At 46.0% G+C, this 72,089-nt stretch overlaps 2 protein-coding genes across 4 annotated transcripts; both read right to left on the reverse strand.

Moving 5' to 3' along the window:
• Nucleotides 1-23,350: 23,350 nt before the first annotated feature.
• On the reverse strand, nucleotides 23,351-26,928 carry LOC120976389 (uncharacterized). The gene is made up of 2 exons (XM_040403308.3): nucleotides 25,411-26,928; nucleotides 23,351-23,965 (listed from the first exon to the last, which is right to left on the reverse strand). The coding sequence occupies exons 1-2, from the start codon at nucleotides 26,822-26,824 to the stop codon at nucleotides 23,592-23,594; spliced, it is 1,788 nt and encodes a 595-aa protein (XP_040259242.1). The 5' UTR covers nucleotides 26,825-26,928; the 3' UTR covers nucleotides 23,351-23,591.
• A 6,897-nt stretch (nucleotides 26,929-33,825) lies between these two features.
• LOC120976390 (uncharacterized) lies at nucleotides 33,826-40,263 on the reverse strand. 3 transcript variants are annotated; one of them, XM_040403311.3, is made up of 5 exons: nucleotides 39,940-40,263; nucleotides 37,980-38,293; nucleotides 36,212-36,958; nucleotides 35,084-35,205; nucleotides 33,826-34,358 (listed from the first exon to the last, which is right to left on the reverse strand). In XM_040403311.3, the coding sequence occupies exons 2-5, from the start codon at nucleotides 38,289-38,291 to the stop codon at nucleotides 34,331-34,333; spliced, it is 1,209 nt and encodes a 402-aa protein (XP_040259245.1). In that variant the 5' UTR covers nucleotides 38,292-38,293; nucleotides 39,940-40,263; the 3' UTR covers nucleotides 33,826-34,330. The 3 variants fall into 3 exon arrangements, with proteins under 3 accessions (XP_040259245.1, XP_040259243.1, XP_040259244.1); XM_040403309.3 differs by having other exon boundaries at nucleotides 37,980-38,296; XM_040403310.3 differs by having other exon boundaries at nucleotides 37,980-38,296; nucleotides 39,931-40,263.
• Nucleotides 40,264-72,089: the final 31,826 nt, after the last annotated feature.

The following is a 72,089-nucleotide window of genomic DNA, read 5'->3' on the forward strand; positions in this document are numbered from 1 at the left end:
GGAACAGTCGGAAGTGAGGCTCGGACACCGGGCAGGGCTTCAGGCTCTTGTCGAGGAGGGTGAGCCCGTGTTCGGCATGAGCCGGGTGCCCATCCCGGCCTCCTTGTCCTCCGCAGCCCATGGTCACCCGGTGTCGGACACGACGACGTCGACAGCTCCATCACCGAGTGCACGGCGTTGAACTGCGCGTTGGTGTACCACAGCCCAGTGTCAGAGTGCGCGGCGTCGAGCTGTGCGTTCAGCGCGTTGGTGTACCGCAGCTCAGTGCGAGAGTCCATGACACCTTCGGCTCTCACCCGCAACAGCGCGAAGTTGAGTTCGGTGTCACTGGTGAGGGCGTGAGGCCATTGAAAGGGTACGCGCTCGCCATGAACGGCGCGCCCGTAGCGCGCAGGAAGCCGGCGAGCGGCATGATGACGGCGGCGTGGGCACGTCCGAGACGCCCAGGGAGTGCGCGGTGGAGAGTCGAGACCATGATCGGGCGGGGCAGCGACGTGTGCAGTTTCTGCATGGCTGGCACGATGCAGAGCAGCAGCATCCGGTTGGCCTGCGAGATCTGCACGCGAGGATCCGCGTAGCCCGCCGCCGCCGCGTAGGGCGCGACGCTACCGCGCACCCAATGCCGCGCCCGCGCTTTGGTGACGCTGTCCCCGACACGGTAACGGTCAAGCCAGAGTAGGCGGTGACGACGAGCTCGCGCTCGCTGCCGCGACGGCCTCGCGCACGCGTCGGCGATCGCCGGTTCTGCACGGAGCACCCGTCCGACGGCGGCGAGTACGACGCTGTTGGTGATCTCCGTGTCTACCTCGCCGCCGCTGATGTCTCGGCGCAGGCATGGCCATTGCTTCCCGAGGAAGTGGATGCCGCGGAGGAAGCCAGACGCAAGACTGCGCCGACGCAGAGCACGTCAGCGTGCTCTGGTACGCCACAGAGTAGCTGCACGAAGATGCTCTGGTACGCGTCGACGCACAGGATGGCCTCGTCGGGCCTGGTGGTGCACACGGTGTCCTGCGCGTGGGCGTGGTGCTCCTATCACGTTTTCTATGAACCGGAGGAGATGCCGGCGATGGCATCCACGCTGGGGCGGCTGTGGTGGGACGAGACGATGGGGTTGGCCGGCTGGGCGACGAGCGAGCTGCGGTGCGGCGTGCAGGACTGCGTCGACGCGCTGCACATTCCATCAGACACAACGCGTGCATTGTACAAAAGAGGGTTGTGAGAGAAAAAGACAAGGGTCCTTTTGGATTATTTTTTTAAAATAAAACTTCAATTTTAATAATTAGAAATAATTGTTACATCACGTGCGGCTGTGGTGGGACGACCCGGTGGGGGTGGACTACGAGCGAGCTGCGGTGCGGCATGCATGACTGCGTCGACGCGCTGCACATTCCATCGGACACATCGCGTGCATTTCTTTTAGACGGAACGACCACTAGCTCATTCCATTAACAACCTGCCCAGCATTATCACTGGTGACAAGTTCAGATACAAAGTCTGGGACTTCAGAGAACCATTGCATTGATTCTCCATCACCCATACAAGCACCATGAGATGCTAATACATGAGCCACCTTGTTACATGTCCTTGGACACCACACAATGTTCCATGAGCTAAAATTTAACCTGAGCATCTGCTTAACTTCTTGAAATAAAACCCCATGACTCGCTAGATCATAAGCATTGCTCATTATAGCCTGTTTTAGGACCAAACAATCTGTTTCAATGATAATGTGCCCCATGCCAAGCTCGATGGCTCTGCAGATTGCCTTCATTAGTGCCCAAGTTTCAGATTGAAGTGTATCTGTGACCATGTTCAGATTGCCAGCTCCAGCCGCTTCTACTCCTCCATCCTCATTTCTTATTATGAAGCCCCACCCTCCTTTTGAGGTGCCTTCTTTGAAGGCACCATCAATATTAATTTTGAGGGTCGACGGTTGAGGTGGGCACCATTTCAAAGGTTTAGCTTGCATTGAGTATTGAGCTTTCTCCTTTTTATAAATTTTGGAATTCCTGACTTTGCACTTCCACTGAATGTGCTACTACTGTAATATTTCTTCTTTGATCTCCAGCATTTGCTTTGTTCCTTTCATGCCACCATAGCCGTAATAAGGTGCAGACTTTTATGCAGTTTTCATTCCCCATTCGTAATAAGGCAGACACAATTTCCATAGGGTCTACACATTTCATCAGATCAAGCCTGACCTCTTCCAACATTGTCATCCTCCATAATTGTTTGACTTGCTTGCACTTGAAGAAGCAATGGCCTCCATCTTCTTCTGTTTTTAAGCAAACAGGGCACATAGTACTGATATCAAATCCTCTTCTTGCCAGTTTTGATCTAAAAGGCAAACTATGATGAGCGAGACGCCATAGAAAATGTTGCATCTTCCCTGGCACTGGGATTCTCCAGATTAACTCCCACTTTAACTGGTCATTAATATGCTCTGTGACCGACGAAGAGCCAAAGACCCTTGTAGATGTCTTTTTTGTTCCCTCCACTGCCACTCTATAAGCAGATTTCACTGGAAATTGTCCCGTCTTATCAAAGTGCCATGCAACCTGATCCTCCACATCCTCTGATAAATTAGTTTTTAAAATATTGGATGCGTCTTCTCTACAAAAGCTTTGATTTATCAGCGCTGTATCCCAATCTGCTGTGCAAGGATCAATGAGTTCTGACACTTTACATAGCAGATTTCCCCCTCTTGGCGTGATTGGTTTTCTGGATATATTTGATGGAATCCAGGGATCCTCCCATATATTAATCTTTTCACCATTTCCTACACGCCAAATCATTCCAGCCTTTAGTAATTTGACTCCTTTCAGCACACTCCTCCATGTATATGATATCCCCGGTTTCTGTTTTGCTTTGAAGATGTTGCCATCCGGGAAGTATTTTGCAGCTAGGATCTGTGCACACAAAGAGTTGGGATTTTGAACTAGTCTCCATGCTTGTCTTGCTAGCATTGCTTTGTTGAAAGCATACATGTCACGGAAGCCGAGCCCACCATACCTTTTTGAAAGTGACAATATGTCCCAGTTTAACCAATGTATCTTATTCCTTATCCGCCTGACTCCACCAATATCTGTTAATAATAGCGCTTATCTGGTCGCATATTGCCTTTGTCAGATCAAAGCATGCCATCGTGTAGACCGGGATCGATTGGGCCACATCTTTTATGAGAATTTCTTTACCTTTCATTGATAATAATTTCTCCTTCCAGCCTTGCACCTTTTTCCATACTCTTTCCTTCACAAATCCGAACGCTTTTGATTTTGACTTGCCAATGTAAACTGGAAGGCCCAAATATCTTTCATTCCAGGCTTCATTTGACAAATGTAATGTCTCCATGACTTCTCTTCGCTGACTTGTTTTGGTGTTTTTACTAAACATCACTGTTGATTTATCCCTATTGATTATTTGCCCAGATCCTCTTGCGTATCTTTGGAGGATTGAATCTAGTTCTCTGGCATTTGAGGCATCAGCTTTAACTAGCAATAGAGAATCATCTGCAAACAATAAGTGGCTCATACTTGGACCCCTTACTGAGATTTTAATGCCCTGAATCTTCCCTTGCTCTTCCGCCTTCTTCAACATGGTCGAGAAGCCTTCCACACACAAAAGGAAAAGATATGGGGATAGAGGGTCCCCCTGTCTGAGCCCCCTTTCAGGTAGAAGCATTGATGTCATCTCATTGTTTACCTTGATCTGATATCTTACAGAGGAAACACATTTCATAACAAGGTTCACCCACCCTCTGCTGAATCCATCTTTATCATCAAGTTCTTCAAGAAGCCCCATTCAACCCTGTCATAAGCTTTGCTCATGTCTAGCTTAAGGGCTGCATAACTTTGGCCACCTCTTCTTTTGTGCTGCAAGAAATGTGTTAATCCATATGCTAGTAAAATATTATCTGAAATGATTCTACCAGGCACAAAGGCACTTTGGTTAGAAGAAATAATATCAGGTAGAATCACCTTGAGTCGGTTGGCCATGATTTTAGAAATGATTTTATATACCACATTGCAAAGACTAATAGGTCTCATATCCTTGATCCTCTCCGGATTTTTTACTTTCGAGATTAGCACGATAGTAGTGTCATTCCAGCCCACTGGCATTTCACCGCCTTTTAGGACTTTGAGGACCTCTTGGGTCACTTTCTCCCCAACAATGTGCATGCATTGATTCCACGAAAGAGGGTTGTGAGAGAAAAAAGACAAGGGTCCTTTGTTAAAACACAGTGCCACGTGTGGGCTTCGGCATTATGGAACTGGCCTAGGGGTCCTCAGCCTAACCCACCTGGTCGGGAACCGACATGATGAGAGACCCCTGGGCCGAGACATTATTAGTAGCCCCAGAACGGTTTTCCAATACTGGGCACACCTCAGCATCTCCTAGCTGAAAATCATCTTCAGTCACCGAGGTTGAAACTGGTTCTTCAGAGATTCCTTGACTAGCCGGACTACTGTCGAGGTGATGCAATCCATCTCGATCTCGAGTTGTCCATGGAGATGGCCGACCTATCCCCGAGAAATGTTTCCCGCGTAGTTAGTTCTCACGGGCCAAATACCTTGCAATGTCTTCAAAGTTTAACTTGTCCGATCCTGACAAACAAGGCCGGTCTTATCCACCGGTCCCAGAGGACCAAGTGTCATCCTTGAACTGATGGTCAACATGACATGCGGGAGTGGGCATACGGCCCACCAATGCCACGTCCAATCACTAAGGGACACACGCGTCGATCACCGCTCGCCCTTTAACAGGCCCCTCAAATCCCGCGTGCATTTAACGCCTTCATGGGGATACGAGGGGATAAATTGTCGCGTGGCTAATTTCATGCTGCCGTTGCGACTCTCCATCTCATATAAAAGGGCTTGGACAGAGCCAAAGGAGGCTCACCTCTCTCTCTCTCTCTCTCTCTCTCTCTCTCTCTCTCTCCTTCTTCCTCCTTGTGCCCAGAGTTCATCGCCCAAAGTCTTAGCTCTTCAACCACTACATTTTCACCGCGTGTCACCGCCGCAACGCTTTTCCACCGCACCTCCGTGTTGCCATGGATCATTCCTTCAGCCACCACTTGATGAAGGACATCTAGACCATGAATGTCGGCAAGGGCACCGCGGCGGCGCCGGTCAAAAGTATGAATAATATAATTAGACAACTTTGAAGAATGAGGCAGCTGAGATAATTTATTTTTCTCATCACAACTCCTAAAAATATTAACCCGCTCCCCCCTACAATAAAAGGATGCACAAGACTAGAACACAAACAACCAACTCAGTAAGAAAATAATCAGCCTTATATTCCTCATGAGCAAGACCATACACCACCACAACACGAAGGGCACAATTGTTGTTTATATGTTCCACACCTACTTGAATAAGTTTTTTCCCCAACTTAACATACTTAACTATCAGGGTATCAAGTCTAGACCCACACAAGATACTTCTAGACTTTCTCACTGAAGGAATCCAGTCCCACCTAAATAACTTCCCATGATCCAACTTTCTGGGGAAAAAAACTCGATAATACTTCTTTATCACGATCTCTTGGATACCCACAAAATCCCAATCATATTTCCGAATAAGAGCAGACAAACCGGAGGTCATACCATTTTCCCCGCCCCTACAACTCCCAATAAAGGCTTTCATTTACATTTACTAGGAATTTTCCTTAACTTGCCAGTTCTACGAGGGGGAAAAGCATATGATGATGATGTCATATATTGGGGGTGGCTCACCATCGAGGAGCCCAGCAGCAGGCCTGCCGGTAGCGCCAAGAGGCCCACCACTTATCCAACAACAAGGGGGAGCTCGGAGAAAGGGGGCGGCACCCACCTAGATCACATCTCCACTTGTAAAACGCCGCCAGCAAAACTAGCAGTCATGAGGAATTAAATGTGGCCTAAAAAACAATGAGGGACCAAATTTATATTGTGTGTTAACTTGAGAGACAAAAATGTTTATTTTATATTATTTATGTGGTATGACCATCAATATACTACTATGCTATCCAATGGACACTTGGTTTCATGTTTTTGTTGGAACATAACTCTTGGTTTCATGTTTTTTGTGTGAAAAGCATCATATCTATTATAAAAAATCACCGGAAGTACAAAGCATCTTAAACACAATAAAAAATTAAAATTAAGATATCAAGACCACCGAATGACCACTACTGCCACAAGAACGAGCTGTCGATGAGTCGCTGTCTCCGCTCCCTTAAGGGTGCCGGCTTGACCTTCTCGATGATAGCCGGGAAGTCTTTATGCACGTGCCCCCAAGGACCAACGCTTTGGAGCTGCAGTCGTTGCCATTGAACCTTTGCATCGATCTGAAGTGCCTGACATCAAATCTCGCCACATTACGAGAAATCCTAACCTCACCACCCCAAGGAGATGGTTTCGTGTTGGTTACGAATGCAGTTTCACTATTAACGCTGTTTTCTTTTGATCATTGACACTACTGGTTTGTTGCCATCGGAATTCTTAGCTTTTCGTGATCTCCATACGTGTAGCAACTGGCACGGAGAAAATAATGTGCTGCCACTCTGGTAAGATGTACTTTTCTCTGTAACGATCTCAGCCAGAGACACGGGTAGCTAGACATACTGGACGCTCATCATCCGGTTCATGTTAGTGTTACGGTAAAAGAGTGCAAGCTGACTGCTCTCGTTAACAACGCTAATAACTATGTTAACTGAGGCAATAATTAACCGAATATAATTCCATTCCACTAATTGCACAGAAAGGAATTGTTGATGCTAACTCAAATAGATTCCTGGAATCAAATAACTTCAAAAAAGAAAAGATTCCTGGAATCAAATAACTTCAAAAAGGAAAAGATTCCTGGAATCTAATCAAAGTATCAAATAAGAAATGAGTTTATCCTCAAGCGGCGTTTGCGCCGCAAAATACCGAAACACCGCACAAGTAGCTCTTGTGTCAAACTAAACAATGCCTCATCTATCATGAAAATGCCACTATGTTGACAGCATCCGATGCATGCCTCGGTGGTTCTTGAAACACATACACCATTTTACCACCCGGAGATGGCCTCGACTGTTGTGCTGCGCCGCTCACTGGCCTGGTACCATTGGGTTAGATCCTCTGCAGTACTGTACGGTGCTGTACATGTCATCCACACTACAACACCATATGGTACTGTAGAGGATCTCAACCCGGCACCATTGCGTCGCTCTCTGTTGCAACTGTTTTTGTAGCCCCAAGGCTCTATCTCTGAAAAAAGTAGCCCCAAGGCTCTATCTCTGAAAAAAGAAAAACATGTTCATGATATGCTCGATCTCGACTTAAATTACGATCCTATGGTTGTGGGGGCACGCAATGCAAGTTGTGGCCTTGTTCCACAGAAAATGCCCCCCTTGAGAAGTTGATTGCGTTTCTCCCTAGTCTTGTCCATGTAACCATTTCATTGTCCGGTTTTTGTCGGGGCAGAAATAGCTGACCCCGTTCCCGTGGACAAGCACTTTGACCGCTAATTAATGGATTGCTATGCTGCACGACATCTTGCTGAACGTTGTTGTTGCCTGCTGCTGCATGCCTCCTGCTAGGATGAGCGTGGGCGCAGTTTGTGCCGGATGCCTCGTGGCCATGCATCAGTGGTCAGAGCACGCCGCCTGCGACCCAGAGTACGCAAGAGGAAGGGCATGCTACGCCCATGTCGCGGGCATGCAGACGTAGACATTCCGTTTCCATGTTTCCTTCTGTCGCCCAACCTGCCGCTCTCTGCCGCCGTGGGTGGCCACTAGCCAGCCCGTCGGTGAAGCACCCGTGAACTCTGTCTGTCGAAAAAAAAAACCCGCGAACTCTCTGGCTTTGACCGAGGGTGTCGGTCACGGCACAGATTTTTTTTTGAGGGCACCGTGGCACTTTTTTTTTTTGAGAATTGGGCACCACGGCACAATGATGCACACGTGAACTTCTCTGGCTCATTTAGCCCATGGGCTGGACTCGGGGCCCAATGAACCGCAAACAGGACGCCCAACTGGCTGCGAACAGGCCGCCGTTTTTGGCCCGTACATGCTCTGCCACCCAGGCCAGCCATCGTCCCGAGACCAGCCGCCGCGTCAACCCCCGTCATTATAGCCAATCTTCCCTCTCGTTAGGGTTTCCTTCTCCCGGTGGCGATCTCACGCCGCCGTCGAGCGTTCTCCTTCCCTCCTCCGATCCTTCGGCGGATCCGGGCCGACAACGGGGTGATCCCAGCATCACCTCCCGACCTGGTTATCACCTCCCTGCAAGGAACAGAGAGCTAGGGTTAGTTTCAAGGCCCGATCGGTTTTCTCTCTCGGGCTAGGGTTCAAGTGTTCTGCAGTGATGGGATCAAGGACCAACGAGGCGTCGGGTTCCAGCTCCGCATCAGACGTGGAGAAGATGATGGCTGAGTTGGGGCTTCGCGAGGAAGACCTTGATGATGTCGTTTTTGACGAGGAAGCTGCACCACCGGAGGTAGCAAGGTGGATGGCGGTGGCTAGAGTTCACATAGACAAGCAGTACAGTCAATATTGGTTCTTCAAAAACACGCGGGCTGCATGGGATCTAGCTCGCGATGTCAAGTTCCATCCGCTTGAGGATAATCTCTATACTCTGCAGTTCTTTTGTTTGGGTGACTGGGAACGAGTGATGCAAGAAGGACCATGGAATTTCAGGGGGAACGCCGTCATCATCACACCTTATGACGGCATCACCAAGCCAACTGAGGTGAAGCTAGACACTCTTGACATATGGATACAGATCCATGATGTACCTGATTTATATGCGCATCTGGTTGGGCCATTAGCTGCAAAAGTCGGGGAAGTTTTGTTCACCGAGACAATGACTCAAGACTTTGCTGGAAACTTCTATCGTGTATGGGTCAAGATCAACGTCAATAAGCCTCTGAAGAATGCGGTCTCTATGATTCGTGATGGCAAGCGTCAGATATACCGTGTGAGATACGAACGCCTGCCGGATTGGTGCGCTGTGTGTGGCCATCTTGGGCATGTCTACAAGGAGCACGACAATGGTATTCACCCCCCATCGGCGCTGTACTATAAAATCTCAGAGCTGATTGGAATATGCGTGTTGGAGCAGGCCCGGGGGCGGGTCGAGGAAGAGGACGCCGCGGCGGCCACCGTGGTGGACGAGCTGGGGGTGGAAGAGCGGAATATGGTAAACCCAACGATGCAGATTCTAAGCTGCAGCTAGATGTCGATGAGGATGCAATCATGAAGGAAGTGGAGGAGAGCAGGAAACGTACTTCTGATCCTTTAGGAGAGCCTGTTATAACTAGCTCTTCGGCCTCCCTTCCAAATCTTGTTTCTCTAGAAAATATGGTGAACCCGTTGGCGATTGTTCCGACGGGAGCTGCGATGGTGAGTCCTCCACCAAAGAGAGATCCAAAGAGGACCAGGATGGAAGATGATGGCACGAATGGACAGAGTTTAGCAGTAAAGACTTTGGCGAGCTCCTTCGAGGAGCGCCGCCGGGCCCAATGAATGCTTGCTGGAACTGTCGCGGTCTGGGCAAAGCTGCGACGGTTCGAGAAATTCACGAATTCGCGAATAAGTTTGCCCCTACCCTAATGTGTATTGTAGAAACTCAGCTTGATGGAACTAGGGTAGAAGCTTTAGCTGGCTCGTTTGGTTATGATAATGGATATGCAATTGATAGTCAAGGTAGAAGTGGTGGCATTGGTGTTTTTTGGAACAATGAAATAAAACTTGAGATTTTAGGTTACTCAGAGTATCATATTGATTGCTCCGTGACAGAATCAGGCATGGATCCGTGGAGATTAACTGTAGTGTACGGAGAAGCTCGAACACACCTCAGATCACAAACATGGGACACTCTCAAGAATCTGAGCATGCTCAATAATCTCCCTTGGATTTGTCTAGGAGATTTCAATGAGGTTTTGCGGCCCGATGAGCACGTCGGGATTGGACAGAGAAGCAACGCACAAATTCAAGCTTTTCGAGATGCGGTGGACGTGTGCAGTTTAATGGACATTGGCTTCTCTGGACGGCCGTGGACTTTCGAGAAGAAAGTGAGGGGAGGGACGTACACCCGCGTACGCCTGGATCGGGCCTTGGCCACGACAGAGTGCGCACTCTGTTTTCTATGGCTGATCTTGCACACTTAACAGCAGCCACCTCTGACCATTGCCCAATTTTACTGGATTTAAATAGAGAGGAGAGGGTGGCCCGGCCACCTCGAACTTTCCGTTATGAGGTTATGTGGGAGGGCCACTCGGACTGGGGAGAAACGATCAACAAAGCATGGTCAGAAAAGGGTTTGTGCACAACGGTGGAACAACTCAAGGAAAAGCTGCATGCGATATCGAGCGACTTAGGGCGCTGGGATAGAAACACCTTTGGTTGTGTTCGTAAGGAGATCAAGGATTTGAAGAAGGAACTTGAGAAACTTCAGTCAGACCCCAATCGCACGGCTCCAACCCATATTGAGCTTAAGATAAATGAGAAACTGGTGGAACTCGACCACCGTGAGGAATTGATGTGGAGGCAAAGGTCCAGAATTCAGTGGCTAACGTCTGGCGACAAGAACACAAACATTTTTCATTAAAGAGCAAGTATAAGGAGGAAGAAGAACATGATAAAAGCTTTGCAGAATTCTCTTGGGGTAATATCTGTTGATCCCCACGAGCTGAAGGCCATGGTACAAGATTTTTATACATCTTTGTACACATCTGAAGGTACACACAATATGGATGTGGTCCTAGACACAGTGTCGGTCAAGGTGTCAAGGGAGATGAATGAGCTCCTGTGCGCCCCCTACACCAAGGATGATGTAAAATCAGCCTTATTCCAAATTTTCCCGACAAAAGCCCCCGGTCCAGACGGATTTCCGGCACATTTTTATCAGCATCATTGGGATCTTTGTGGTGATGAGGTTACAGAGGCGATGTTGAAAATTGTTAGGAGAGAGGAAAGCCCGGAATGCATCAACGACACAATCCTAGTGTTAATTCCAAAGGTATCCAACCCGTCCCTACTATCACAGTTCAGACCCATAAGCTTATGTAATGTTTTGTATAAGATTGCTTCCAAGGTCATTGCCAACAGGCTCAAGCAAGTCTTACCGGATATTATCTCTGAAGAGCAGTCGGCCTTTGTACCGGGGAGACTCATTACAGACAACATAATTAGTGCATATGAATGCCTTCACTTTATGAGAAGGAGCAGATCCAAGGTAAATAGCTACTGTGCTTTGAAGCTTGATATGATGAAGGCCTATGACAGATTGGAGTGGGACTACCTGCAAGCAATGATGCTGAAACTAGGATTTGCATCAACTTGGGTAAATATTGTGATGAGCATGGTACGCATTGTCTCTTTCTCAGTGCTTTTCAATGGCGAGAGACTTGATCAGTTTAGCCCGGGAAGGGGCATTCGACAGGGAGATCCGATCTCCGCATACATTTTCTTAATTGCAGCAGAGGGCCTCACGTGCCTCCTCAAATCTAGTTCTTCGTCATCCCAGCTTGAGGGGATCAAGGTGGCTCCAACGGCCCCCGCCGTCAACCACCTCCTTTTTGCCGATGACAGCCTGTTGCTTTTTAAGTCAAGCACTAATGGGGCTGATTTGGTGTCAAACCTACTGAATCACTAACAGCCTGTTGCAAAGTCTTCTCAAGGGGGACCATGTCCGTGGACTAACAAATGTTAGTTTTGCCAAAGATCGTGCTTGCAGTGCTTGTATCGAAGGAAAGCTTCATGAGAAGGCTCACCCTCCCACGACTACCATAAGCTTCATGAGAAGGCTCACCCTCCCACGACTACCATCTACTCTCCTTCACATGGATCTCTTTGGGCCTCCATCCTTTGATAGTCTTGGAGGTAGAAAGTATTGCTTGGTGATTGTGGATGACTATTCAAGATACACTTGGGTATATTTCTTCAAGAGGAAGAGCGAGACCCAACAAACCGTCATCGACTTTGCAAATGAAGCTCAACGTCAACACAATGCAAAGATCTTGACAATAAGGAGTGACAACGGCACCGAGTTCAAGAACTACACCTTGGATGAGTTTCTTAGTGATGAGGGGATCAAGCATCAATATTTCGCACCATACACCCCTCAACAAAATGGTGTTGCGGAGAGGAAGAATCGGACGTTGATGGATGCGGTAAGGACCATGATGATGGAGTTCAAGTCTCCATACAACTTTTGGGCCGAAGCCATCAACACCGCGTGTCATGCATCAAATCAGCTCTATCTCCGCAAGGGCTTAAACAAGACTCCATATGAGATACTCACCGGTAACAAGCCCAACCTCAAGTACTTTCGGGTGTTTGGGTGTAAGTGTTTCATTCTCAAGAAAGGTGTTCGTTTGTCTAAATTTGAGGCTAGAGCTCATGAGGGCATATTTGTTGGTTATGCTACAAACTCCCATGCTTACCGTGTTCTCAATAAGTCCACGGGACTTATTGAGGAGACGTGTAACGTGGAGTTTGATGAGAATAACGGCTCCCAAGTGGAGCAAAGTGGTATTTGTGATGTAGGTGATGAAATTCCTCCCCAAGCCATAAGAAGAATGGGTGTTGGTCATATCCTACCCATTGAGGAACCCCTTGTGGCCGAAGGAGAAGGACAATGCTCCACTCAAGTGGAGCCATCACCAACCCAAGACCCACACGCTTCCGAAGAACATAGTGAAGGCCCTCAACCTCATGAACAAGATCAAGGGCAAGATCTACATCAAGATGGTGGTGAACCACCAAATGATGCCCAAGGTCAAGTTCTCACCTTCGAGCAAGTTCAAGATCATGAGCAAGCTCATGATCAAGAACAAGCTCATGACGGCGCTCAAGATGATCAAGTTACCCCTCCTCTTTTCACATCCGAGGAGGAATTAGAGCGTCGTGCCGCGAAGATCGCTTCCAAGCTCACCACCAAAGGTCATCTCATGGAGAATGTGGTTGGAAGCCTAAGAAAGGGGGTAAGCACTCATAGACAATTAGCAAACTATTGTGAACATCATGCATTTGTTTCTTGTGTCGAACCCCAAAAGGTGTATGAGGCGCTCGAGGACCCGGATTGGCTCAATGCCATGCATGAAGAACTCAACAACTTCGAGCACAACCAAGTATGGAAATTAGTGCCAAGGCCAACCGGGAATCATAATGTCATTGGAACCAAGTGGATATTCAAGAACAAGCAAGATGCTCATGGGATCATTGTTCGCAACAAGGCTCGTTTGGTGGCACAAGGCTACTCCCAAGTCGAGGGTATCGACTACGGTGAAACCTTTGCTCCCGTTGCTCGCCTTGAATCTATTCGTTTGTTGATTGCTTATGCTTCTCATCATAATTTCACTTTGCAACAAATGGATGTGAAGAGTGCTTTTCTTAATGGTCCCATAAATGAGTTGGTGTATGTCAAACAACCCCCCGGTTTCGAAGATCCCTATTTTCCCGATCATGTGTACCAACTCCACAAGGCGCTCTATGGCCTTAAATAAGCCCCACGTGCGTGGTATGAGCATCTTACAGAGTTGTTACAAGATCGTGGGTTCGAAATCGGGAAAATCGACCCCACTCTTTTTACTAAGAAGGTCAAAGGGGAGTTGTTTGTGTGCCAACTATATGTTGATGATATTATTTTTGGTTCCCCTAACAAAGCTTTCAATGAAGAATTTGCCGCTCTCATGACCTCAAAGTTCAAGATGTCTATGATGGGAGATTTAAAGTTCTTTCTCGGGTTCGAAATCAAGCAAAGAAGAGAAGGAACCTTCATCAACCAAGCCAAATACACTCAAGACATGCTCAAGAGGTTCAAGTTAAGTGATGTCAAGCCGACCTCCACCCCAATGCCCGTCAAATGCCAACTTGACATTGATCCCAATGGTAAAGCGGTGGATCAAAAGGTATATCGCTCCATGATTGGATCCTTGCTTTACCTTTGTGCATCTAGACCGGATATCATGTTGAGTGTGGGAATTTGTGCACGGTTTCAAGCTGCACCTAAGGAAAGCCACTTTGTGGCGGTCAAGCGAATCTTTCGATATTTGGCGCATACCCCAAACTTTGGCTTATGGTACCCAAGAGGAGCCAACTTGGATCTTTTGGGTTATACAGATTCAGATTGGGTGGGAGACAAAGTGGATAGGAAGTCCACCTCCGGAGGGTGCCAATTACTTGGTTGCTCTTTAATGAGTTGGTCTTCTAAGAAGCAAAGTTGTGTGTCTCTCTCGTCCACCGAAGCAGAGTATGTGGCTGCCGGTAGTTGTTATGCTCAACTTCTATGGATGAGGCAAACTTTAAAGGATTACGGTGTCACTTGTGACGAAGTGCCTCTTTGGTGTGACAATGAAAGTGCCATCAAGATCTCTCTCAACCCGGTGCAACACTTCAAGACGAAGCATATTGGGATTCGGTATCACTTCATCCGGGATCACATTAGGCGAAAGGAGATCAAGCTCAAGTATGTCAACACACATGATAATCTCGCAGATATTTTCATGAAGCCCTTGGATGAAGCAAGATTTCGCGAGTTAAGGCATGAGCTAAATATCATTGATTCGAGCAATGTGGTTTGAACCTGTGCACACCCCACCATACTCATCATGCTTTCTTGTCTAGGTGTAGGCATGGACATAGGGAGAGTGTTGTTCTCTCAATGAACTCTCCCTCCCCCCATTATGCATAAATTGATCATACTCTTCCACATTTGCCATTTTTGTTGGCACTTGTGCGTTAAAGACGAGTCTCGATCATGGGCCCAAGGATAATTCTTCGCGGTGCCATACCAAGTGACTCACACATAGGTGGCCTCGGCCACCGCCCTCTTCTCCTGAGAGTCGAGGTTAGTGTTGGTCTTCGGTGTCTTGTGATTTCTCTGCGCCGTGTTTGTGTCGTCTTTTGTGGTTGCTTCTTAGTTGTTCGGTGTTTCCGAAGGTTGTAGTGCAAATGCTCTCTTTCTCATGGGTAATACTTGCACTTTCTTGGGTTACGGTACTACCGTGGCAAGCCACGGTACTACCGCAAGAGTTGGTGGCCCTGCGCTTGCACAGTTGCCTCCCAGGGGCACGGTACTACCGCTACCATCGCGGCAGTAATTTTTTACTTCCGCGGGACGAGCGGTACTACCTCCCAGCGGGCGGTACTTCCGCCCGGGTGGTACTACCGCAATGACCCGCGGTACTTCCGCACCCACGCGAGCGGGTGGGGGTTAAGAGCGGGACAGGGGGAGTTCTAACTCCCCATGCCCATTCATCTCTTTCCCCACCCCGTCTCTCTCTCTCCTGCCCAAGAACGGCGCCGGAGGCCTTTGGCGGATCTCCGTCTCCGGCCGCTCTCCTCGGATTCCGACCGGTGGGATCGTTCCCCACCTCGCCCTCTTGCCATGGACCCAGGTTTTCCCCAAGTTCCTCTCCTTTTTGTCCTTCCTTGTGCTTTTAGGTCTTGGGGAGATGCATGTGGTGTTCTTGAGATTTTTGGCTAAATCTGTGCAAGTGGGATTCGTAGGAGCGTGGTAGTGTAGTAAGCATGCATTTTGGATAGTCAAAATAGTTCCGGTTGATCAACGGTAGTACCGATGTAGTCGTGCGGAGGTTCAAGATCCAGATCCGCAGCTCTAGTCCCGGTTTTCGATCCGTGCGGTACTACCGCTCCTCCTGGAGTGGTACTACCGCAGCCTCGCATGTAACTGGCGCCATGCGGTACTTCCGCACCTCGGTGCGGTACTACCTCTTGGTGCCCGGAAGTAAAAAATTACTTCCGCCCCAGGCGCGGTACTACCGTGCCACCCCGGCACGGTACTACCGCGGCTGGTGCGGATGTAATTTTTTACATCCGTACAACGGCCCGGTACTACCGTAGATTCATCTGGAGCTCTTTTTCTGTCCAGATCTTGTGCTTATCTGTTTCTTTCGGCTTTGGCCTTGACATTTGCATTGATCCTTCTTGTTTCCCTTGCGTGTTCTTGTGTTTTGTGTCTAGGTGGTGGCTCCGGTTCTCCTGCTCGTCGCTCGAATCCCAGCCGTGACACAGGGTCAAAGCGGCTGCGCAACCCAGAAGAAGCTCCAGAAGGGTCATCTGCTTCCCAACGCAGGACCAAGTACACTGCCAACAAGCAGAAGGAGCCCGTCATGGGCATGGATGAGATGCCCCAGGCCGAGTTTGTCATTCGAAGGAAGATCAATCCATATGTGAATCCCCGAGCTAACTTGCGAGGCAATGATCTCTTCTGGACCAAGCAGCAGAATCTGATCTATCTGGATGTGATCAAGGCCAAGCAGAACATCTACGTGGAAGTTCACTGGATTGACATGCATCACATGAGGCAGGACAAGCACCGTGGCTACTTTGGAGAGGCCTTGGATCTAGTGGAGCAGTTCGGCATTGAGCACATGCTCACCTTTCACAAGGATTTTGATCCAGAGATCATAGCACAGTTCTTTGCTTCGGTCTACTTCGGCATCGATGAAGCAAGGACCATGACTTGGATGACCAATGGTCGACGGATGTCTGCTACATGGAAGGAGTTCATGGAGTTGCTTCATGTTCCAGATGAGGGGCTTGACACGCCATTTGGAGTTCGCCCTCATGCCAACTCTGAGTCTGCCAACAAGAACAAGCTCATGCCATTCCTTGTTCAGAAGACACTTCCCAGCAAGAAGAAGGTGTGGGTGCTTAACCCGTTTCTTGACATCATGCATCGACTCTTCTGGAACACCCTTTTCCCGCGCATTGGTGACATGGGCCAGGTGCATGCTTACCTCGTTGACATGATGCTCCTTTGTGAGGAGGCCCGTCAGGCTCAGACTCAGCCACTCGATGTCTCACATATCATGTGGTGTGAGCTTCAGTTTGCCGTGTTCAACCGTAAGGTCCCCATCTATGGGCCTTAACTGTTTCACCTGATCTCCAAGACTTGGGAGAAGCTCTTTCCCAATGATGAGTTTGAAGCTCCAGGTTGGATTCGTCATGAGCCCATCAGGCTCCGCATCAAGAGCCAATGGGCTAACACCACCACTTTTGCTGAGGCTGCCAGGATGGCTGTGGATGAGGAGGAGATTGAGGAGGAAGAAGCTGCTGAGGACCGTTCTGCATACACTACTCCCTCTGCTGAGCCCTCTTGGGCGAAGAAGCTGAAGATCAAGATGAAGAGGCTATTCTGCATGCAGGTCCAGGGTCAGTACAAGGCTCATGTTGCTCAGAAGGAGGGTCGCCGTCGCGACAACAGGATCTTGAGGGCGTGCGGCGAGGACGTGTCGAGCGGCTATGAGAAGCACATCACCCCCGAGGCTGCCTGGATGGCTAAGCAGGGCTACAAGTGGACTGATTCTGAGGAGGAGTACATCCCTGCTGCGGAGTCTGGCGACGAGGAGTCGTTTTCCGCCTGAGCTACCACCTTTGTTGTAGGTGCCCTCTCTGCCTTTTTGGTGTCTCGATGCCAAAGGGGGAGAGAGTGTAGGATTTGCGTGTCGTGTGTTTCGCCGTTCGCTTTGCTTTCCGTCTGTTGAACTTGCTTGCTTTGGTTTGGTTGTGCTCGTGAGACTAAGTTTTATCATATGGTGTAAGACATATGCACTCCTACTTATCTTTATGTATTCGTCACTTAGTCATATCTATCTTCTTGCCTACTTCCTTAATGTTGTTTTTCTTTAGCAAGAGATGCCTTGTCTATAAAATATAGGGGGAGTGTTGATCCTAGTATGTGTGCCGTGCAGTCCAAAGCACATCTATAGAATGCACACATCTAGGGGGAGCCCGTCTACATTTTATAGATGGTGGGTTTGCCGATGTCTCATTCATTATCTCTATGTGCAAATCCCGTATTGTCATCAATCCACCAAAAAGGGGGAGATTGTAAGGGCATACTTGTCCCTTAGTAGTTTTGGTGATTGATGACAATGCTTTTGCGGACTAATCGTGTGTGTTGAGCTTTTTAGATATATCATGTCTAAACACAAGGCAATTTGATGCCCCTCGGAGATTATTGAAGACGGCGTTTCACTACGGTTCTTTTCGGTGGAGTTGAGTCGTAGGAAAGTCGTACTATTAAGAGGGGGTCCGCTTTGGAAAGGTTTGGGTGGAATCTCACGCGCACGTCCCTTTTGCACCGCCTTTCCTTTGGCTCTTTGGAGTTTCCTCCGTCTCACCTTGTCTCTGCGAAATGAAGGACTCCGAGTTGCTCGTCTCAGGCTGGCGGTAGTACTGCTCCTCTGAGCGGTACTACCGTAGGAGCCAGCGGTAGTACCGGACCCCGGCACGGTAGTACCGTGCGCTCCCACGGTAGTACCGCTCCTCCTGAGCGGTAGTGCCGTGCCCTCTGGCCTGGCGCTGCTGCGCAAGCGGTAGTAGGGGTGGATGTAATTTTTTACATCCGCGCCCTACGCGGTAGTACCGTGCTATGATGCGGTAGTACCATGCCGCCTGGCCAGGCACAACAGCAGGAGTGGAGGTAGGGGCGGATGTAATTTTTTTTACATTCGCACCCTTCACGGTAGTACCGCACCCCTGGTTCGCGGTAGTACCGTGTCAGATTTTCGCATCGATAAAATCTCAGCGGAGGTAGTCACGGATGTAATTTTTTATATCTGTGCCTACCGTGCCTGGACTGTGGCTGCCCTGCGGTAGTACCGCATGGGGTCGCGGTAGTACCGCGCCTGTGGTTCTACCGCGCCCTGTCGGTGCTCTTCTGTTCAAGTCCAGGCTCTGTCGCGCCCACGGTAGTACCGCGGTCCGCCGCGGTAGTACCGCAGGCCCGTGCGGTAGTACCGCTCCTGTGGTGCGGTAGTACCGCGGGTCGCTGGCTGAGTGATGGGTAACGGTTGGAATTGTCCCCCCACTATATAAGGGGGTCTTCTTCCTCAAGAAGACTTACCTCTTCCAACCCTAATCTCCATTGTTGCTCCAAGCTCCATTTTTGCCCGATCTCTCTCCCTAGCCAATCAAACTTGTTGATTTGCTCGGGATTGGTTGAGAAGGCCCCGATCTACTCTTCCACCAAGAGAAATTTGATTCCCCCCACTAATCCCTAGCGGATCTTGTTACACTTGGGTGTTTGAGCACCCTAGACGGTTGAGGTCACCGCGAAGCCATAGTCCATTATGGTGAAGCTTCGTGGTGTCGTTGGGAGCCTCCAATTAAGTTGTGGAGATTGCCCCAACCTTGTTTGTAAAGGTTCGGTCGCCGCCTCCAAGGGCACCAATAGTGGAATCACGGCATCTCGCATTGTATGAGGGTGTGAGGAGAATACGGTGGCCCTAGTGGCTTCATGGGGAGCATTGTGCCTCCACACCGCTCCAACGGAGACGTACTTCCCCTCAAAAGGAAGGAACTTCGGTAACACATCCTCGTCTTCACCGGCTCCACTCTTGGTTATCTCGTGCCTTTACTTGTGCAAGCTTAATTGTGTTATATCCCTTACTTGCTTGTGTGCTTGTTGTTGTTGCATTATATAGGTTGCTCACCTAGTTGCATATCTAGACAACCTACTTTGATGCAAAGTTTAATTTGGTAAAAAAAAGTTAAAAATTGTTAGTTGCCTATTCACCCCCCTCTAGTCAACTATATCGATCCTTTCAGGGTGCACGACGTAAGGCGATTCACGAGCAGATATACAAAAGTCCATTCTCAACACACTCTTTTGTGCAGTCATATCTGAGAGAGTTGGAGGCTATAAAACAGCCATCAGTATCAGTTCCAAGGTCGGGTCCACGGCCATCACACTGGTTACTGCCTCTGGCGGGAGCAGTATAAATTAACGTGGACGCCGCAGTTGGGAGAGGAGGGAGATATGGAGCTGTGGGAGCTATATGCAGAGACAACTCGGGTGCTTTCCTGGGAGCTTCGGCAATGGTGTTCATGAGAATCTCAGACCCGGCTACTCTTGAATGCTTGGCAATTAGGGAGTCTCTTTCCCTGGCAGAGGATCTGTATGAACGGAAGATTCAAGTTTCATCAGATTGCAAGGTGGTCGTGGAAGATGTCCGAGAAAGAAACCCGATGTTTATGGAGCACTTATACATGAAATATTAGATCGTACGTCTACTTTTCAGGCTTGTAATATTAGTCATGAATTTAGGAGCTCGAATGTCGAGGCTCACAAACTTGCGAAGCATGCTTTATCGCTTCCGGCTGGCCGATATGTGTGGTTAGGCCAGCCAGATAGACTTACCTTCGTCCGTGTAAACATTGTGACAAGTTAATAAAAGCTTCCGAGTTTGTCTTAAAAAAAAGCCACCGCGTCAACCAGGGCTCCATGCCGCCGCCGCCGCCCAGCGTACAACCCGCGCCGCCGCGGCCGCTCCTAGCCTCCAAGACGGCGCCCATCCTCTTCACCGTCGCCAGGGCGCAGCATCTGATCATGTAGAAGCTCGGGATCGAACTGGCCGGACGCCACCGCCAACCATGAAGCCTCCTTCGACCAGGCCCTATCGGAGCAGCAAATGGCTGCACTGACTGCTCTCGCAGAGGCAAGGGGAGCGGGCAAGAAGAACATCGCTACGCCGGCTCTGTCTGACATGCTACTGCTACCCGTATCGCTCGGTCGCCCATGTTTCCTGATGGATAGCTGTCCTATGATGATTTTCTTTTTTTTTTGATACTATGATGATTTTTATAGCAAATTCGAAAACTATACACCATAATGCAAAAAAATCAAAAGTATCACCCCGTCGGCCTCCTGTTGGCCAAAGAGTCCCTCTTCAGCCAACGGTAGGCCGAAAAGTGGTCTTCGGCCAACACCTGCTCTCCTGTTTTAGAAAATTCATATCAATTAGGATTTTTAGTATTTTATTTTGGTTCCTTTTGCGTTAGATTAGAAATTTTATGAAGTTTCTGTAGATATCAAGTTTGACTAGATTTGAAAGTTTGAATTTGAATTTTCATAAATTTTCTCAAATCACTAGATTGCCTATAATTTAAGCTAGGAGTATTTTTTAGATGATTCTTTTTGCTACTGGTTCTTTGTGACTTTGTTTATCAGTAGTAATTAATTGGCGAATTTTAGGATTATTTAAAATGAGGTTTTTATGAAAACAGTTCTGTTTTAGTCTTTTATAGGTTTGTGCTATTTCTTTTAATTTTAATTGCTTTAAATTGTTTTCTTTAGTTTTTTGACATATTTTTTTAGTTTCTGTTAAGTTATCCGTAGCTATTTTATTTTTAGTATTTTTTTAGTATTTTATTTCTTTTATCCTACTAGAAAACTTGTTTTAAGCTTCATAGGAGTTTATATTTAAAAGTGCCTTATAAGTCCTGTACAACCATTGCCGTTTTATACATGAAGAAAAATATACTTTCCCACAATCTTTTTCCCTTCATTTACTTTGCCGCCATTTTCTCCCCCCATTCTCTCCTGCCATTTTCTTTCCCGCCATTCTCTCCCGCCACACTAAGGAGGCCAGTGTAGTCTCGTCAAGATGTCCGGTTATCCTTTTGATCGGTCAAGAAATAAAATACAAAAAAATACTACAAAAAAATATCTATTGATAACTTAACAGAAACTAAAAGAATATGTCAAAAAAAATAAAGAAAATAATTTAAAGCAATTAAAATTAAAAGAAATAGCACAAAACCTATAAAACACTAAAACATAACTGTTTTCGTAAAAACCTAATTTTGAATAATCCTAAAATTCGCCAATTAATTACTACTGATAAACAAAGTCACAAAGAACCAGTAGCAAAAAGAATCATCTAAAAAAATACTCCTAGCTCAAATTATAGGCAATCTAGTGATTTGAGAAAATTCATGAAAATTCAAATTCAAACTTTCAAATCTAATCAACTTGATATCTACAGAAACTTTATAAAATTTCTAATCTAATGCAAAAAGAATCAAATTAAAATACTAAAAATCCTAATTGATATGAATTTTCTAAAACAGGAGAGCAGGTGTTGGCCGAAGACCACTTTTTGGCCTACTGTTGGCCGAAGAGGGACTTTTTGGCCTACCGTTGGCCGAAGAGGCAGCGACTCCAAAAAGGGAGCTAGTCGGGCTCGGGAGGTGGCGGAGGAAGCGGCGGCGCCAAGCGGAGAGCCATCAAGCAAGAGAAGATGTGACTTGAGTCCTCTACTGTCCCGCATAGGGGGCACAGTCCGTCACCTGGGCCATTCCGCTTGCGAACCTCCACTCCAGAGGGAGTCCGGCCACAGATCTATTGCCACAGGAAGATCCTAATCTTCAATGGAAGTCGAATGGACCACACCTGAGTAAGAGGCGGGACGGCAGGTGAGGGCGCGATGGCCTGGTACAATGACTTGGTGGAGAAGATACCCGAGGGCACAAGGCGCCAGGATATGTGATCGGCCGCAAGATCAACATCAGGCTCATGGAGAGCAATGCAACCGAGGAGCTCGTCCCAAGCAGCAAGATCCGGTGGCCCAAAAGGCCGCCGGAACGCGAGGCGCCCTAAATTAGCGAGGGCGACCTTGACGGAGATCCTAGGTTCTACCGTGATGGAGAACAAGTCGGGGAAGCGGGCTGCAAAGGTAACATCCCCAGCCCATCGGTCAAACCAAAATAATGTGGAGGCTCTGGAACCTACTGAGATGGAGGTCCTAATACGGAGAACCGGGAGCAGCTGAATGACAGACTGCCAAAATTGTGATCCGCCAGACCGCTGACAAAAAGCGAGCGGTTGGCCACGCAAATACTTATTTCGGATGATGCCAAGCCAGAGGCCACCCTCCTCTTGTGCAATGTGCCGAAGCCACCGCGAAAGCAGGGTGATGTTCATACGCTTGGGAGCACATAATCCCTAGTCCGCCTTGGTCACGCGGCTTGCAGATATCGGGCCAGTTGATCATGTGGTACTTCTGCTTATTATTCTCGCCTGCCCAAGAGAATCGAGCCTAGACCTGGGCACAAACAGGTATTCCAACACGTGCAATATGCCCACTCACTTGTATTCGTGGCCTGTTGCAACCTATTTCCATTTTCATTTTTATTGAGTAAGGTTTGCTTGTGAACCTGAATTTGACATGCCCATTTATTCTCTTGCTGTAGAGATAGTAATAAGCACGTCTACAAGCACACTTTACTCAATCTACGCTTTGAAAATTGATGATATGTTCCCGCAAAAAATATACTGTATAAAAATTAAAAATGATGCTATATATATACAACAAAGGAACTTTGTCACTGCATCAGGATTGCTTCACAGTTGCGGCCGGACCGGTTTTTCTTCGATAGTGTCATTTTGGTTCATCTTGGACACCAAACGAAGCGCGTCAGAGCATCACACACTACTCCTTTTCGTAGCCTGGCCTTTTGGGGTGTGTGACGAGCGAGAGTAGTACTTCCTGCTTCTGAAGAACGGAGGGAGTATATACAAAGACAGTGAGTAGGCATGGAAAATTCAGGTTCAAAAAGGAAATCTGACTCGTACGAATGAAATGGAATAACTTAACATGCAACGAGCAAGTGATTGGGCATTGTTGTTCGTGGCATATTGCACGGAAAGCACTACAACAGCATCATGCATGTTCATGCGTTAGCGGTTAGCCACAGCCGGAACCATCATTCAAGATAGGGAAATGGACTGTTTAGGTCACCGGCAAGTTGCCAAAAGAGCAGGAGAAAAACCCTAAGCCAGCATCATCATCACCGCCAGATCTTCCATCTTAAGATCCTTTGTCCGTGTAGTATTTGTAGACCGCATCCACTTTGGTTCCGATGGACCGCAGGATCACGTTGGAGATGGCTGGTTCAGTCCATACTCCAAAGACGATTAGGACCATCCAGCAAAGTGCCAACATGCTGATAGACATCAGCATGCAGCGGTTTGAAGCCACATTCCCCCAAAAGTTACTGGGCTTGAAAATCTTGTGGCGCCTTTTCTTTGCACGGCTTCGTTTCTTTCGGTAGCAAACCTTCTCGGCACCTTGCTCGGCAGTAGAGCCACCCCAATAGCCCGGCTTCTCAGACTCTTCAAATATTCCTACTCCTCCTTGGTCCGGTCCTTGCCGCTGCTTGTGGCGCCTTCTCTGTGAGGTACCTATACCAGAATTTCAACAAAAAATTCAAGGGGGAGAACTTGAAGAACAAGTTGTGGGCTATTGCAAGATCCTACAATAGGCTTGATTGGAGAAAACATATGGATGACATGCAGGTATTGAACCAGGATGCATATAACTATTAGAAGCAATTGAACCTAGCTCATGGTGCAGAGCTTTCTTCACTACATTGCCCAAGTCTGACTTGCTACTGAACAATACATGTGAAGTGTTTAACAAGTAAGCGTTTTCAACACATTTTGTTGCATGATACTCATCTTCCTTTTGATGCTGAACTCTCATGGCCGAAGATATGAACAACTATTGCTCATACTCTATTTACAGAAATCTGGTACAACAAGTGTTGGACATAGGAAGCAACGCACTCAAACTACCGTGCTTGAAACACTCCTTCTTCAAGTATGTTATTCTTTCTTAACATCTCATTTCCCTGAAATGTGTTGCATTGATGCTTGATGCTTCTTTGGTTGTAAGCAGGCTCAAGCATCACATCAATCCCATGTGTCACCAGGCCCTATTCCAGAATCCGCCTTCATTGCTCGCAACAGAGATGCTTTGCAGCCCACTACAACTACCACATCCACTGTTGGCTTAAAGAAGAAGCAAAAGAAGAGGGTTACAAAGGCCAGCATCACTGAATATAAGTGAACATGTTCTCACTTGGACAGAGAGCCTTTTGGATAGACAACAGTTCTATTTTGGGTAGTATTTAGATGATGCCAGCTAGGTGTTGAAGTAAACCTCATGCATGTGTTGCTGTGGGTTTATCTGCACCTTGATATGTGCATTTTGAGGTTCTGATGTAATAGAAACCTAGATCACTAGCTTTTATTTCGAGTGCCATGTAATTCACTCTTAGTTATATGTACCCAATGCACTTCGTATTACTGCTGTTGCTGTGAATGCGGGCAATGCACTCATTTGTGTCAATGTTTCAGATCATGTTGTGTTACAGCTTCCATGTGTGTTGTAATTGAGACATTGTTTCAAGCACAACAATTTATTGCATGGTTGAAGTGAGCTACCAGGGTTGGTCCTCGCCATGGTTGAAGTGAATGAAGTGTGTGAGCTTGCAGCCATGGCAGAGGAGAGAATGAGTTGGAAACAAGAAGTGTGGGAGCTTGCAGCCATGGCAGGGGAGAAAATGAGGAAACAGAAGGGAAGTGAAGAAAGGAGCAGCCTTTCTGTGTTATGTACATGCAGGGGGGTAAATGCAAGCCCACCACCGTTTATGGCAGGAGTTTTGCCGCCAAAACTGAGTCATCCGACATGGCAAAGGTGTCCGACGGCAACAGTGTCGATACTCGGTTCTGAAATGCACATTCATAAGAAACAGAAAACCAAGAGTACGTCCAAGAGACGGCATAGTGCATTCCTGGCTAAACCACATGACAAAGGGCAATAAAAGGCAGAATATATAGTAGACCTGGTGTGATGTCGAAGTAGTACTCGGGAAAGGCGCACGGGCAGTAAGTTGTAATGGAGTAGGATGGTTTGGTGGCGATCGGGACTAGTGCCTTAAGAGCTGCACGCTTCATGTCAACAGTGATGACCCAGGCCGTGTCGTCTTCCTCGTTCACCTTGCACATCATGTATAGGAGATCGTCATCGTTCGTGCTCAAAGTCGGAATGAGGAATATCAGTCTCTTAATTTCCAGCTGTTTGGTGTCTTCATTCAAAAGCTTAGGCAACAATAACGAGTAAGTTGGTTCAACTGAGATTTCAGCAACACCAACTGTGTGGTGCCTGGCCCAATCATTCGAGGAGACCTTCCTGTTCCATGTGGTGGCTCTCCAACCCTGACCATTGGTCCTCCAGGAAGGTTCATCAAATTCTACCTCCACAAACTTGATCAGATCGCCGCAGCAGGTGATATCACGGGAGTACTCCGGGGCGTGGTAAGGATAACCGTCCCTATCAGTGATGCAAGCCATTTCAGAAGGTAACTGTATGTATGTGATGACAGGACGCTGGTCAAACAGGTTGCTCAGAAGAAGAATACCACGCAAGAGATCAACCAAGCCCAGCGAGCTTTCTCCGACGGTGATTTGCTTGGAGCTTGCATGCCTATCAAACAATAACTGATCGGAGTTGGATAAGCGGAGCAAGACCTCGTCGCTTCTCTTCCATGCCTTTGCCTCGGATGAAAAGATGTGAACATAGTAGTGCCAATCCTTATCGCTAGAATCCCACTCGTGGTGGAGGAAGGCCACGGCATAATGCTCGTCACCGCAAGGCAAAAGGCCAAACTGTTGGCTCATGAAGGCTTCGACCCTGGGTTTTGGGTCCGGGAGGGGGTGCAGCGACGGCCTCCCTCCGGGGATCCCACGGGCGGAGTAGACGAAGTGGTGGACGGAGCTCCATTCGGGGACGTTGAGGGTGACGCAGAAGAGCACGAAAGGTCCCTCGGCGCAGAGGAACAAGGGCGGGGTGTCGGAGAAGTCGTCCTCCTCGAGGCCGGGGCAGTGGACGGAGAAGTAGGAGACGTCGGGGGGCTCGACGAGCCAGAAGGACACCGCGACGGACTGGCCCTTCCCCGTGCGGCACTCGGCGGTGGTCGCGTTGCGGCGGTCGGAGATGCGCCCGGTCTGGTTGATTAAGACCAGATCCGGAAGGCGGGAGGTGGATCCGGCGTCGTCCTCGACGGCTTGGGTGATTTCGTTGAAGACCCGCCCGGGACGGCCGGAGCGCGAGTCGGTGGCGGCGGCGGCGGCGGCCTCGTCGTCTGTCGTAACCTCGTGGTCTAGCCTCGCAAAACGGTTGTGGTGGGGTTGGAAGCCTGGCCCTGGCCCTGGCCCTGGCACAAGCTTAACCAGGAAGGAGGGGTCGGGATGCGACATTGTTGCGGGGATTGGGACTCGGCGCACGAGTCAACCTAGCCAGGGCTGGCTGGAAGGGGAATTTCTCCTCTTGCCTCTTGTGCGTGGCGTGTGTGCGTTGGTGGAGTAGTTGGGTGGAGGAGAGGGAGGGCGGTGTCACGGATGCCACCGGGCCCGACCCTTCTACACTAGCTTCGAACGCGTACCATCCACGCTTCATCCTGCCAAAATTCAAACACAGATTCGAATTCGACCGCGGTGTCTTTACGCCGTTCGGAATTATGGGCATTTTTTTCTTTCAAGTAAAAAGGTTTTCCCGTTTCTACTACTACCCCATAAAGAAATATAAGATCGTTAAGGGAAAGGGAAACGCTTACTGTCAACAAAACCTAGGGCTATACTTCTGAAACATACGTGATGTTACAATGGTCTACGACGGGTTATATTTTACAACAAAATCTCTCGCGGAAATATTCTGCAACTAGACCTCAGTTGAATTATTTTGTTTGCAACAAAACATCAGTTGCAAAAATGTTTTTGCAACAAAACAGTTGTTGCAAAAAAAAAGAATCTGCAACAAGACCTGCGTTGCAATGGTGGAGGTGCGCTCGGCCGGTCGATGCGGCAGATCTGGCGGCTCGCGACCCGGCTGATCTTTTAGACGCGTAGCACGCCCCGGAATGGAAAACCCCCTTTACTTGAAAGAAACCATTAGAGATTCTTACAAGCGAGGTAACAAAAAGCACTAGACCCTTAACTAATGCAACATATCACCATAGTGGCCACCAGTAAAAATTTGGGACACATATTGAGTCAGCTGTCAGCAAAATGGATGTCATGTCTTTTATATGTGCCAGGTTGCTAAGGTAGTAAGGCTCGATTGCACCAAAGCAAGTCTGCCTGTACTATTAAGCATTTTTGCCTTGCCACCAGGCACATCTATTTTCAATTTTATTTTCTACTAGCCTCCTGTCTTTGTTTATAATCCTCACCTTGTTAAGGGGGCCCCCAAGATACTTCATGGGTAGATTCCCCCCTTGGCATGTAAATATTCTCCTATATTCCTCTTCTCTATTAACAGCATTCCCAAGAAGAAAAATTTCACTAAAGTCTTGAGTCACCCCTCTCACAACGCCATGTTTTCTTGCAGAATAATCACAAGAGCATCACCAACAAGATCAAATAACCTTAATCCTTTACAAGTTAAAGTCTGGTCCCATGACATCATTAACTTTAATGCCTACATGTCCCCCCTCCTCATGGTTTCTATAATCCAGTCATTCCATTTATTAAGAAGCCCTTTTAAGTAAAAGCATCTTTTGCACAAATGGCCATTTAAAATTTTGAATTCCTTCATTGTGTATTGATCTCTTTTTTTGTGTGGGTACCGTGTAGCGATCTTACATCGTTTTACTCAATACTTGTATCAGTCATTGACTCTTTTTATAATTGATTATACTTGTATCGATCAATAAGATTTTCTTAGGGAAAGATTCCCATGCCACCAATTTTTTAGTCCAATGTGTTGTGACCAATGGAGCCCGTCCCTCACTTCTCCGTGAGAGTCTGATGTTGTTTGTTGCTTGGAAAAATCAAATCATGGAGCAGTACCTAGAGTTCAAGTATGTAGCAGGATATGCAGAATTCTATTAAGTAACTTTACTCACTAGTTATTATCTCATTTTACAAAGAATTGAGGTAATCCGTGATGGCATCTTTGTATTTTATATCCATCACCCCACATGTCCCATTTTAGGAAGAAGAGCATAACGAATCTGAGAACTCTTTAACCAGACTCACAAATGGATGCCTTTGTTCAATTGTTTAGCACGAGCTTCGCTACCAATACATGAATGTTTCTATTTAGGTAATGAAGAAAATGCACAATCTAATTACCACCATAGCAATGAGTGCACCATTATATGCCTAGGTTGAGTTGCCACATTGCCAATGATGTGGTTACCTAGCTAGTTGTCGGCATTACAATTACTATTTGTGTAGGGTTGTAATTACTCAACCACCATAGCACGTCAAACTTGTGTCATGGCATCACTATAGTAACCCAGCTGTGCAGGTAAAAGTTACCATCATATCGTTGGTGAATTACCCATATGTGTAGGTAACAATTGCCACCATATCAGTGGTGTGGACGTGTGGTGACTAACTGTTACCTTAAAAAATTACCACCAAAGCAAGTTATCACTATTGCCTTGGTGTAGTTACTCATACCTCCATAATACATTTTATTAACATTGCGTTGGCGTAATTGTATAGGTTATAGTTACCATCATAGTAATGATATATACTTATTCAGACGTTGAAATAAAAAATCACTACAAAAAAAGACACGTTTGTGATGATACTTGATTTCCATAGTAGGTTCCATTTTCTTTCAGTGATGCACATATGTGACTATTTTATGACATAATCAAGATAATCATACATGTATTGTCATAGATGTATTCCATGACAATACTCACTTCTTCATCATGGAAGTGTGCTCTTCCATGAGAGAAAATGATGCGTCATAACATTATTTTGTCAAGGGTGACCAACATGTGGTAGCCGCCGTTATAGGTTGTCGTTAAGCTAGCGGGTGCGGGTTCCAAATCTGATACCCATCAACGACGTGGCTGACTACTGAGTTGCCATGTGTCGGCTTCCTATTGGCTGAGGGAGCCACGCATTAGCTGTTCGTTGTAACAAGTGACACATGTAAAATGGACTGCATGCGCCTATGAAATAACGACATGTGGCATGACCCAATAGAGGCCCTCTAGTTAAAGAGGTTGGCCTAGTCAAAGGCATATTTAAGGCCCACCATCCATAGTCTAAAACTTAATAGATCTGGCCCATGGAAGGCCCTTAGCGGCGTGCTTGCCGAGCTCATTTAGTACATGGGTCCATATGACCCATTCGGAAACGTGTGAATTTAGTCCACTATCGGCCCTTGGGTCATTCGACATGGTTACAACCCATTGATTCTTCTGGCCCATATGTGGCCCACGGTGTCTTTTTTCCCATATGTGGAATGTGGCGTCCTTCGGCCTATTAAACGTGTGTGGTGCTTCTGGGCTCATTTACAGCCAGTGGTGTCTTTCGACGTAGTAATGGCCCATGGTATCTTTGTGCCATTTTTGGCATGTGATAAAGGCCCTAATTTCTTTGGGCTCATTTATGGCCCATGTTGATTTTGGCCCATTTGTGGCCCATGGTACTTTTGGTCCATCCATGGTCCAAGGTGCTTTCGGCCCGTTTGTGGCACATGGTTCTTTTGACCTGTTGGTGGCCCGTGATGCTCTCAACCCGTTTGTGACCCATCGTTATCTCAACTCATTTGTTGCTCATGGTTATTTCAGCTCGTTAACGACCAAGGTGTGTTCGGTCCATTAGTGGACCGTGGGAAGCAACATATGTAGTGATTAACAATAAAAATGCACTTTACAATTGAAAATTAAATAGAAAACATCTATTGTGTATCAAAGTTCGCCACAATGTAGATTAATACAACAACAAAATAAATCCATAGAATCAAGTCCACGTCAACACAGGTTAAGAAACGTTAACCTTGCCTCAAAGCTATCGTGCAAGTAGATGAGCAAGCCAATGAGACTGACCTTGGTTGACACTTATATCCTCCAGTTCTAACTGGTTAGCGATAATGTGCGCATTTGATTTCTCCGTGATCTTCCTTGAAGATTCGACTTTCAGTTCGAGCATAGTCGAACCATGTATTTTCTCTTGGCGTTGAGGCTGAACAAGTCAAACTGATTCAGGCGGCGATTTCATTAAGCTTGTGTCACTAGTAGTGGTGAGTATCTTCAACACTACATCAAGACGTGACTTTGTGGTTATCTTGCTATCATCAAGATGTTTTGCCTTATTATCTGCAGTAGTTTTAATAAAGATAAACATGGGTTTGTCTCACTATATTCACAAAATTGCCATCATATCTGAGTTAGCATTCTAAAAGATAAACAAACAGACAGATAACATGTTTTGCATCTTTATAAACAACCATGGTTAGTATACTGTCAATCCCATCCCATTTCATATTGAAAAATCAACACATTGTTTAAAATAGGATTAATATAATATAGCATTGTTCATATCATTAGCTAACTCAGTTAAGACAAAGTAGGTAGTGCCACAGTGTATGTGTTGGCAGCTCCACCCTACCACTGGAATACAGATGAATAACACGAGCATAAATGCAGGGGTAAAGAACCAAATGGTGGATAAAGAAGCTCCCTTCTTTCTCCCTTCCCCTTTTCCCTCTCCGGTAGAAGGAAGGAGGGGGGAGAATCCTACTTGGACTAGGAGTCCAAGTAGGACTGCCCCCTTTTGGCACGCACCCTAGGCCGGCCACCTCCTCCTCCCCCCTTTATATACGGAGGCGGGGGGGGGGGGGGGCACCCGAAAGGCACAACAGACAATCTCTTAGCCGTGTGCGGTGCCCCCCTCCACAGTTCAACACCTCGGTCATATCGTCGTAGTGCTTAGGTGAAACCCTACGCCGGTAACTTCATCATCACCGTCGCCACGCCGTCGTGCTGACGAAACTCCCCCTCATCCTCAACTGGATCAAGAGCTCGAGGGACGTCATCGAGTTGAACGTGTGCTGAACTCGGAGGTGTCGTACGTTTGGTACTTGCTCGGTTGGATTGCGAAGACGTTCGACTACATCAACCGCGTTAACATAACGCTTCCGCTTTCGGTCTACGAGGGTACGTGGACACACTCTCCCCTCTCGTTGCTATGAATCTCCTATTTAGATCTTGCGTGATCGTAGGAATTTTTTTGAATTACTACGTTCCCCAACAGGCATATCAACAAACAGCGTGCGGCCATCGGGAAGGTTACCCAAGGGGATGGCCCGTTGGCGCTTCCTTTGCGTCCCGGTGGATTGGCTGGCAACAGGGGTGGCATTGAGATCAAGGGGAGGCACCACCGGGATGATTGGCATGAAGTCACCCATTTTTTGCGAGCCGTCTCGAGGTGATGTGGAGAAGCGAGACGTGATGGGGTCATATCCGGGACAGAGCCCATATGTCGGCAGCGTCGTTGACATGCCCGGCGACTCCGGAAGCTTGGGCGGACGGGCCACCAATGATCCCATGTTAGACACCGCCGGGGCGGCGATGAGAACGGTCGGCTATTGGTACTGTAGAATGAGGAGGGCCTATTGCGCGACCTTGGCAACCAGGGCATCGCTCTCTGTAGCGGTGGTTTGGGCTTGAGTGGCAGCGACTTATTTTTTGGCCTTCTCGTTCCTCCTCCGGCTAGCCCTCTTTGTCATCTCGGACCTAAGCGAACACAAGCGGACCAAATGGATCGATGCGTTGGAGTTGGCCTAATACAGCCTAGGCATTTGGCTTTGTGGGCAGCCAAATGGGTTGCAGGACAAGGGTAGGATGCTGTCGACGGATGAGGCATGTCCGGGCGGATGCAAACCCGACACAAATTTGGATCAAATATGGGTGGAAGCGGACAAAAAACAGACATCTGTCTGTTTGTGTCAGTGAGTTTGGCTGTGTTTTTGTCAGCGCGCATCCAAACAGACATGGACAAACGAAATGTGTCGACTCGTTGGAGTTGCCCTTGCTTCAACAGCTCAACTGAGCCAGTAATGCAAGGGGCCAAAACCCATGTGAGCATCCAAACACACCATGAGGCTTTGTTTGGTTGTCTGGGAAAGAGAAATAAAAAGAGAAGAAAATGGGATGAGCACCAGCAGTCGATCCCTTGATCAACTTATAGCAGACAACGCCGCTAACCACTACGGTAGCTTCCCATTTCGTGATATGGGCGAGACCTTCTTAGACTGAAAAACAATGATTTTTCATTGGTTTTGTCATTCTTTTTTGCATTTTCTTTTTTCTTCTCCATTTTTTGTTAGTTTTCTTTTTTATTCTCCATTTTTTTGGTTTTACTTTTCTTTTCCATTTTTTGTTTGATTTTCTTTTTTTCTCCATTTTTTGTTTTTGTTTTGTTTTTTTCTTATGTTTGTTTTCGTTTTCACTTTACGTTTTCGTATCAACATTTTTTCTACACGTTCAACATTATCCGAACCCTTATTCAACATATTTTCAAATACTTGTTCAACATTTTAATATTTATTCAACATTTTCAAATACTTATTCAACATTTTTCAAATACTCGTTCAACATTTTTTAATACTTATTCAATTATTTTTCAAATACTTGTTCAATATTTTTAATACTTATTCAACATTTTTTAAAATACTCATTCAACATTTTTCAAATTCTTATTCAACATTTTTAATACTTATTCAACATTTTTAAATACTTGTTCGACATTTTTTAAATACTCGTTCAATATTTTTTACACGTATTTAACATTTGTCAAATGTGTTATATATATATAATATTTAAAAGTATAAAGAAAAGTAAAAAATAAAGCGAAAAAACGGAATACTGAAAGAAAAAAAGGAGGTCATGTCCTCCCATGCAGCTGGGCCGGCCCATCTAGGGCTCCCCCGACGCAAGGTTACCCCCTCGTCTCGCGTAACGCGAGGAATAGGGGCGCCATGTTTTTGTCCCGATCAACCCGTAATCCAGGTTTTCTCTCCAACGTCTCTGGACATAGGGAGAATTCTCCGCAGCAGTCGTACGCAATGCAATCTCCTTCACCTCTGTCTCCCTGACGCTGGATGGGGAGCTCCCGTGCGAGCAAACACTGGAGGGGCTTGGGGGTATCTTCCCATGGATTCGAAGTGGCATAGTAAATTCCCTGCAAGGATTTGGTGCCCTGGTTTTAGCTCCCTTTGCTTCCAAATGAGCCCTGCAGGTTGAGATGTGCCATGTGCTGCAGGTTGAGATGTGCCTGCAGACTGAACTAAGGTCAGAGTCAAGGTCGACCGCCGTATTGCTCCTGAGATGAACTCGCTGGCTAGCTGATTCTATGGGGGAAGAGAAGAAGTGCACTGGCTGACGTGGAATCATTTCCAAACATTTCTGTTTTGTTCACGACGGTTGATAATCCCGAAAGCAAACACTGCATTTTCTGGATCAGATTGCATTATCTCACAACTGAGAAATTTCTATGCCCCCGACAATTTCATGTATCGTTGCTCTAAAAATTCTGACATTTGAACCGGTATCTTGCAGGAAATTAGAACAACATACCACATGCCCATACTACACAATACAAACACATGATCAACGGCTACTCTTCTGTTGAAAATGGTATCTAACCAACTACTCCTACACAGCTCCATCAGGTATTGCCATAGAGTTGACCATAATATCAAAATTGGAGTGATAGCGACAAAGATATCCTTCACTTATCTAACCATGTCACTACAGACTACATCAAGCAACCTACTCACAACTAAGGGATCCGAGCACATGGGGCTACATGACAGGATTGCTCCGGTTCTTTAGCTTTCCACGCAATGTTGTACAGGGCCTTAGAGAGTCACTGCAGAGCTTCTTGAGTAACTTGTGAATGCTTCCAGATGTTGCTTCTCAAATAAGCTTTGGCTGCTTTGCTTCGGCTTTGGCTTCAGTTGTTTTCCCAGGCATAGTCCAACCTACAACGAAAGATAGTCTTATTTAGTTTCTCAAAAGAAAATAAACGGAGAATACATGTTTAACACACATCAGCTTTGTTATCATAACTATTTAACACATCAAACCACTTGAAATACCCAGTAAAATACTACTCCCTCCGTCCCAAAATAAGTGTCGCTGATTTAGTACAAAGTTGTACTAAACCAGCAACACTTATTTTGGGACAGAGTGAGTAGTACTTAACACAGTAAATACTTCTAGTTCCTAGCAGTAAGATGCTAAAGAACTACAGTACTATCCATGAGAGACAGCCCTAACATGTCATGCTAAAATAACGACTAGAACCAAATCTAATCTATACATTTAAACTCCTGCTTTGCCGGGCATTAGACAAACAAACCATAAGAATACATGATCAACAGCTACGCTGTCGAAACATTATTTAACCTACAGTGGCACCCCTGCATCTGAGTTAAACTGATACTCACACCACATGGCTACGTGTTTTCATCAGGTATGCCACAGTTTACCATATTAAAATTGGAAGGGATGGCGAAGATCAAAATGGTCAGTTCTCGTAACACAATCGATAAAATGTATTGTTTAGTTTTTCAAAGAAACTGCTGAAGACATGCTTCAAACATAAATTTTGTTACAATAATAGCTGTTTAACAGCGCAAAATCACTTGGAAATTTCCAACTAAATAAATATAGTAAACATGTCTCGTTTTGTAGAGAAACTTACAGGCCGGCCATCTCCAGCACCATCACTAAATGATAAGTGAGTTTCACTGTAAAGGGCGGGAACAACTCAGCGCCTGCAGTGTCAATGTCTTTCATGCTCCCAATCTTCTGCTGACCATTAGCCTATAAACATCATAAATGTCACATCATTAGAAACCAACTATGGAAGAAACCATCATTCCTAATATTACTTGAGTTTAAACTTGCCCTTGCATACTTCGCAATGAAGAGAGAATTTGAGTACAAACTAAGAAGTGATCCACCAAGACTTATGGTGGACCGTTTGTTGGTTTAAAATTCCAGATGGAGACTTCATGCATCTTACATGAGGGATGGAACAACTTTAAAATTGTTTTACCTTATCAGCAATACTTGCAGAACTTCAATTGTTTATGTGCAACAGAGTGTATGTTAAGCTGTATCCAACTGACAGACAAACGCGCCCAACTACAGAGTTTGGTGAGGCTGTTAGGCCAGCAAAAAGGAAATGGATATGGGAGGTCATATTATCTTAGATGAGTCAAGATCCTTCCACTGGGGCAGCGGAGTGTACCCCGTTGCATATGGAGTTATAGAAGCAGAATCAACTGAAAGCCGGACTTGGTTTCTTCAAAGGGTGCATTGAATGGTTGGAACGCACCAGGCTTTAGTTATGCACGGATGCATGCAAGGGTTTGGACAATGCAGTGCAGAACGTACTTCAAGGTCTGGAGCATAGGGATTACAGAGTGCATGGGACACATTGCTACCAATTTTGTGAAGAAGTTCAAAAGGCTTGTTTTTCAGAAAAAAGTTCTGGCCACTGGCCAGCAGCAGTAGCATGCGTCCCTCAAAGGCATGCAGGTTACATGGCCCCAATGCTGGGTGTGGAGGGATACTTGGAAGAGCTCCATTAAAAAATCTGGACTGGAAGCAAGTTAAGCGACATATGCAAAGTGGACTCGTCGTTCGTAACTTGCTTAAAGTTGTTAGATAACTAATAATGGAAAGATGAAGATGATGCAAAAAAGGTAGTACATTAAACACAAGATGGAAAACAGTGACAAAAACACAATCCCAAACATCGTGATGGTAAAAACTAAAAACACAAATTTTCCTAATTAATTTAACGAAGTTCCAGTCAACTTACATGTCTATCCCCTCCATGTTCCAAGAAGTTCCTCAGAAATCTGAACAATTCATCTGGCCCAGGTCCATATCGACAAACTGTATTATTGGGTTTGAATTGATGATAGTACAAGGTTTCCCTCAACAATGGGTCCTTGTCAGCCAAAGTCCGCCAATCTTTCAAAGTTATATTTATCTTGGCCACCGTTGCATCCAAAGACGCCTTTTCTACTGCACCCAATGCCTTCAGGATCTGGAACAGATCCCTGAACAGAAGCTTCTTCTCACGAGAGGATTTGCGGGCCAAATGTTTCCCCAAGAACTTTATGAACTTTTTCATGTCAATGGGAGATGAATTTGCACTGACAGGAGGATCTGTCAGCGTGGCATGGAGTTGGTGAACATATGCTTCAGGCCTCTTTTTCTTTTTCTTAACTGAAGCTTCAGGTTTCTGGCTGTCAAACTTGTAATGATCAATTAGCACTCTGCCTAATGTTGATAGATCAAGGAGCAGGTTCCCAAAAGATCCAGTGAAGGTAGGCGCCAAACTGATTCTGCATCGGTTTCCAGTCAACCGAAGATGCTCAGAAGAGAAGGTACCGGCCCAACTTTTACCACTCATGTGTGCATTAAGAATAATGTCTATGAATCCTGCCAGCAACTGCAAACCCTCTTTGGTGCAGACAAGAACTGTGTCGCCGTTATGCCTTGTATACAGTTCACTAACAGGATATCTTTCCACATATTTTGAGATGGACTTCTCCCCCAGCTTTCAACCATACATGCAAAAAAAAATAGCAGGCCAAGGTGATATAATTAATGCACATAAACAAAGTACCCATCAGTGAGCATGGTCAAAATGGATCGTTTTGCCGCATATCAGTACACCTTGTTACCATAGGAAAAGACATAGAATCATACAAAGAATTTAACAATTTACCATTTTAAACGGTGGAACATGGATGGTTTCGCAAGGCAAACATGCAAAGCTGTAAAGTAACAAGATAAAGAAACATTCTAACTCTGAAAAAGGTCACAGTCCAGCCAAACATATCACACAAGATTCGCTGAAGTACATAAGCAGCACCAAAATAAGTAACGACGACTCCACCACGAAAGGAGCCATACAATAACAGCAAAGTTTAGTAAGAAAGAACAACTTCACAAGACCCAAAAGTACAGAGTTCTGATGGTATAAGGTGCATGCAAATCCTTATGCAAGAAAAATGAATCACACCAAAAAAAAGGCACCTGTCACTAGTAGTTCATAGTAACTGCAGAATGACTGTCACTTAAAGCTAAATCTATTGTGACCATGAAATGAATTGCAGTTAACATGGACAGCGAGGAACTTGACATAAAACAAACATAACCTAATTTATCGAGGAAAACCCTCAGATCATACGACCAGAGACTTCTCTGCCAGGAGGATGTGGACAGGACCAGAGTAACGAAATTCCTAAATTATCTAAAGAAAAACTTGCTTTTGAATGGGGAACATCAATATCTATCACCATTTCCAGCCCTAGCACTGCAGGTTAATAACATCACTTGAAAGCTTAACTACTTCATGGCGACAGGTTACTCAATTATTCTCCTCTAACATCTGAACAAAGCTACACAGATTAGGATATTCGTGCTGCAAGCCAACATAGATCGATACAGTAACTCAAGTAACAGAACAGCTACAACATTGATTCCTAAACACACACACACACACACACACACACACATGGAGAGAGAGAGAGAGAGAGAGAGAGAGAGAAAGAGAGAGCACAAAGAACACATACCAGCAAGCTCAGTATGCATGGAGCCCATAACGATATTACCAATACCCAGGCCCAATCACGGACCCGATCTGCCACCGCATACAGAACCAACGGTGCAATGTACAGCACAAAGGGTGCAATGAGGATAGCTCGACGAACCAAGGAAGATGGCCCGTCATCTGGGATCCAGTTGAGATACAAAGAAAGCCACCCACCCCATAGTATGAGTTGGTAGATAAAACTGTGTAAGACTTCCTTCAAGCGCCGGCGCTTGTCCAACTGTAGAGCAGTCCTTTCAGCCTTTTTCCTAGTTTGATGATGTCGCCGAGCCATGCCTACTGAATTGTCATGAGAAAAAGATATTAGGGTTTGACCATCGCTGGAGGCCAAGCCGCAGGGTGCAGAGCTGGATGACTGGATAATTAAAATACCATTCAAGAGCAAAAAGAAGTAGGTTACTGAAGAGCAAAACCATCATAGTTACAGAAAACTAGATTCCTGAAAGGATTCTAAGCGAAGGAAACAAAAGTGCCATGTTTGAGACAAAAAAACAAAGCAAATCTGTACTGGCTGCAACCTTATCCCTAGACTACACAAGCAGCAATGCTATGAAGCAAAGTGATTGCACCAAGAGCAACATGATTCTAACAAAAGGGGGCCAAAAAGAGGTTTGTCTAAAAAGAGCATGAGTAAAAATTTAAGCCAAATCAAACAACAGTGATCATGCATATCGGTATCACTGCTAGGTGAATATTTCAGTTTTGTAGGAATTTTGGGGCTTGCCACACCATTTGGAAACAAAACAATGGACGAGTATAATGAATATGAGCATACAACTAATCAATTTGATATCTAATTCTAGAATAGGAATGGGTGTTAAATCTTACAACAACAAGGGTCAAACCATTGCAAAAAGTTACTTGTCAGTTTGATATCTATTTCAGAAATAAATTCCAGATTGAATTTCTAACTCTCAAACAAAGCTAGTTCAAAACCTAAGAGGAGAATGTGTGCAACTCAAATCGCAGGTGATCGAGAAAACCTTTGTACTGCAACTGTACGACAATAGACAATCAGTACCCTTCTGAAATGAGAGATTTCCAAACCTAAGGGTACATAAGGAGCAGCTGATTAACTGTCCAACAAACAAATATCACAAGCCAGAGACTTGGCGTATAGTTCACCAAAAACAGTTATGAAAATCAAATGCTAGCAGATCAAGGGAATTTATGTAATTAATTCTAATTGCATGGTAAGGAGACAATATGCTACATCATGAAAAAGAGATTTGAAAGGCTACAAGAAGTAGAGTTTTAGTTAAGCGACCCCTGAATTAAGCAGTCAAACAGGAAAGTAACTCCCAAACAGGGAACCATGTGACCCAAGCTGCGAAAACAAGTTGAATGGCGAGGCAGCACCCCTCACCCAAAATTGCAGATCCTGGGATTCGATCCCTGGTCTCCTGGGTATCACAGAGGAGAGCTGACCACTTAGCTAAAATGGTGTTTGTGATGTGAAGGGCGCCTGACGTTTTTGAACCAGTGCCAGAAGGCCGAGCCCTGTTCTTCACCGCGTACAGGAAGATGGCACGGTGCCGTGCCGGCAACCAACGGAACAGTGGAGCACGGGCGGGGGTGCGGGATTGGGAGGCGGTGTGGTGCGTGCAAGCGGCGCTACAATGGAACATGCGCGCGCGGGGTCTCTCGAGGGCGAGCTCGTGCTTGCCTCAGATGCTTCGGCGGAGGCCATGGGGCTTGCGCTCGAGCGCGTGCGTGCGCGTGGGTGAGCTGCGGGGCGCTGCGGTCTGGCCGCGGTGCAGGTGCATGAGCGAGTCACAGCAGAAATAACTACAACAACGACAAAATAAAACGAACTCTGCCAGAGCACGGGGAACGCGGTGATGGCATGGGCAGATCGTGGTCTACGCGGAGCGAATGGAGGCGAGGATGGACGGGGAAGAATAGGGATATACCTCCCTCACCTAGGACAAAACGATGCGGACGGGGAGTTGCTGCAGTAACTGCGGCGACTAGCTGAACTCCGGCGCTGATCTGACCGTGAAGCAGGGGAGGAAGAGGACGACGGGGAGGTAGCCGGACTTGACGATCCTTGGGCGCGGCTCGACGTCAGAATGGATCCCGGGCAGCGATCTCCAGCGACTGGTCGACGGAGGGGAGGCCACGGCGGAGGGCTAGGCCGGCAGCGAGCTCGTGGCCGCAGCGGCCATGGCGGGGAAGCAGCCACGTGGGCCGCGTCTTACCTCCTCGCGGCGGCGGAGGAGGGAAGGAAGAGGATGGGGGAACCCTAGGGCGGAGGCTGCGGGTTTTATCCGGAGGAGCGGGCGCGGTGCCGTGTCCACGGTGGCCAATGTGCCCCTGGCGCGGCCGTTTTTACTGTGAGAGGGGAGCGAACCGAGGAGGAGGAAGAACAGGCGTGTGGGTCGCTGGCAGTGGGTCCGGCGCGGACATCCACGTGGAAAGGAGCACGGGCGCAGGTGAGAGGGGGGTGCTGCGGGGCCGGTCCGGGAGGGAGGAGGCCCAGGTGGCTGTGGTGCTGGTCTGCGCTGCTGCTGCGTTTATTTTTTCTTTTACTATTTTCTTCAAACAGAAAAGAAAAGAAACACACAGGGAGTGTGGAGACGAATTTGAGAGAAGTGAGGATATTCCTGAACTCCTGGAATATTATAAATTTAATAAAATTGGCTTGGCAATTTTTAGAGACATAAAAGTTAAACAAGTTTGAATTTGATTCAAACTTGAGTGAATTTTTAGTCCAACCAAAACAACTTCGAAAGAGATGAAATTTGGCAGTGAGGTTAAGGACATGGTCTAATATTTGCAGGAAAAAAATTAATTGAGTCCAATAAAATGTCACTAGCATAAAGAAGTAAACGAAGAAGAAGGTGAGGGTGCATGATAGGTTGAGAGAGGTAGCAAAGGGGTGTTGAACATCAACAGCATACATAGAGCAAGTAGCCACAAGATGAACAACACAATGCACATGATGATCATGACAACACATGAATGACCAAATGCAATATGACAATCAAGGGCATGGCAATGCAACAAGTAAAAACAACAAAGCAAAACAAGATGATGAAGCCATAAATGATAGAACCCACATGGAAATAGATCATGACAAAGGTTGGATAGGTTACAAAATGGGAAGGGTTACATTTGGGGTGTTACAACTCTCCTCCAGTACAAGAGGATCTCATCCCGAGATCTAGGAACGAAAGAAATCGGGATATTCGGAACAGAGATGATCCTCACGTTCGCAAGTTGCTTCTCGGTCGGAATGATGTGACCACTTAACTTTGAGGAACTTGATAGACTTGTTGCGAGTTTTGCGCTCGGTTTCTTCGAGAATGACAACAGGATGCTCACGATGGGATAAGTCTTCTTGGAGGTCAATCTCTTTGAAGTCGATAGTGTGCTCGGGCGTCTTGAAGCGCTTGCGAAGTTGTGACACGTGAAACACATCGTGCACATTTGAGAAGTTGGAAGGTAGCTCAAGTTGGTAGGCAAGATTGCCTCTTTTGCCAACAATTTTGGAAGGACCCACATATCTTGGGGCTAGCTTCCCTTTGATACCGAAACGTTGAGTGCCCTTCATGGGGGAGACTCAGAGATAGACATGGTCTCCAATCTCGAAAGCCAAGTCACGGTGCTTGCTATCGTAGTAGCTTTTCTGGCGTGATTGCGCAGCTTTGAGGTTCTCACGGATGACTCTACACATCTGTTTAGCTTCTGTGATCAAGTCATTGCTGAGAAGTTGGCGCTCACCGGTTTCTGACCAGTTGAGAGGAGTACAACACTTTCTGCCATACAGAATTTTGAAATGGGCCTTGCCCGAACTTGCTTGGAAGTTGTTGTAGGAGAACTCGGCAAACGGAAGGCAATCTTCCCACTTCATACCGAAAGGGATGACACACGATCCAAGCATGTCTTCGAGGATTTGATTGACCCTTTCAACTTGGCCACTTGTTTGAGGATGAAAGATTTTGCTGAAATGGATCTTGGTACTCATTGCTGGCGAGAATGATCGCTTGCTTAGCTTCTAAGGAACCTACGGTTTATTCCTGTATTTTTAAAAGAAGTGTTCACACATTTTTAATAAAATGTCATTATACACTTAAAATATATTCAGACGTTTATACAAATTATTTATATATATCAATACTAAAGCTCAAGTAACTGAGGCTCAAAATAAATAAATTTACTCATGACATTTTAATTAATGTTGGTACTATTAAAAAAATGTTCACAAATATTACGAGTTATTCATTTATAACATCTTCATGAGACACAAAAAATTATTTCAAGCAATTTATAAAAAAATGTTCATGTCTTATAAAATAGTGTTTGTAATTATTAAATTTGTTTGCAACATTTACAGAAATGTTCACATGTTTTAAAAATGTTCATTGAAGTATAAAAAATGGTTTGTGCAATTTTACAAAAATGTCCATGACATATGTTAAAACTTTATGACCATTTAAAAAAACTGTTTGTGCAGTTTTTAAAAAGTTAATGATGTATATTAGAATTTTGTAACCATTCAAAAAAAATGGTCGTGACATTTATAGAAATGATTATGAAAATGTAACAACTTGTTCGCATATTTTTTTATGACATATAGTAACATAAATATCCGTAACAATTTAAAAATGATGTTTCTTTTTCTTTTCTCCTTTTGTTTTATTTTGCTTTATTCCCCTATAAAAACGTGGTGGTTTCTGCATATGAATTGACTGAATTTTGTAGAGACGTCTTGATTTTTTTACTAGTCTTTGAATTTACATCTACAGAGTGTCCCCTATCTTCTAAGTTTTTTTGGTCAAATTGCAGCCCTCGACGAAGGCTAACTTTATTCATTAGCATCCAAGACAGTGTACAAACATAATTTTCCCCAAGGGAAAACATATGGCTTCCAAAGCCCTTTTATACTTACATCTAGAGACCTTGCTACACAGGAAAGAGCAAGAAAGAAAAAGATCTGTTTGAAAGAGCTTTCTTTGCTAGAGCATGCGTGAGAGAATTTTGGGATCTAGGGATGTGAAGTAATTTGAAAGAGCTTAGACTAGAAATGGCGTTGAAGAAATCAGCAAGTCTAGATTCTCAAACGTCCAGATTTGGTAAGAAGGTTCCTCACTTCCACTGCTTCGATTAGAGTTTTGCAATCAAAATAGAAAGAAACATATGTCCAGCCCAATGGCTTGAGTACAGAGGCTGCAAGAAGTAAATCTAACGCTTTGCTACTTGTGAGCTGCGTTGGGATTCCCACAAATAGGAGAGGATGACGCAATACAATAGAGATAAGTATTTCCCTCAATTAAGAACCAATGTTATCAATCCAGTAGGAGAATCACACAAAGCCTTGTATACAGCACCTGCACACATAAAAGAAAATACTTGTACCCAATGAGGGTGTCCCGGACTAAGGGGTCCTCGGGCTGCCGGCCTATCTCTCATGGGCCGGACTGGCGGGCCGCTCTTGATTCATCAATGGAAGGCCGGACTATAGGCGACCCCTTGCTCCAGAAGGAAACCACCGAAGACTTGGCGTATCCTCCAAGTCTAGTTAGCGTAACCGACATGTTTATCCCCTGATGGTAACCGAGCATATGTAACCCTATGTACTCCTGATGTCTATATAAACCAGAAGGTTGGTCCGTACGGAGGGAGGACCATTATCACTATACCCACCTAGGGTTTTGTTCATCCAATCTCATGGTAGATCAACTCTGTAATTATCATACAAAGACATCAATACAGCCAAGCGGGACGTAGGGTCGGTTTTGACACCGAAATTGGTGCTTTCATTGAGAGTTCCGTTGTAGTATCGTCAGAAGATCAATGACTCACTTAGTCATCGGCGATGGCATCTACACCGGGGACGTCTTCATGCCCGGCCAACTCTCCGCGTTTGGCGGCATCGTTCTACACGCCAACCCGACCGGTCACCTTGACCAGATCGACAGTTTTGCCCCTGAGCAAGAAATCAGGTTCGACAACATGGAGTACGTCGCCGATGCTCGGGGTGATCTAATCTTTACTGGGTTCTCAGCTTTACCTGAGGGGCCTAGTAATCCCGAAGCCTCAACTTCGAACCTCCTCCCTAATCCCATCTCCGGGTCAGCCTCTATCTCGGATCTGGCTTTGAGATTGGATCCGGTCTCAGCGTCCGAGGACCCGGGGCCAGCCTTGGCCGAACGCACCCCCTATGCAGGCATACCGTAGGTTAACTCCAAAAGAGGTCAGAATATGAATCCGGCTGACCTCTTGCTGTTAAACGAGGCGTTAGATCGGATCCATATGATGAGCATCACGGATGGCCCGCCCTCGATCTATGATCAGATCGGACTTGGGGCCAGCCGCGGGGAATTTTGCGTCCCACCCACCACCCACTTAGTAGCCACTATCGAGGATTTAACCGACATGCTCGACTACGCCTCCGAGGAGGCTGGCGAGATGGATGAAGATATCGACGCCACGACCTATGCTGCTCCCTCCCTTGCCACTCCCACCACTGGAAGGTGGACCGCCACCTCCACCTATGATGTTTACATGGTGGACACCCCCAGAAAGAATGACGATGGCACCCCCAGAAAGGATGGTGATAAACCCGGTGAGGAACCGCTCAAACGCCGGCGCTAGTGCAGGCGATCCATGGGGCGAAAAAGCAAGGAAAGCAACACGGATACAAATGGCACCAGAGATAACCATACTCCGGACAACATGGAGGAGCTCGGTGACCACGTTGCCCCCGAACATCACCATGACACTTTTGAACGGGATGAGGACCAGGATAACCCTGAGGACCCCGGTGATTCCGAGGACAGCAACTACCTTCCTCCTTCTGAAGAGGAGGATAGCCTCGGACCCGAGAATTTCATCATCCCCGAGGACCCTCTGGATCAGGAACAGTTCAAGCGGCAACTCGTAGTCACCGTCCGAAGCCTAAAGAAGAAACAACGGTAGTTAAAGGTTGAGCAGAATACCCTTAACGACAGGTGGACGATGGTCTTAGCAGCCGAAGAGGGCTTCGACAATCAGCGGCAGGATCAAAACAAAAGCTACCCACGGCGACACTTGCTTCCGCAATTTGACGATGAGGCCTCGAAATCCATACCCCCAGACATACTCAGGCAAACCAGCCCGACAACCTCCCTCAAGGACGGGACAGGACGGCTTGAGAGGCCTAAAACCCACCTATGCTCCCTCGCCGGTCGGCCAAGGAGCCAGTGCAGCCAAAGGATCCATATGATCTGTAGAATGACTTAAACGCCAGGATGGCAGATACAAGATCCATTTACAGATCTTGAGGACACACGCCCGCTGGATGGGACGGATACCAAGCCTGGCGCGACAGGGAACGACAGAGCCCGGGAGCAACACCATGCTCTGATGACCCACAAGTATATGGGATCAATTGTAGCCTTTTTGATAAGTAAGAGTGTCGAACCCAACGAGGAGCAGAAGGAAATTACAAGTGGTTTTAGCAAGGTAATGTTTACAAGTGCTAAAATTGGAAGTAACAGAGTAGTTTGATAGCAAGATAATTTATAACGAGCAAGTAACGATAGCAGTAACAAAACTGCAGCAAGGTAGCCCAATCCTTTTGAGGCAAAGGACAGGCCAAAATGGTCTCTTATAATAAGCAAAGCATTCTTGAGGGTACACGGGAATTTCATCTAGTCACTTTCATCATGTTGATTCGATTCGTGTTCGCTACTCTTATAATTTGATATGTGGGTGGACCGGTCCTTAGGTGATGTTCTTACTTGAATAAACCTCCTACTTATGATTAACCCCCTCGCAAGCATCCGCAATTACGAGAAAAGTATTAAGAATAAAGTCTAACCATAGCATTAAACTTTTGGATCCTATCGGCCCCTTACGGAATAGTGCATAAACTAGGGTTTAAGCTTCTGTCACTCTCGCAACCCATCATCTAGTAACTACTCCACAATGCATTCCTTTAGGCCCAAATATGGTGAAGTGTCATGTAGTTGACGTTCACATGACACCACTAAGGGAATCACAACATACATACCATCAAAATATCAAACACATATCAAGTTCACATGATTACTTGCAACATGATTTCTCCCGTGACCTCAAGAACAAAAGTAACTACTCACAAGTGATAAACATGCTCAAGATCAGAGTGGTATTAAATAGCATAATGGATCTGAACATATAATCTTCCACCAAATAGACCATATATAGTAATCAACCAATAGTACGCGTCGGTGCTATACAAACGTTTTTAACCCTTTTTCGCGACGGCATTTGGAACCTTCGCCAAGTGAGTGTGGGCAATAGGGGGGGTCCTTCCCACATGACCCAGAAATCGTCGGGGATAGGCCCTCCTGGGACACCAAATGAGCTCCTATGCGATCGGGCGAGGCATCGAAACCCAATCATTTTCGTAGGTATGTACATCCCACACGGTGAATCCCAGAAAAACATTTCCGTAGGTATGTACATCCCACACAGTGAATCCCAGAAAAACATTTCCGTAGGTATGTATATCACACACAGTCAACCCAAGGAATACGTTTCCGTTCTTATGTACATCCCACACAGTCAATCCAGGGAAAACATTTCCGTTATATGTATCACACACAGTCAATCCAAGGAATATGTTTCCGTTCTTATGTACATCCAACATAGTCAATCCAGGGAAAACGTTTCTGTTCGTATGTACATCCCACACAGTTTTATGTGTAGGCTCGTGTATGAAAGGTGTAACTATCACACACGCTCTGCCTTGGTTAACTGTTTCCTTTTATCAACGACATCACACACGATTTGATGAAGAAAACTGTGTGGCATTGGGCTATCCATCACAAGCGCTTTTACTGCTAGAACCGTTTGCAAAGTTCCACGAGACATTTAGCAGGTTTATTAGTTTACAATTAATAATTCCAGTATTACGCAAATTCACATTTCATATCGAACAGTTGTTTACCAATTTCATATTAGGCACATAAATATATTATAACATCACAGTACGATAGCTACATGAAAACAACAGAGTACAACATATAGCTAGTTCAACTTCATAAGAACAATATATTCCTTTCCCTAATCGAGATCATCCAGGCTCGTCTTATCCACCTCTGCTTTCAGTTCAGTTAGAACCTGTTTTGCACGAGCCAACTGGGAAAGTGCCTCCTCCTTCGCCAACACCATCTTAGCAAAGTCTGATTTAAAAAATCTGAGCTCATTCTCCACCTTCAACTTTTTATCCCGCATCTTCAAATATTCTTCAGCGTTGAGAATAGTTTTTCTAAGCCTACGTCTGTTCTCTTCCTCATACATGCTCCAGAGCTTCGCTAGGCACATCTTCAAAGACTGTGGCCACTCTTGATTAACCCACTCCAAGTAAGAACACTTCCTTTCATCCTATAATATTTAAAACAAGATCAGTAACAATTGTAGGGAAATAGGTTTATAGCAACATAGAAAATCACCAATGCTTATTTTGAAAAACTAAAGAAACATGTTAATTATGACATATCCTCTCAAAAAGATCAATGTGCAAATGAATTAATTGCTACTGAGACAATAACCAAATTCTGGAACATCAGAAGCTATAATTAACTGCAACAACGCTACAAGTTCTTACTCATGTACAATAAATAACAAATTGAACATTTTATGAGGAAGGTAAATATAACTGCAACAACATAGCGACAGTGTTTGGATGGCAGCAAATTGATACTAACAGGTGTGTATGATGTCGCTTGAAGCTACGTGGGTATTTCCCCAAAGAGGAAGGGATGATGCAACACAGCGGCGGTAGGTATTTCCCTCAGATATGAAACCAAGGTTATCGAACTAGTAGGAGAACCAAGCAACACAACGTAAACAGCCCCTGCACACAAATAACAACACCTCGCAACCCGACGTGTTAAAGGGGTTGTCAATCCCTTTCGGGGTACGGCGCCAGAAATTGCGTGCTAACGGGAGAAAGTTGTAATAGATTGAATAAACAGATCGCAAATAAAATAAAGTGCAACAAAGTATTTTTGTATTTTTATTTTAATAGATCTGAAAATAAATGCAAGGAAAAAGTAGATCGCAAAGGCAAATATGAGAAAGAAGACCCGGGGGCCGTAGATTTCACTAGTGGCTTCTCTCGAGAAAAATAGAAAACGGTGGATAAACAAATTACTGTTGGGCAATTGATAGAACTTCAAATAATTATTACGATATCCAGGCAATGATCATTACATAGGCATCACGTCCAAGATTAGTAGACCGACTCCTGCCTGCATCTACTACTATTACTCCACACATCGACCGCTATCCAGCATGCATCTAGTGTATTAAGTTCATGGAAAAACGGAGTAATGCAATAAGAACGATGACATGATGTAGACAAGATCTATCTATGTAGAGATAGACCCCATCGTTTTATCCTTAGTAGCAATGATACATACGTGTCATTTCCCTTTCTGTCACCGGGATCAAGCACCGTAAGATCGAACCCACTACCGGGCACCTCTTCCCATTGCAAGATAAATAGATCAAGTTGGCCAAACAAAACCCAAATATCAGAGAAGAAATACGAGGCTATAAGAGATCATGCATATAAGAGATCAAAGAAACTCAAACAACTTTCATGGATATAAAAAGATATAACTGATCATAAACTCAAAGTTCATCAGATCCCAACAAACACACCGCAAAAGAGTTACATCATATGGATCTCCAAGAGACCATTGTATTGAGAATTTAGCGAGAGAGAAAGCCATCTAGCTACTAACTACGGACTCGAAGGTCTACAAAGAACTACTCACGCATCATCGGAGAGGCACCAATGGAGGTGGTGAACCCCATCCGAGATGGTGTCTAGATTGGATCTGGTGGTTTTGGACTCTGCGGCGGCTGGATGAATATTTCGTCGACTCCTCTAGGGTTTCTGGAATATTGGGGTATTTATAGAGCAAAGAGGTGGTCCGGGGGCACCCGAGGTGGGCACAACCCACCAGGGCGCGCCTGGGCCTCCTAGCGCCCTGGTGGGTTGTGCCCCCCTCGGGGCACCCCCCAGGCACAGCCAGGGCCCATTACGTTCCTTCTGGTCCATAAAAATTCTTGGTGAAGTTTTGTTGCATTTGGACTCCGTCTGATATTGATTTCCTGCGATGGAAAAAACATGCAGAAAGTAGCAACTGGCACTTGGCACTATGTCAATAGGTTAGTACCAAAAAATGATATAAAATGACTATAAAATGATTATAAAACATCCAAGATTGATAATAAAATAGCATGGAACAATAAAAAATTATAGATACATTGGAGACGTAGTGTACATGCACAAATTTAGTAACATAGAACTAATAGCATTAAGGCCGTCCACTATGTATGCCAAAATTGGGGTAAAGACAACTGTTGCTACATCTCGCACCAGTGCCCTGCACTGGCGAGCCGATGCAGCGGAAAAATATCAGGGACCCGGACTCCAGAGCACGTAGTTGCTCTGATGCCCAGTTCCTTCGTGCCATAAAGATTTAGTATTTTACTCCTTGGCTGCTCGGATGTGTGGACCAAAGTTGGCTGCACAAACTGCTGAAGCGGTGCGTGATATGTCTCCAACGTATCTACTTTTCCAAACACTTTTGCCTTGTTTTGGACTCCAACTTGCATGATTTGAATGGAACTAACCCGCACTGACGCTGTTTTCAGCAGAAATGCCATGGTGTTATTTTTGTGCAGAAATAAAAGTTCTTGGAATGACCTGAAAATCCACGGAGACACGTTTTGGAATTAATAAACTGGCGAAAAAATCAGCATCAGGTGGCCCACACCCTATCCATGAGGGTGCAGGGCGCGCCCCCTACCTCATGGGCCCCCTGGGACTCCACCGACCTCAACCCCAACTCCATATATTCACGTTCGGGGAGAAAATAATCAAAGAGAAGGATTCATCGTGTTTTACGATACGGAGCCGACGCCAAGCCCTAATCTTCCTCGGGAGTGCTGATCTAGAGTCCGTTCAGGGCTCCGGAGAGGGGAATCCGTCGCCGTCGTCATCATCAACCATCCTCCATCACCAATTTCATGATGCTCATGGGACACCCAAAAATTTTATTTGGTTTTATCAAATTCTTTATTTGATTTGAAGGAGGTTATCTAAATTTTCTTTTCCTAAGGACTCTCCTTCTCAAAAAAATTTCTCTGATGACAAGTATTTTCTTTAGGTTCATCCAAAACTTGATCTTTGGTCTTGAGGGTTTTCACCTTGTGTTGACTCAACACAAATGTTTTTCATTGGGAAAATTTTTAAAAAATCTTTTCTTTTAAAAATAGCCCTATGGCTTATGGGGTGATCCTTTCCCTTCCAAAATTTACCTCTTGCCATGACCTAAGTTGAAATCCCCCTCCCAAAGGCCATCTTCCCACTTTGTGTCAAGTCAAGCTTCAAATCCAGCAAGTTTAACTCCCCCATGATTTTATCTCCATTTATTTTTAATCAAAAAATCTTTTTTGTCCCCTATTTTGGCCCTTAGAGGTTTACAAAGGAACCACTAGATTTCCTTTGAGTTTTGCCTCCAAACAAGTTTCCCTGGCTAGTCCTTAGGACCCTCAACCAAGATCCATGAAGATCCACTGGTCCACAGTTCAAAATTTTCAAAATATGCTTGCTGCAAGTTTGGGCCATATTTGCCAATTTTGGTGAAATTCATTTGTTTTCTTCTCCTAAAAATCTGAGAAAAATCAGGCAGCCTCTAGATGCATCAAGAGGTCACCTCACCAAGTCCCAGCTCCAGAAATTTTTTCCTCGTGCCCAAAACATATTGTCGAACACCTGGCATGCACTGTTCCTGTCAAGGTTCAGAGTTTCAGAGAAACAGTTTCAGGTGCCAGTGTCGTTTTCTTCAGAACCTCACGTCGATCTCGCCAGTAGCTGCAGTGGCGCCTTGCTCCCTGTTCCTCCTTCTTATCCACCGTGCCGCACGGTCGCCTGGAAGGTTGCGGGCGTCGGCGGCGAGCTGGCAGAGGTGCATCGCCCCGTGAACGACGGCAGCAGCACCCGCTGCGGCTGCCAGAGAGGCGCAGTGAGGGACGGCGCCGTCCAGCACCGCCCAAGCCACCAGAGGCCACCGCGTGGCCGTCCCCTTCCCTGTGCGCGCTGCAGACCCATCGTCGTGAACTGGAAGGCACGGAGCGCGCTCCCTGCCGCCGACGTGCCCGTACGGCCGTTCCGTCGAGGGCTGGAGTATCACCCCAGTCCGACCAAGTTTTCAACTAAGAAACGGTACCAGTGGACCATCACGATGATGCCCAACCCCCTAAACCTCCTGCCCGACCACTGCCTCGCCGTAATTGCCCGCCGGCGTTATCCGTTCACGGCAACCGCCTCGAGTCGGCTATAAAAGGAGGCCCCGAGCTTGATCTCGACCACTCGCCATAACTCCACCCCACCAGAACCACGCCCAGCCACTGGAGAGACCTCGGGGGGGGGGGGGGGGCTTTCTTCCCCGACTCCGGCCGCCACGACCCGCTTTGGGATCCGGCAAAATTCGCTCAAGTGCGTGCACCCCCACCTCTCAAGCCATGCCAGTAGCCTCCTAGTGCATCCACCTCTCTAACCAGCGCCCTAATTTGAAGTTTGCGGCCCCCGCCGGAGAGTTTCATCCTTGCCCGAACCGCCGTCCGCCGGAGATAAGGCCGCCGTCGACGTGGTGCTCGCCGACGACCAAGTCCACCACCCACCGACGCGGAAGGACACGGTGAACCCGTAGGTACCCTCCGATCCCCCTACCTCGCCGTGGATCAACGCCGGCGACCACCGCAGCCCTCGGGCGCCAGCGAGCTCTGTTCGAAGTTTGAACCTGACGGGTGGGACCCCCCCGTCAGCCTCTCTCTCTCTCTCTCTCTCTCTTATTCGAATCGTTTTCTGAAGGCGCCTTCGGGCAAAGTGCGTTTTCCTTTTGGGCTGGCGTATTTCCTACCGAAGCGTTTTCTGCTTTTTCAAACTAACCCCTGGTTCTTTTCTGTTTCATCACAGATTAGTCCTTGGACTAAAACCCTTATATCTTTTAAACAAAAGATGCTTTTTGATTGATTCTTTTTTTGTCAGTCTTATATTTTTGTCTAGTCTTTTTATAGTATTTATTTGGAAAATTTTGGAATAATTTTTATACACACACGGTATTCACGTTAGTATACGGTTTCTTTATACCGTAGATACCGGAGGAGGTGACGGAACCGCGAACTTCGCCGAGCTAGGCTCCGACTTCTCCGAACCAGGCAAGCATGTTTGAACCTTTGATATGATGAGTGTTTTGCATGTTTGCTTGAAAAGTTTGTGCATGGCATGTTTATGTGGGCATCAGTGGTGTTATGTTGCATGTAAGGCAACTACCAGTATGCTTCGAAACTCGATGTGATCCTTTGATGGGAGATAACCTGATCATGTGGTGACATGAGAGGTAGTAAGATGGTATTGTTGAAGCATGCCGGTCTTATGTCAACCGTTAAACTCCGACGTTAACGTGGACGAGCCACGTTACCGTTCAATTTCCCTTTTCGTGCTGCCACATGTTTTCTGTAATGGATACGGTTTAGTAAGTTGCAAACCTCTTACCTTGTACACACCAAATAGAGGGGCCGGGATGAGGGTTCCATGGCCCTGGATTAAAGCCAGTCATCCGGCCAGGGGGCATGGGTGTTTCTGGTTGGGACCGAGAGGGGGGCACCCCTTAGAGCGCGCGATATAAATTTGATCCCATGCTACGCGAGGTTGTAGCCTCCCCGTCTCAAGGTTTTTCTTGAACGTTGCCTAGGGTGATCCCTGGCAGCGGAATGTGGAATGGGTGTGTACTGGTTGGATGTGTTTCTCCTAAAACACCGTAAACGGAACTAGTCCCTTGTGACTACTGAAATCTGTTGGCCGTGGTTAAAAGTACAAACTCTGCAGAGTCAAAACCTTTCCGAGTAATTGTGTCCATGGTCAAGGACCTTGGTCAACATATCAGCATCCATGTCAGTCTCAGCGTCAGTCTCTGTGTCAGTCTCAGTGAAAATCCCCGGTGAACAAACATGAGTGGTAAACCAGGTCGAATGTTATTCCTATGGATGGACTAACCATTTTATTATTACGTACCTGAATATTTCCTTGAGATGATTTAAATTCATGAGCTACTTGAATTTCAAATAATGAAATATAAGCCCTTTATGTGATGTCGCTCAGACGTCCGACTGTGGCACTCTTGTTATTTACTTTTGATATAAGCCCTTTATGTGATGTCGCTCAGACGTCCGCTGTGGCACTCTTGTTATTTACTTTGGATATAAGCCCTTTATGTGATGTCGCTCAGACGTCCGACTGTGGCACTCTTGTTAGTTACTTTTGATATAAGCCCTTTATGTGATGTCGCTCAGACGTCCGATTGTGGCACTCTTGTTATTTACTTTGGATATAAGCCCTTTATGTGATGTCGCTCAGACGTCCGACTGTGGCACTCTTGTTAGTTACTTTTGATATAAGCCCTTTATGTGATGTCGCTCAGACGTCCGACTGTGGCACGCACTGTCGTTTATATTTCAATATAAGCCCTTTATGTGGTGTCGCCCTGACGCCCGACTACGACATTGTTAATTTATTTTTACCCTTTCGAGGCGTCATTTCAGACACTCGATTGGTCTTCAATATTTCGTTGGGATTTCGGGAGGACTACCGCCTGACTTCCTTTTTACTTGTCATGCAGTGCAAAATTTTATTATCTGAGTGCGCATTACTAATCTGCTCATGTGCATCATGTTTGCATTTGTTATATCTTATGTCCAAACTGTGTTGCGAGTACTTTCGTAGTACTCACCTGACTTGTTGATTTGGCCAGATGTTGACGAAGGCGATCTTATGGATGAAGAGTTCGATAGCGAGTCCGACGCCTAGAGGAGTCCCAGTCAGTCCCGTGCGATCCTGGATTTGGTCACCTGTATTATATACGCTTCCGCTACCCAGAATAAAAGTCCTCGAGCCTCACTCCGACGCTCGATGAGCTATAAGATTTAGGAGTCATGTCACCCACTTCGCTGTGACATATCCACCACCACTTTTATTACGAGTCTGTAGTTATGCCACCATACCCCTTGTGTCATATCCGCCTTTATGTATAATACCGGCGTGCTTGTAATAAATTTGTTGAGCAGCCTCAGCTCAACCCTGTATAATATTTAGTACTTCTGGATTTCTGTATCAAGGATTTGTCTACCAGTAAGAAGGATTCTTCTATACTGGTCAGATAAAAGGGTCGGTTTCTCAATAAATGTTTTATTGGAAAACCGGTCGTGACAGCTCACCGCCGTGCGTGAGTAATCCCATCGTAGGCTTGCTGGACGGTGATGGGTTGGAGGAGATTTACCATGTAATCAAGTTAGTTTTGTTAGGGTTTGATCCCTAGTATCCATTATGTTCTAAGATTGATGTTGCTATGACTTTGCTCTGCTTAATGCTTGTCACTAGGGCCCGAGTGCCATGATTTCAGATCTGAACCTATTATGTTTTCATGAATATATGTGAGTTCTTGATCCTATTTTGCAAGTTAATAGTCACCTACTATGTGTTATGATCCGGCAACCCTGAAGTGACAATAATCGGGACCACTCCCGGTGATGACCGTAGTTTGAGGAGTTCATGCATTCACTAAGTGTTAATGCTTTGGTTTGGTACTCTATTAAAAGGAGGCCTGAATATCCCTTAGTTTCCAATAGGACCCCGCTGCCACGGGAGGGTAGGACAAAAGATGTCATGCAAGTTCTTTTCCATAAGCACGTATGACTATATTCGGAATACATGCCTACATTACATTGATGAATTGGAGCTAGTTCTGTATCACCCTATGTTATAACTGTTGCATGAGGAATTGCATCCGACATAATTATCCATCATTGATTCATTGCCTATGAGCTTTTCACATATTGATCTTTGCTTAGTTACTTTTCCGTTGCCACTGTTATGATTACTACAAAAACTGCTACTATTACTTTTGCCACCGTTACCGTTACTTCCATACTATTTTGCTACTAAACACTTTGCTGCAGATATTAAGTCTTTCAGGTGTGATTGAATTGACAACTTAGCTACTAATACTTGAGAATATTCTTTGGATCCCCTTGTGTCGAATCAATAAATTTGGGTTGAATACTCTACCCTAAAAGACTGTAGCGATCCCCTATACTTGTGGGCTATCAAGACTATTTTCTGGCGCTGTTGCCGGGGAGCATAGCTCTATTCTTTAAGTCACTTGGGATTTATATCTGCTGATCACTATGAGGAGCTTGAAAGACAAAAGAACTAAGATTTTTCCCTCAACTACGAGGGGAGGTAAGGAATTGCCATCTAGCTCTGCACTTGATTCTCCTTCTGTTTTGAGTAAACTTGCGACACCTACTCCTGCTATTAATTCTGATATGTCGCATGTTATTGATGATGCCACTTCTGCTATGCATGATGCTTATGATGAAACTACTTCTATGCTTGATAATACTGTGCCATTAGGTGAATTTCTTGATGAATAACTTGCTAGGGTCAGAGAGAATGAAATTATTGAAACAGATAATATTGATGAAAGTGATGATGTAGATTCTCCCCCTAGATATGAATTGTCTGATGTGCCTGAGGGTTATGTTATGGATGAAGAAACTGCCAGAGACTTTTTTGCTTGCAAAGATAGGTATGATCTTAAGAAACTGTTACTTAAGCTGAAAGAAAAGTCTTTGAATGCTAGAATGAAATATGACCCTGCTTTTTCTACTTCACCTATCTGTATTTCTGATAAGGATTATGATTTCTCTGTTGGTCCTGAGTTAATTACTTTGGTCGAATCTGATCCTTTTTATGGCTATGAACCTAAAACTGTTGTGGCACATCTTACTAAATTGAATGATATAGCCACCCTATTCACTCACGAGGAAAAAATTCGTTACTACTATATCCTTAAGTTATTTCCATTCTCATTAAAGGGTGATGCTAAAACATGGTTTAATTCTCTTACTCCTGGTTGTGTGCGTAGTCCCCAGGATATGATTTATTACTTGTCTGCTAAATATTTCCCCGCTCATAAGAAACAAGCTGCCTTGAGGGAAATATATAATTTTGTGCAAATTGAAGATGAGAGTCTCCCACAAGCTTGGGGGAGGCTTCTCCAATTACTTAATGCTTTGCCTGATCATCCTCTCAAGAAAAATGAAATACTTGATATCTTTTATAATGGACTAACCGATGCTTCCAGAGACCACCTGGATAGTTGTGCTGGTTGTGTTTTCAGGAAAAGAACTGTTTAGCTACCTGAATTGCTATTGAATAATATATTGAGTAATGATAATGACTGGTCACTTCCTGAACCAACTCCTAAGCCAACTCCGAAGAAAAGGGGTATTCTATTTCTCAGTCCTGAAGATATGGAAGAGGCAAAGAAATCTATGAAAGAAAAGGGTATTAGAGTTGAAGACGTTAAGAATTTACCAGCCATTGAAGAAATACATGGTCTTGATAACCCGACACAGGTAGTAAAGGTAAATTCTCTCTATAGATTTGATGAAGGTGATATTCCTCGTAATAAGTCTGCTAGCCAATGCTTGGATGAGTTTGATAATTTTATTGTTAAGCAAGAAAACTTCAATGCTTATGTTGGTAGACAATTGAAACGTAATGCTTATATGGTTGAACACTTGAGTGATTATATGTATAGAGTTAAAGGTGACCTTAAACTTATTAGTAAACATGCTTCTATGGTCACCACTCAGGTCGAATAAGTGCTTAAAGCACAAGATGATTTGCTCAATGAATTAAATAATAAGGAAAATGATAATGCTATTAGAGTTATGACTAGAGGGGGTAAAATGACTCAGGAACCTTTGTATCATGAGGGCCACCCTAAGACAGTTGAGCAAGATTCTCAAAGAACTAATGTTGATGCACCTAGTCCTTCTAAGAAGAAGAAAAAGAAGAATGACAGGACTTTGCATGCCTCTAGTGAACCTGTTGTTGACACACCTAAGAATCCCAATCATATTTCTATTTCTGATGCTGAAACACAATCTGGTGATGAACATGAACCTAGTGATAATGTTAATGATGATGTTCATATTGATGCTCATCCTAGCAATAACAATGACGTAGAGATTGAACCTGCTGTTGATCTTGATAACCCACAATCAAAGAATCAACGTTATGATAAGAGAGACTTCGTTGCTAGGAAGCACGGTAAAGAAAGAGAACCATGGGTTCAGAAACCCATGCCTTTCCCCCTAAACCATCCAAGAAAAAGGATGATGAGGATTTTGAGCGCTTTGCTGAAATGATTAGACCTATCTTTTTGCGTATGCGTTTGACTGATATGCTTAAAATGAATCCTTATGCTAAGTATATGAAAGATATTGTTACAAATAAAAGAAAGATAACGGAAGCTGAAATTTCCACCATGCTTGCCAATTATACTTTTAAAGGTGGAATACCAAAGAAACTAGGAGATCCAGGAGTACCAACTATACCATGCTCCATTAAAAGAAACTAAGTTAAAACTGCTTCATGTGATCTTGGAGCCGGTGTTAGTGTTATGCCTCTCTCTTTATATCGTAGACTTGATTTGAATAAGTTGACACCTACTGAAATATCTTTGCAAATGGCCGATAAACCAACTGCTATACCTGTCGGTATTTGTGAGGATGTGCCTGTTGTGGTTGCAAACGTTACTATTTTAACGAACTTTGTTATTCTTGATATTCCCGAGGACGATAGTATGTCTATTATCCTTGGCAGACCCTTTTAGAATACTGCAGGGGCTGTTATTGATTACAACAAAGGCAATGTCACTTTTCATGTTAATGGTAATGAGCATACGGTACATTTTCTGAGGAAACAACCTCAAGTCCACAGTATCAATTCTATTGGAAAAACTTCAATGATTATTATTGGAGGTTTTGAATTTCTTCTTCCTACTATCAAAAAGAAATATGGTATTTTTATTATTGGGGACATGCATATCCCCGTTGAGGTAACCTAGTGTTATTCGAAAATTCTCCGGCTTCATGTTATTCGGAAAGAGTTTGTTAACAAGACTTGATCAACCTTGTTAATGGATTCCTTTTGATGAGCATTAGATGGATGAAGTTAGAAAGCACAACTCTCTATACCCTCCTTTTACTTTCTGTTATTTAGATTAAAATAAAGAAAAAATAGTATTTTCTGTCTGTTTTCTGAATTATCCTTGCAATAAAAAAATACCCTGAAAATAAAAGTTCTCCAAACGTCCTGAAAATGAAGTATGATTTATTTTAGAATATTTAAGAATTACTGGCACTGAGAACACACCAGGGGGCCCCACCATTTGGCCACGAGGGCACAGGGCATGCCCACCCCCCTGGGGCGCGCCCCCTGCCTCGTGGGCCCCACGTGGACCCCCTCCACTTATTCCAGCACTCACTCACTTCGTCTTCGTCTAGAAAAAATCCTCCCATAGCTCAAACCCGTGTTCTAGCTCATCTTGCTGCCATTTTCGATCTCCTTGCTAAAGCTCCATTCACAAAACTGTTTGGGGAGATTGTTCTTCGGTATGTGACTCCTCCAATGATCCAATTAGTTTTTGTTCTAGTGATTTATTTATTGCAAATTTTTGCTGCTAAGGTGACCCTGTTCTTGAGCTTGCACGTCAAATTTATATGGTCCAAAGTAGTTTTAATGCATGATATAGCCTCTAGAAACTTGTGGGAGTAGTTGCTATTAATCTTGTTGAGTTTAGTTCACTTTTTATTTTGAGTCACTAAAAATTTCAGAAATTTTTCAGAAAAAGAAAAAAGCTTAGGAAAATGTACCAAGGTGGTTCCTCCAGGAAGCAAGGACCAAGGCTCGCGATACGTGAGCCGGATGATGAACCATCGAGGGAAGCTCAAGTGCGGCCTTGTGAATGGCCGTCAGAAGAGTTTATGGTCCGGGTAGGCATCAAGGATGAATTTGACGCATATGTGCGTAATGCTGATCTTGAGGGATTTGTGTCAGATAAGTGCCCACAATACTACTACCTAACTGATTCCTTTGTGAGAAGGTTTAAATTTACATCCTCGCGCAATTCTCACACTGTTTTATTTGATCTTTATGATAAATCATATACCATGGACCTAGAAGATTTTAATACTGCTTGTAAACTCCCGCAGTGGGGCAATGTTAGCGAACCTCGCAAATCTAAATATAAATACTTTCTTGCTAGTATCACTGTGGGGGAATCTAGAGAAATCACACAAGCTACCATAGGGAGCATTCATTTTTCTTCCATACATTATTTTGCTCTGTTTATAGGTAGATGCATTAACGGTAAAGATGAGGCTTGTCACATGTGTATTCCAGATCTTACTGTCCTCACGAGTGCGGTATTAGGTGATAAACAACATAACTTGGGAGCCATTGTTGCACGAAGGTTGCATCTTAACGGTACAAGTGGAGATTTGTTTGGTGGAATTTATGCAACTCGTGTAGCTAATTATCTTGATGTACCCATACATGAAAATGATATGGAGTTACCTCCTACTTATCTAGATTATAATGCTATGGTTCGCCATCAGTTTCTTGAGAGGAATGAACAGCCCCTCCAGTATCGACTAATCTTTGACAGACAGTGCACTGTCCATGTAGCCCTGCCTGCTCCTACTTTCTTTAACTTTCAGGAAAAGAGGAGATATGTTATAACCAGGGAGGAGGCGAACGAGTACGAGAGGAGGACGGAGGCAGCTCGCCTCCAAGCTGCAGCTCTTCAGGCAGTAGCTGCTGCATCTCAGTACAACCCCAACTACGACTCTGGATATCCGCTAGGCCAGCAGTGGCCATAGACCAACTTAGGCCAGAAGCCTAAGCTTGGGGGAGTACGTATTTCTCACCGACATTACATTCATGTTCACACACTCATGCCAGTTGTCAGTGCTCATACTTTTTCATTGTACTATCCATGCTAGTTTATTTTCTTTCCTAACACTGGTGCGCGTCGGTCCTAAACAAACGATTTTTAACCCCTTTCCGCGACGGCATTTGGAACCATCGCCAAGTGAGTGTGGGTGATAGGGTGGTCCTTCCCACACGACCCAGAAACCATCGGGGATATGCCCTCCTGGCACACATGCTCGGCAAAATGAGGTCATGTGTGACCGGCGAGCACTCAAATACGGAAATACATACAGTAGAGCTAAAAAAATACAATTATACGGCGAAATTGTCTCCGGTTGCAAGTACATCCCACACAGTCAATCCCCGCTAAACGTTTCCGTTCGTATGTACATCCCACACAGTCGCTCCAAGGAAAACGTTTCCGTTCACAAGTACATCACACACAATTTTTCCCGTTAAATCGTTTGTGATAGCGTTGCCATTGCACACGATATTAATAGTTTTATCGTTTGCGTTATTGAATACATCACCCACGGTGCGTAGAAGAAACTATGTGGCAAAGGCTGTCCATCACACACACTTTTTATGTGGTAAACGTTTGCGCAAGGTGGCCTAACCCAAACAATTTTCAAGAGAAAGTCGTGTGTGCAGTGGAGATTGATCGCACACGTAGTGGATCCTAGAAACGTTTCTGATCTCCACGTATATCGCAGACGTTTCGCTTTCGCAAACCATGTGCAGTGTAATCCCTAATTAATCCCTAATTTAAAAATCACTTGTTTTGAATTTGAAAGTAGGCAATCACTTATTGATACATCTCCAACGTATCTACTTTTCCAAACAATTTTGCCCTTGTTTTGGACACTAACTTGCACGATTTGAATGGAACTAACCTGGACTAATGCTGTTTTCAACAGAATTGCCATGGTGTTATTTTTGTGTAGAAATAAAAGTTCTCAGAATGACCTGAAAATCCACGAAGACACGTTTTGGAAATAATAAAAAATATTGGCGAAAGAATAAGCATCAGGGGGCCCACACCCTGTCCACGAGGGTGTATGGCGCGCCCACCCCCTAGGGTGCGCCCCCTGCATCATGGGCCCCCTGAGACTCCACCGACCTCAACTCCAACTCCATATATTCATGTTCGGGGAGAAAAAATCAAAGAGAAGGATTCATTGCGTTTTACGATACAGAGCCGCCGCCAAGCCCTAATCTCTCTCGGGAGGGCTGATCTGGAGTCCGTTCAGGGCTCCGGAGAGTGGAATCCGTCACTGTCGTCATCATCAACCATCCGCCATCACCAATTTCATGATGCTCACCGCCGTGTGTGAGTAATTCCATCGTAGGCTTGCTGGACAGTGATGGGTTGGATGAGATTTATCAGGTAATCGAGTTAGTTTTGTTAGGGTTTGATCCCTAGTATCCATTATGTTCTAAGATTGATGTTGCTATGACTTTGCCAAGCTTAACGCTTGTCACTAGGGCCCGAGTGCCATGATATCAGATCTGAACCTATTATGTTTTCATGAATATATGTGAGTTGTTGATCCTATCTTGCAAGTCAATAGTCACCTACTATGTGTTATGATCCGGCAACCCCGAAGTGACAATAATCGGGACCACTCCCAGTGATGACAGTAGTTTGAGGAGTTTATGTATTCACTAAGTGTTAATGCTTTGGTCCGGTACTCTATTAAAAGGAGGCCTTAATATCCCTTAGTTTCCAATAGGACCCCGCTGCCACGGGAGGGTAGGACAAAAGATGTCATGCAAGTTCTTTTCCATAAGCACGTAGGACTATATTCGGAATACATTCCTACATTACATTGATGAATTGGAGCTAGTTCTGTGTCACCCTATGTTATAACTGTTGCATGAGGAATCGCATCCAACATAATTATCCATCACTGATCCATTGCCTACGAGCTTTTCACATATTGATCTTTGCTTAGTTACTTTTCCGTTGCCACTGTTACAATTACTACAAAAACTGCTACTGTTACTTTTGTCACCGTTACCGTTACTTCCATACTACTTTGCTACTGAATACTTTGCTGCAGATATTAAGTCTTTCAGGTGTGGTTGAATTGACAACTCAGCTGCTAATACTTGAGAATATTCTTTGGCTCCCCTTGTGTCGAATCAATAAATTTGAGTTGAATACTCTACCCTCGAAAACTGTTGCGATCCCCTTTACTTGTGGGTTATCAAGACTATTTTCTGGCACCGTTGTCGGTGAGCATAGCTCTATTCTTTGAGTCACTTGGGATTTTTATCTGTTGATCACTATGAGGAACTTGAAAGACGAAAGAACCAAGATTTATCCCTCAACTACGAGGGGAGGTAAGGAACTGCCATCTAGCTGTGCACTTGCTTCACCTTCTATTTTGAGTTAACTTGTGACACCTACTCCTGCTATTGATTATGATATGTCGGTGCACACAAGTAGGGGCTTTCTTTTGTACCCCTTCACTTGTGCGCGGACAGTCAGAGCCGTGCCTGCGTCCACACATAGCAGGGCAGAGGAGGGAAGCAGAAGTACAAAACTACCAAAGCGGCGCTCCAACAAAGGGCGCAGAAGACAGAGCAACAAGATGGGCTTTCCCCCGGCAAGACCCTTACCGGGGCGGTCTACGCAGCCCCGACAAGAGCCTTGCTGGGGCAAGTCACCCCAATGCCAGCATTGCAGCCACCCTTGAGCCTGAGAGTTCCGACACCATCGACGACGTTGGAACCAAGGCTCGAGAAGTGTCTGCATGGTGGCATCCAGATCTTTGTGGAGACAGAGAGCCTACAAATCCTAGATGAGGACCAGAAGACAAGACAACCGCAAGGCTCCTTGCCAAGGATGCCCACGAGGCTTCGGCAAGGCACCTTGCAGAAGACACTCGCAAGGCCCCGACAAGACTCTTGCCGAGGGTGCTCACAAGGCCCCGGCAAGACCCTTGCCGATAACATCCACAAGATGGCGGCAAGGCCTTGCCGCCCCATCGCCGCCCCAGCTCAGCGGCCAACTCACCAACTAAAGCAAGTTCCCACATGGCAGTACGTGGGTACTAATCCTAATAGTCAAGCACCTGTGTGGTGGCATGCAGATCTTCGTGAAGGCCCTACCCACTACAAAAAAAGACACATTCGTGACATTTTGGGCCGAACAATTTTTTTTCTATCATACTTATGACACTTCTATGACGATAATTGTGACAAAACCCGGTATCATCATAGATGTGGTGGGCTCCTACTTCTTTGACAACAAATCATGACAGAAAATGGGCTTTTCGTCTTGGGCGGGCCGGAGACGTAGCTGCATGACATTCTTTGGCCCGTCCATGATGGAAAAAACCGTGGTAGAAGCGAGGCGAGGAAAATTTCGGGGAGTTCCCGGTTACGGTGGGTGGTCGGGGGCCGAGCGATGCGTGTTTCTCTCATACACGTACGCTCATGTGTGCGAGGCGTTGGCTCTAACTGAACCCGAGCGATTGCACTGCAGGCTACGTGCTACGGAACCCGAGCGATCGATCGATGGCTGTTAACTGAACCCGATCGAGCGATTCCTTCGCTACTGCTGCTAACTGAAGCCGATCGATGCTGCCACTGGATGAACAGTGAGCGTTGCAGGGGGGGTTTGGATGAATAGTGAGCGGTGGGGGTGGATGAACAGGACCCCGTGGTGTTGCCTCTGGATGAATAGGACCCCGATCGGTCGAGTCGGTTGGGGCTGGATGAACAGGACCCCGTGGAGGGCTGGATGAACAGGATGACCCCGTGGAGGGCTGGGTGAACAGTAGACGGTGGAGGGGTGGATGAACAGGAACCCGTGGAGGGGTGGTTGAACAGGAGCCCGTGGAGGGGTGGTTGAACAGGAGCCCGTGGAGTAGCGCGCGGTGGAGGCTGGATGAACAGGAGCCCGTGGAGGCTGGAGGAGGTCGACGGTGGATGAACAGTAGCCCGTGGAGGCTAGAGGAGGTCGACGGTGGACATGAACAGTATCCCGTGGAGTCCCGTTTTGCGGTACGCCACACCCCTCCCGATGAACAAGACCCCCGTTTCGACCGTAGCGCTCCAACACAAGTCCGTTTCGTCCGTTTTGCGGTATGCCACACCCCTCCCGATCAACAGGACCCCCGTTTCGACCGTAGGAGGTCCGTTTCCTCCATTTTGCGGTACGCCAGACCCCTCCCGATGAACAGGATCCCGTTTCGAACATGGCCGGTCAAACACAAGGCCGTTTCCTCCGTTCTGCGGTATGCCAGGCCTCGTTTCCATCGCCTATTCCGGCCAAGCCCTCCCGATGAACACGACGACGCATTCCGTTCCGACATAGCCGGTTGGCTCCCCATGAACACGACGACGACGCTGTTTCTCCGTTCCGACCCAGCCATGTACACGAGCCGTAGCCGTATGTATGAGCGAGTAGGCGTTCGAGACCCCGCCCGTATGTACACATACGTGGCCGTATTTTCTTTCTTGCACACTGGCCGCTGTACGTACGTGTACATGCTATGTGCGCGCCTCTACTACGACACGTGCACGCCTCTACTACGACACGTGCGCGCCTCTACATCCACCAGTATGTACGTATACGTTCGCGACCAGAATGACAATGCTACGTACGCTTTGACCAGGTGGGTCCCGACTGTCAGGCACTTCCTTGTGTGCGAAGATGTAGCTGGTGGGTCCCAGCAGTCAGGGGGCGAATCAATTTTTTTGCCCGGACGCACTTCCTTGCGTGCGAACATGTAGCTGGTGGGTCCCAGCAGTCAGGGGGGAAATGTTTTTTTTCGCAAAATACGGTGGCCCGTCCAGTGGGTCCCTGCTGTCAGGTGGAGGAATCATTATTTTCCGCGTAATAAGGAGGCACTTCCTTGCTGTAGCCGTGGACCCAGCTGCCAGCCTCTCCACGTACAGTCCACGTCCAATGGAAGTCGTTCCTTGACCACGTTGACCACACCGCGCCGAGAGCACCAGGGCGGTGGACGACGGCGAGGCCTCGGAAGGGGACGACGCGGAGCCGGGGAAGACGCGGCAGTGGATGCCCACGCGTAGAGGAGTATGAGGGTTCACTCGTTCGGCTGCGGTGTGAGGCTGCCGTCGCCGCAGAATAACAGGGGGTGTGGGTGAGTAGAGGGATGGCCTAGCCAGTGGTGGGAGTAGTAGGGGGCGGTGAGGCCTCCGCGGCATCACAGCCGGCCACGTGAGGCAGGAGCATGCGGCACGACTGGCGCTGCTTTGAGCGGCTGGAGCAAGAAGACCAGAGGTTGAAGAAGCACTACGTCCGTTGGATGGACATCGTACGATCACTGGAGCTAGAATTGTTCATATTGACTAAAGTTGACAAAGGCCTCCGTCCCAGTCAACTTAGTAGGCCCACAAGTCAGCCTCCCACCAAGGTGGGTCCTAGCTAGCAGGGGGGTATTCATTTTTTTGTGCGTAATAAGGAGGCACTTCCGGTGGGTCCGAGCTGACAGCGGGGGGAACGTTTTTTTCGCGAAATACGGTGGCCCGTCCGGTGGGTCCCAACAGTCAGGAGGAAACGTTTTTTCGTGAAATACTGGTGGCCCGTCCGATGGTCCCTGCTGTCAGATGGAGGAATAATTATTTTGCGCGTAATAAGGAGGCACTTCCTTGCGGCTGTCGTGGACCCAGCTGTCAGCCTCTCCACGTACAGTACTCTTCCGATGGAAGTCGGTTGTTGACCACATTGACCACGCCGCGCCGAGAGCACCACGGCGGTGGACGACGGCGAGGCCTAGGAAGGGGACGACGCGGAGCCGGGGAAGACGCGGCGGTTGAAGCCCACGCGGAGAGGAGTACGAGGGTTCACTGGTTCGGCTGCGGTCGCCGCAGAATAACAGGGGGTGTGGGTGAGTAGAGGGATGCCCTGGCCAGCGGTGGGAGTAGTAGGGGGCGCTGAGGCCTGCGCGGCAGCACAGCCGGCCATGGGAGGCGGGAGCAGGCGGTCCCGCCGGCGCTGCTTTGGCGGCTGGAGCAAGAAGATCAGAGATTGAAGAAACACAACGGCCGTTGGATTGACAACCAACGGTTATGTCTGCTAGAATCTTTTTTGACGTATATAATAAATAAAAAATCTTGCATACGCGTCAACTTAACAGGCCCACAAGTCAGACCACTCCCTCTTTTTTTTAATAATTTATATATAGCTCATTGCAACTTCTTATGCAATTTATTGCAGTCGTTTTTTTGGTTGTCCAGGGCCAATTTCGCATATTTCTGTGGGTTCCAAACTAATTTTAATACCAAAATGTCGAGCCAGATTTAAAGTACTTTGAAGATATATTTAAATTAGGTTAATGCCCAGTGAAATAGGAATCTGAAAATGTGAAAAAATCAGAAATTCTAAAGTAATTGCCAATTTGTCATCTGTTTTTATATTTACATCCCATTTCATATTACTTTCAAGATTTGCAAGCGTCTTGAAAGAGTTGCAGCCCATCAGGGCGTAGAAAAATAAGTAGGCCCGGATTGGGTATTCTTCAGAAAAAATAAACCGGGCTCATTTTCACAAAGAAAAAATAGCTGGGCTGGTCACATGGTGAACATAAAATATAAGCCTGGGCTAGACGGGCCACAGCCCAGTTCAAACCCTGCTCCGTCTCAACAATAACAAAAAAATATTGCTCGAGCAGCTACGTCCCAGGTGTCAGCTGATCTTGTGCTCTTCTCTTGTCTATTGACTATATACGCTCACAATGTCGTGGGTCCCAGATGTTAGGAAAACACTAGGAGGAAGCATTTTATTTTTCCATACACTGACATGGTGGTCTCCTACTGTCATCCTCTCCACGTACTTTTGCCGATTCCTGTTGTTTGTTGACCATGTTGACAACGCGAGAGGGCGGCGCCACGGCGAGCGCACCAAAGCACGCGGAGGACGTCGGCGTTAACGATTTAGGAGACGGTGGGGCGGCGATGCGTGCGCTGAGGCGCAACCATCCGTGGGAGGCGGAAGCAGGCGGCCCCGCCGGCGCTGGTTTGGTTTTGGCGGCTAGAGGAAGACAGGACTGAAGAAACACGACAGACTGTAAAAGCAGCAGGAGTACTTAACAACCTTAACTGAAACCAGCAGGGGCACTTAACAACCAAAGCTGAAAGCAGTATGAGTACTTATACAGGTTCAACGGTACAAAGCATGCCTCGAACAGTGCCACTTTGCCTACAGTTAACCAAGGGTGAGGCCGCCAAGCCCCAGGACAAGGCCCAGGCACCACCCCGCGCATCCACAACCTTCTGAAAGCGGCTTCATCTCGCAATGTGGTCAATAAACAGGATATTCGCTTTAGAGCCATGGAAAAGCATGAACATAATCTTCTGTCCTATTCTCCAAGATGGACATGCCTTCATTATTTGAGACCACCCATGAATAAGTATCTTTTCACCTCCAAGGGGAATGGAGTAGGTCGACATAAACATCATGTTGTGACCAAGCGCAAGTCTGACCCGACCATGGTCAGGCATCTGTATAGGAACAATAGAACTGGGCAGTTTCTATTTCAAGAAGATCACAGCTGTAAAACTGTGTATAAGCAATAGTTTATGAACAACATATATAACAGAAAACAACTCGTACCATAAGTTTCTCGACACAGTTGGACCTGTTAAACGAGTGCAGCAGTGGCACACATATCCCATGTGGCCTTCCACCATTGAAACGCCCCACAAGGACCTCAAGACGATCAATAAAGTGTAGGAACTTGTGGATGTCATCCCAGTCAACTTCAGTGCCATCAGTAACAGCCGAGTTACTACAGAATAACAAACGAGCAGCCTGCTTAACTCTGAAAAAACCTACACGTGCCACCAATTATAAGAAAATATTAGCTAGAAGTAGCATCTTCGTGAGAGATTCATTGCTACTTCTAAAGATAAATTGTGATTAGTTAGACATAATAGGTGGATTAAGAAGTAATCGAGGCAACAAACAAGAACCAGATACAAAACTAACATGGATGAACAATTGGAACAATGTCGGGGTGGAAGATTGCAGTGAAGATGAGACCAGGTTCTGCTATTTCCATCAACATTCGTGCGCCAACTTTCAGTCCGTAACACTTGAGAAAGTTTATCCAAGTTCGGCCATAAAAAAGCAGCGATCTTCTTGGTTCATGAACCCAACTCGGAACTTATATCCATGGCTTGTCTTCACTGTGACAATTAAACTAGTGTATTCAGTTATGGCAAGGCCGAGCATCTTGAGTACATGTGTTCTGGCAGAGCAAATAATGCACTGCAGGAAAAATAATATGAGAACACAATGTATTCCCTATCCAAATATAGAAATAACTTCCTCCTTCACGTCAGTGTTGACCATCGTACTAGTAGTACCTTTTATCCAAATATAGCAATCCAAATTTCCAAATTAGTCGACAACATGTTCAAAAAAACCCCACCCTCCCGGATAGAAAAGAGGATTCTAGGAACATACTATGCGCATTTTAAAATCCTGTGTTAGGATGAGAAGGAACAAGTGTGGCGTCTCGCCGAGGGCGCAGAAACCTGTAGGGTCCTCGCACTTTGGGCACTGCAAATGAAACACACTAGATTCAGGGGCTGTTTGGTTCAGAAGTCCTAGGGAGTAATCAAAAAAGACTCTCCAGTAGAGTCTTTTTCTAGTCCTTGTAGAAAAAGTCCCTCCCGTTTGGTTCCTAGGGACTTTTTCTAGGCTCTAGGACTAAAAAGTCCCTGAACCAAACACCCCCTCAGTAGGAAGAAAAATGCATCAACGGCGGCGGCTGCCATCCTAGGATTACCTGCGACCAAGGGACTTGGATTTATCGGGGATGGATGAAGAATTCGTACCTGGTTCTCCATGAGAAAACCCTATGCAATCGCCGAGAGGGGTTTTTCCTCTAAACAAGCAGACGAGGGATAAGGGGATTCAGGCCCAGTGAAATATTGCCGCTTCGTCCGTCCAACTTACTGCTAAAGCTGGAAGGGGGGGGGGTTGCGATTTGACGGCTCATTGGGCTTTACTGCGGCGCTACGACCGGGGTGTGTCTACCGTGTAGTTGTGCACTCTAATTTGTGCATATGGCACATGGACCCCGTTGCCGGTTGCCCCACATATCAGCAAAAGGAAGTAGAAATATAGGAGTAACTAGTTAGACATAAATATATTTTTGACAGGGAGATAGTCCCTATGTAAAGAAATATACAAATCTTTTATATCACAACTTTATACATAAGAAAAATCAAGGGGAATATATATAACATATATAATTATAAAAAAGAGAGTTGTTTTTAACACAGTATAGACGAGTTGGTGATGATGGTGTGCCTGCCATCCTGCAATATAGGCCGTCCGATTTATAGCTGACGGATAGGAAGGAAACTATGGCAATTTTGGAAAAAGGTACCCACACACCTCTCCACATTTGCAAATAAGGCCTTCCCTCGTTCATCCTTTTCTCTCACAAGATAAAATACTCATACAATTGCATCTTGATGTTACGTGCAACGCACGGGCATTATGGGGGTTCAGCTTTTTTTATGGGGGTTCAGCTGAGAATATAATACTCAGACAGGCTCACGGTTCTGGACTTTGGGCCGCAGGCCCACCCTGCATGTTTGGGGGCCCATGTGTTCTACCTCAGCGCTTTTCATATTGCAAGCGATCGGTACGGCGCTAGTTTTAGATGCTGTCTCAAGGCGAATACACAAAATTGAATAAAGCACGGCAGCTGTTGGAATGAAATCGAACGACAGTTCCTAACCAACAATGAGAGTTGCAATTCTATCAACGATATACCACGTGATAAATTATACTGTCGTACTACTTATACACACAGGACACTTGTTTCACCATGCCAGATTATTACATCAAAATCTCTCGGAGGATAGATCAGTTCGGCAGTTGCGTGCTGCTACTGAAGAATTTCAAAGTTGATTTGGACCAGCTCTCCTTGCCGAGAAAGTTCGATTTTGACATCATCCCCTACCGCAAGATATGATTTAGATTTGAACCTTGAACATCCTTTAGCATGATTCATCATGCGACCATCCTTTGTACTTATGGTATATTGAGCAGGTTCATTCAAACCAAGGCTGCGCATGGTAAGAGAAACTTGGCCGCGGTCGCCCGGATTGTTCAACGACTCCCTCGTTGCTCTAGGAATTCTCTATTTGCAAACAAGAAGACATAGCCAAACAGTAAGATCAACACAGTGAATCATGTGAAACATGGAAAGAAAAAAGAACGAAGCACTTGGGCGGCCAATGCTTACCAAGAAGGTGGACATGTCGGTTTTTGTAACGACTTTGGTATATGAAGTGCGAACTGCAGCCCAGTCTGTTGCCGGTGTAACTGCTCGTTCGGTTGCCGCTGCACGGGCCGGAGCAGATGCAAGTGCAAGTGTTGGTGCAGGTGACGAAGCCGCTGCTGCTGCCGGAGATGGTGCTCCTTGTAGAGCTGGTGCAGGTGTCGGAGCAGGTGCCGGTGTCGATGCCCAATCCTCCGGTAGGTCAGACTGATCCGGTGACGCAGTCGGTGCCCAATCCTCAGCTGGATCAGACTGAGCGATAGGGTGGTCCTTCCCACACGGCCCAGAAACCATCGGGGATATGCCCTCCTGGCACACACGCTCGGCAAAATGAGGTCGTGTGTGACCGGCGAGCGCTCAAATATGGAAATACATACAGTAGAGCTAAAAAATACAATTATACGGCGAAATTGTCTCCAGTCGCAAGTACATCCCACACAGTCAGTCCCCGCTAAACGTTTCCGTTCGTATGTACATCCCACACAGTCGCTCCAAGGAAAACGTTTCCGTTCACAAGTACATCACACACAATTTTTCCCGTTAAATCGTTTGTGATAGCGTTGACATTGCACACGATATTAATAGTTTTATCATTTGCGTTATTGAATACATCACACACGGTGCATAGAAGAAACTGTGTGGCAAAGGCTGTCCATCACACACACTTTTTATGTGGTAAACGTTTGCGCAAGGTGGCCTAACGCAAACAGTTTTCAAGAGAAAGTCGTGTGTGCAGTGGAGATTGATCGCACACGTAGTGGATCCTAGAAACGTTTCTGATCTCCACGTATATCGCAGGCGTTTCGCTTTCGCAAACCATGTGCAATGTAATCCCTAATTAATCCCTATTTTAAAAATCACATGTTTTGAATTTGAAAGTAGGCAATCACTTATTGATACATCTCCAACGTATCTACTTTTCCAAACAATTTTGCACCTGTTTTGGACTCTAACTTACACGATTTGAATGGAACTAACCTAGACTAACGCTATTTTCAAAAGAATTGCCATGATGTTATTTTTGTGTAGAAATAAAAGTTCTCAGAATGACCTGAAAATCCACGAAGACACGTTTTGGAAATAATAAAAATATTGGCGAAAGAATCAGCATCAGGGGGCCCACACCCTGTCCACGAGGGTGTATGGCGCGCCCCCTGCATCATGGGCCCCCTGAGACTCCACCGACCTCAACTCCAACTCCATATATTCATGTTCGGGGTAAAAAAATCAGAGAGAAGGATTCATTGCGTTTTACGATACGGAGCCGCCGCCAAGCCCTAATCTCTCTCGGGAGGGCTGATTTTGAGTCCGTTCAGGGCTCCGGAGAGGGGAATCCGTCACTGTCGTCATCATCAACCATCCTCCATCACCAATTTCATGATGCTCACCGCCGTGCGTGAGTAATTCCATCGTAGGCTTGCTGGACGGTGATGGGTTGGATGAGAATTATCAGGTAATCGAGTTAGTTTTGTTAGGGTTTGATCCCTAGTATCCATTATGTTCTAAGATTGATGTTGCTATGACTTTGCTATGCTTAATGCTTGTCACTAGGGCCCGAGTGCCATGATTTCAGATCTGAACCTATTATGTTTTCATGAATATATGTGAGTTGTTGATCCTATCTTGCAAGTCAATAGTCACCTACTATGTGTTATGATCCGGCAACCCCGAAGTGACAATAATCGGGACCACTCCCGGTGTTGACAGTAGTTTGAGGAGTTCATGTATTCACTAAGTGTTAATGCTTTGGTCCGGTACTCTATTAAAAGGAGGCCTTAATATCCCTTACTTTCCAAAAGGACCCTGCTGCCATGGGAGGGTAGGACAAAAGATGTCATGCAAGTTCTTTTCCATAAGCACGTAGGACTATATTCAGAATACATTCCTACATTACATTGATTAATTGGAGCTAGTTCTGTGTCACCCTATGTTATAACTGTTGCATGAGGAATCG

The sequence above is a fragment of the Aegilops tauschii genome, chromosome 3, assembly GCF_002575655.3.
Source record: "Aegilops tauschii subsp. strangulata cultivar AL8/78 chromosome 3, Aet v6.0, whole genome shotgun sequence".
Lineage (NCBI taxonomy): Eukaryota > Viridiplantae > Streptophyta > Magnoliopsida > Poales > Poaceae > Aegilops > Aegilops tauschii.

Coding starts and splice junctions, on each gene's coding strand:
- LOC120976389 (XM_040403308.3), bottom strand. CDS start 26,824: ATGTCGCATCCCGACCCCTCCTTCCTGGTTAAGCTTGTGCCAGGGCCA. Junction 23,966..25,410: donor CTACTTCGACATCACACCAG/GTCTACTATATA, acceptor ATTCTGGTATAG/GTACCTCACAGAGAAGGCGC.
- LOC120976390 (XM_040403311.3), bottom strand. CDS start 38,291: ATGGCTCGGCGACATCATCAAACTAGGAAAAAGGCTGAAAGGACTGCT. Junction 35,206..36,211: donor AACATGGAGGGGATAGACAT/GTAAGTTGACTG, acceptor TGATGTTTATAG/GCTAATGGTCAGCAGAAGAT. Junction 34,359..35,083: donor GTGCTGGAGATGGCCGGCCT/GTAAGTTTCTCT, acceptor CTTTCGTTGTAG/GTTGGACTATGCCTGGGAAA.